This window comes from Cherax quadricarinatus, chromosome 3 (assembly GCF_038502225.1).
Source record: "Cherax quadricarinatus isolate ZL_2023a chromosome 3, ASM3850222v1, whole genome shotgun sequence".
NCBI lineage: Eukaryota > Metazoa > Arthropoda > Malacostraca > Decapoda > Parastacidae > Cherax > Cherax quadricarinatus.
In genome coordinates this window covers 41,247,685-41,310,184 of record NC_091294.1, presented here as the reverse complement: position 1 = coordinate 41,310,184, position 62,500 = coordinate 41,247,685, and the positions used below count along the sequence as shown (strand labels likewise).

The 62,500-nt window shown below is 41.0% G+C and overlaps 1 protein-coding gene across 1 annotated transcript; it reads left to right on the top strand.

Moving 5' to 3' along the window:
* Window positions 1-13,182: 13,182 nt before the first annotated feature.
* Window positions 13,183-15,348, top strand: LOC138853914 (uncharacterized). Its single transcript, XM_070093617.1, has 2 exons — window positions 13,183-15,215; window positions 15,256-15,348. Exon 1 carries the CDS (start codon window positions 13,699-13,701, stop codon window positions 14,737-14,739), a length of 1,041 nt encoding a protein of 346 aa, XP_069949718.1. The 5' UTR covers window positions 13,183-13,698; the 3' UTR covers window positions 14,740-15,215; window positions 15,256-15,348.
* The last annotated feature ends 47,152 nt before the right edge of the window (window positions 15,349-62,500 follow it).

The window sequence follows — 62,500 nt, the reverse complement described above, 5'->3', positions numbered from 1 at the left end:
TGGCTCACCTATATTCCAGGCACAAGGACACGGAGCTCTGCTGGTGCCTGCTGTATGTTGTATCTCGGGTAATGTATGGGATAAATACAGAGACCACAGCTGCTGTACTAGGTGCACACTTCTGCAGGCTTTCGCCTCAAGGTGACACGAGTCAAGTGCGAGGAGCTCGGACCCACCAGTGGTTCTGGTGGGTCCTACAAGGAAGCAGTAAGCTCTTAAAGGTTCTCCAGGAGGATGCTTGGCCTTCCTAAATTTACAGGAATTGTCACTAAGAGAAAACTCTTTGCACAAAGAGAATCAGGGGCAGCCACATCTTTCCCATGGATACCGTCTTTTAGCGAATCCTACACCACTCTGTCATTTAGTGAGGATCATATTTTATTAACATCGACTCCAGCTATCATGTTTCATGGCAGCTTTTTGTCATCTTCATTCTCATGCCATAACTCCATTACCTTCCAAATTTTCTTAGTTTCCTATACCTTTCCTTCCCTATACCTTTCCTTTCGCACGCCTCTCGTTTCTCACACTTCCACTCCCTCTTTGACAAAGACAAGTGTAGATATGGCCTGTATACCTTACCTTTATGCGATTACTACTTCGCAACAAGCAAAAGACAGCAAAGAATAACTGAAATATATTTCCTTTACCAAACAAGCTTTTATTTACAAAATACTATAGCCTATGTACAGTATTTACACTATGTATAACGAGGCACGGTGATCAATGAGGCAAATGCAAACGTAAGACACGGTGAACCGTGAGCGACCAGCAATGAAGGCAAGTCTGCCAAAGTTGTTTCCACAAGTGTACCACATCGCTTCACAGCTTTGCCGGGCTTCCTTGTTATTGGCTGGTTTAACCAGGGTACTGGTATAACGACGTTAAACCCTTAGCACCTGGTTCGCTGGACGGGAGGCAGCCTATATGGGAGTGTGACACACGCCGAATAAAATATATCATACTCTTAGCATACAATATCCTCCCTGTCTCACACACATATCTCCACTCCCTCACACGTCCGTTTCCTCTCTTCTTCTACCATGCACCTCCACTCCTTCACATTTACATTCCCTCGGTTACCCTCGCTCACATCTCCCCAGTCACACACATCCCCTCCCTCACACCTCCCTTCGCAGCCTCTCCATCACAGTACTTTGTAAGACTTACTGTAATCCTCCCTCGTGATATTCCTTCCTTGTGTTCTCTCGTTCGTCACCTGAAGTGCTTCCTTTGTGGCTCCTCCATCTTCACTATTTACTTTATATTCTCTCTCTCTCTCTCTCTTGATAGGCAAATTATCCTTTTTGTCACAGCCTCTTTCTCTTCTCTGAACTTTTCATTTCTTTTCATATATCAAGAGTAAAGTGACTTTACTTTTTCCTTACTTGCTGTTAACATCCCGGACGTTCCTTCCTTTCTCCATCCTCACTTCTCTTATCCTGCCTCTCTGTCTCTCTCTCCCTCATTTTTCAAACCTTACTCCTCTCCTCCCTCACTCTCGTAGGCCAATATAATAATAATAATAATAATAATAATAATAATAATAATAAATATATATATAGGTATATATATATATATATATATATATATATATATATATATATATATATATATATATATATATATACACGAGTATTCCTTGAAAATATAATAATAATAACTTGTAGGGTTCATACAGCTTCTACGAAGAGGAAGTAGTTAGGTTTGATCCGAGGAACGAGACGGGAATCTTTAATTCATACTATAAAGAGCCCTTCTCCTGCATCAGGGCAATACCTTCAAAGATAAAGAAAAAACTGTAAACAACACAGAAGACATTTTGGAGGCTGAGAGAGTACTGACTGGACAGAGAAAAACGACAGGTAAAGGTATCGAGAAAGAGACTTTGAGAGGATTGAGGGACTTAGGAAGGGGAAAGAATAAAACAAACGCTTGGTAGTGATGTAGGAGGCCTAAGGAAGGAGAGAAAGAGATAGCGAGGGGGATAAAACATGAAATAAATGGATTGTAATGTGAGAAGCCTGAAGGAGAAAGTTAAAAAAAAAAAATACGTATACGAGAAAGTTGAAAGAACGAGAGAACCTGAAGAGGGCGACGCGGAGAGTTGAGATAACGAGGAAGGGATAATGGGAGAGATAAGGGATAATGGAAAACTCACACTTGAGCAAAGACTAAAGACAGAGGCAGAGGGAGGGAGGCAGAGAGAGAGAGAGAGAGAGAGAGAGAGAGAGAGAGAGAGAGAGAGAGAGAGAGACCAGAAGCGTCGTGTGCTTGTGGTCTAGAGACGAGAGGACAAGCTCTGTCTCCCTGACATGTGTGTGATACATTCTGGTTTAGTGATTGATGATGGATTGATGATGATTGGTTGATGATGATGGGTTGATGATGATGGATTGATGATGATGGGTTGATGATGATGGATTGATGATGATTGGTTGATGATGATGGGTTGATGATGATGGGTTGATGATGATGGATTGATGATGATGGGTTGATGATGATGGATTGATGATGATGGATTGATGATGATGGGTTGATGATGATGGATTGATGATGATGGGTTGATGATGATGGATTGATGATGATGGGTTGATGATGATGGATTGATGATGATGGATTGATGATGATGGGTTGATGATGATGGATTGATGATGGATTGATGATGATGGATTGATGATGATGGGTTGATGATGATGGGTTGATGATGATGGGTTGATGATGATGGATTGATGATGATGGGTTGATGATGATGGATTGATGATGATGGATTGATGATGATGGATTGATGATGATGGGTTGATGATGATGGATTGATGATGATGGATTGATGATGATGGATTGATGATGATGGGTTGATGATGGATTGATGATGGATTGATGATGATGGATTGATGATGATGGATTGATGATGATGGATTGATGATGATGGGTTGATGATGGATTGATGATGATGGATTGATGATGATGGGTTGATGATGATGGATTGATGATGATGGGTTGATGATGGATTGATGATGATGGATTGATGATGATGGGTTGATGATGATGACTGATGGTGATGGATTGATCATTATAATTATGATTGATGATAGATTGATGATGGTTGATGATGGATTGATGATGATGGATTGATGATGGGTTGATGATGATGGATTGATGATGATGGGTTGATGATGATGGATTGATGATGATGGGTTGATGATGATGGATTGATGATGATGGGTTGATGATGATGACTGATGGTGATGGATTGATCATTATAATTATGATTGATGATAGATTGATGATGGTTGATGATGGATTGATGATGATGGATTGATGATGATGGGTTGATGATGATGGATTGATGATGATGGGTTGATGATGATGGATTGATGATGATGGGTTGATGATGATGGGTTGATGATGGATTGATGATGATGGATTGATGATGATGGGTTGATGATGATGGGTTGATGATGATGGATTGATGATGACGGGTTGATGATGATGACTGATGGTGATGGATTGATCATTATAATTATGATTGATGATAGATTGATGATGGTTGATGATGGATTGTGACCCTTAAAGACTTTTTTTTTTATAGATAAGGGATGAAAAAAAACTCACGCCCACAACCCACCAAACTATTAAAGCCAGGCCCACAACCCACCAAACTATTAAAACCACGCCCACAACCCACCAAACTATTAAAGCCACGCCCACAACCCACCAAACTATTAAAGCCACGCCCATACCGCAACTTTTAGCGATTCGCTACGCGGACATTACATGTTCAGTGCGAGACGGTGACATGTGTATGTTGGCGGGTGGCAGCTACCACCCACGGTCCTTCCTACTGCTATTACTGTTGTCCTCTCTGCTGCTGTTGTTACTATTGTCCTCACTGCTGTTGTTACCACTGTTGTCCTCGCTGCTGCTGTTACTATTGTCCCCACTGCTGCTGCTGTTGTTACTGTTGTCCCCACTGCTGCTGCTGTTACTACTGTTGTCCCCACTGCTGCTGCTGTTACTACTGTTGTCCCCACTGCTGCTGCTGCTGTTACTACTGTTGTCCCCACTGCTGCTGTTACTACTGTTGTCCCCACTGCTGCTGCTGTTACTACTGTTGTCCCCACTGCTGCTGTTACTACTGTTGTCCCCACTGCTGCTGCTGCTGTTGCTACTGTTGTCCCCATTGCTGCTGCTGTTACTACTGTTGTCCCCACTGCTGCTGCTGCTGTTACTACTGTTGTCCTCACTACTGCTGCTGTTACTACTGTTGTCCTCACTACTGCTGCTGTTACTACTGTTGTCCTCACTACTGCTGCTGTTACTACTGTTGTCCTCACTACTGCTGCTGTTACTACTGTTGTCCCCACTACTGTTGAACAGGGCAGCATTAAAAGCCAGAGAGGCTATGAGGCGAGAATTTGTGAACACTACACACTAGTATTGAAATTATTATCAAGTGGGAAGCGCTAAACCCGTAGGATTATACAGCGCCGGGGGGGATGTGGAAGGCATTTAGGCTAAATTCGGGGAACTGGAGCACAGATCGAATTCCCTAAATCAAGAGCCCCTCACCAACTTCAAGGAACCTTCCGTGAGGGGATTGAAAATAAAAAATTTTGGTATTATATTTGTTCGGGTATTTTGAGCATTGTAATATATATATATATATATATATATATATATATATATATATATATATATATATATATATATATATATATTTATATATATATATATATGCAAAACAACCACTGTGAAAGAATAATGAAATTCCAAGCGCTTTCGTGACTGACATTATCAAGGAACAATAAAAGTAATGCATCAAAGGAAGGCATATAAAGGGTCTAGACCACCCCTCACCATCACATCCCACAACAAAGCAACACCTGACGCGCGACTCATAAGAAAGAACACTGCAGCAGGTCCGCTGGCCCAACTAGACACGTCCTTCATGGAATCCCACAAACTCTTCAACCAATTACCTGGAGTTTACCTGGAGAGAGTTTCGGGGGTCAACGCCCCCGCGGCCCGGTCTGTGACCAGGCCTCCTGGTGGATCAGCGCCTGATCAACCAGGCTGTTGCTGCTGGCTGCACGCAAACCAACGTACGAGCCACAGCCCGGCTGATCAGGAACTGACTTTAGGTGCTTGTCCAGTGCCAGCTTGAAGACTGCCAGGGGTCTGTTGGTAATCCCCCTTATGTGTGCTGGGAGGCAGTTGAACAGTCTCGGGCCCCTGACACTTATTGTATGGTCTCTTAACGTGCTAGTGACACCCCTGCTTTTCATTGGGGGGATGGTGCATCGTCTGCCAAGTCTTTTGCTTTCGTAGTGAGTGATTTTCGTGTGCAAGTTCGGTACTAGTCCCTCTAGGATTTTCCAGGTGTATATAATCATGTGTCTCTCCCTCCTGCGTTCCAGGGAATACAGGTTTAGAAACCTCAAGCGCTCCCAGTAATTGAGGTGTTTTATCTCCGTTATGCGCGCCGTGAAAGTTCTCTGTACATTTTCTAGGTCGGCAATTTCACCTGCCTTGAAAGGTGCTGTTAGAGTGCAGCAATATTCCAGCCTAGATAGAACAAGTGACCTGAAGAGTGTCATCATGGGCTTGGCCTCCCTAGTTTTGAAGGTTCTCATTATCCATCCTGTCATTTTTCTAGCAGATGCGATTGATACAATGTTATGGTCCTTGAAGGTGAGATCCTCCGACATAATCACTCCCAGGTCTTTGACGTTGGTGTTTCGCTCTATTTTGTGGCCAGAATTTGTTTTGTACTCTGATGAAGATTTAATTTCCTCATGTTTACCATATCTGAGTAATTGAAATTTCTCATCGTTGAACTTCATATTGTTTTCTGCAGCCCACTGAAAGATTTGGTTGATGTCCGCCTGGAGCCTTGCAGTGTCTGCAATGGAAGACACTGTCATGCAGATTCGGGTGTCATCTGCAAAGGAAGACACGGGGCTGTGGCTGACATCCTTGTCTATGTCGGATATGAGGATGAGGAACAAGATGGGAGCTAGTACTGTGCCTTGTGGAACAGAGCTTTTCACCGTAGCTGCCTCGGACTTTACTCTGTTGACGACTACTCTCTGTGTTCTGTTAGTGAGGAAATTATAGATCCATCGACCGACTTTTCCTGTTATTCCTTTAGCGCGCATTTTGTGCGCTATTACGCCATGGTCACACTTGTCGAAGGCTTTTGCAAAGTCTGTATATATATTACATCTGCATTCTTTTTGTCTTCTAGTGCATTTAGGACCTTGTCGTAGTGATCCAGTAGTTGAGACAGACAGGAGCGACCTGTTCTAAACCCATGTTGCCCTGGGTTGTGTAACTGATGGGTTTCTAGATGGGTGGTGATCTTGCTTCTTAGGACCCTTTCAAAGATTTTTATATGGGATGTTAGTGCTATTGGTCTGTAGTTCTTTGCTGTTGCTTTACTGCCCCCTTTGTGGAGTGGGGCTATGTCTGTTGTTTTTAGTAACTGAGGGACGACCCCCGTGTCCATGCTCCCTCTCCATAGGATGGAAAAGGCTCGTGATAGGGGCTTCTTGCAGTTCTTGATGAACACAGAGTTCCATGAGTCTGGCCCTTGGGCAGAGTGCATGGGCATGTCATTTATCGCCTGTTCGAAGTCATTTGGCGTCAGGATAACATCGGATAGGCTTGTGTTAATCAAATTTTGTGGCTCTCTCATAAAAAATTCATTTTGATCTTCGACTCTCAGTCTGGTTAGCGGCTTGCTAAAAACTGAGTCATATTGGGACTTGAGTAGCTCACTCATTTCCTTGCTGTCATCTGTGTAGGACCCATCTTGTTTAAGTAGGGGCCCAATACTGGACGTTGTTCTCGATTTTGATTTGGCATAGGAGAAGAAATACTTTGGGTTTCTTTCGATTTCATTTATGGCTTTTAGTTCTTCCCGCGATTCCTGACTCCTAAAGGATTCTTTTAGCTTAAGTTCGATGCTTGCTATTTCTCTGACCAGTGTCTCCCTGCGCATTTCAGATATATTGACCTCTTTTAGCCGCTCTGTTATTCTTTTCCGTCGCCTGTAAAGGGAGCGCCTGTCTCTTTCTATTTTACATCTACTCCTCCTTTTTCTTAGAGGAATAAGCCTTGTGCATACATCGAGTGCCACCGAGTTAATCTGTTCTAAGCATAAGTTTGGGTCTGTGTTGCTTAGTATATCTTCCCAACTTATATCGGTTAGGACTTGGTTTACTTGGTCCCACTTTATGTTTTTGTTATTGAAGTTGAATTTGGTGAATGCTCCCTCGTGACTAGTCTCATTTTGTCGGTCTGGGGCTCCACGCATACATGTCTGAACCTCAATTATGTTGTGATCTGAGTATATTGTTTTTGATATGGTGACGTTTCTTATCAGATCATCATTGTTAGTGAAGATGAGGTCTAGTGTATTCTCCAGTCTAGTAGGCTCTATTATTTGCTGGTTTAAATTGAATTTTGTGCAGAGATTTAAAAGCTCGTGTGAGTGTGAGTTTTCATCAGAGCTGCCTCCTGGTGTTATTACTGCAACAATATTATTTGCTATATTCCTCCATTTTAGGTGCCTTAAGTTGAAATCCCCCAGGAGCAAGATGTTGGGTGCAGGAGCTGGAAGATTTTCCAGACAGTGGTCAATTTTTAACAGCTGTTCCTGGAATTAAGATTTATTATTTCTCCAATGTATTATTAAATTCTTCCCAAATTCTATTAATTATAAATGGATCTAATTTATATAAACCAAAGGAAATATTCATATTATTGTCAAAACTGTTTTTTATGAAACAAGATTCAATTACATTCCTGTCGACCATGGACTTGCTTGATACTACTTTCTCAACTTTTTGAAAATAAATTGGATGGTTAAAATCTCTCACATAAATAAATAGAGCATTGGAATCTTGTCCAGTTCTAATGCTATATCTTAGTTCGAGACTTACCAGTTTGACACTAATAAACTATCGCAAATTTTACAAGGAATCTTATAGACACATCCGTCAGCATTTTGGGGGGAATTCTTTATCAAAAGTTTTTTTTTTACTGTATCAAGATTTTTAAATACAATTTTGATAATAAAAGTCTTAAGAATAGAAAGCATATCAACCAAGTTTTCATGGTAAGGGAGAACCAACATATTTTTAGTTGAATAAGGTTGGTTGTCCCTTTTTGGATTGTAAAAAGTAAATAACAAAAAGGCACAATACCGTGACTGGAACGATACACAAATAACCCGCACATAAAAGACAGAAGCTTACGACGACGTTTCGGTCCGACTTGGACCATTGACAAAGTCACACTAACAGAGGAGGAGCAGGACGGCTATATATAGGCAGGAAGAGGTGGAGGTAGTAGTAGTGGTAGTAGTAGTAGTAGCAGTAGTACAAGAATTGTATATAATACATCCTGTCGGTATATACAATTCTTGTACTACTTCTACTACTACTACTACCACTACTACTACCTCCACCTCTTCCTGCCTATATATAGCCGTCCTGCTCCTCCTCTGTTAGTGTGACTTTGTCAATGGTCCAAGTCGGACCGAAACGTCGTCGTAAGCTTCTGTCTTTTATGTGCGGGTTATTTGTGTATTGTAAAAAGTATTTCTAGCAATTTTAAAAGATTTATCAATTACGTTTTTTGGGTATTTCAGATCATTGGCTATTTCATAAATTTTAGATATTTCTTCATCTATGAACTCTGGACTACAAATACGCAAAGCTCTCAAAAACATTGATGAGAAAACAGACAGTTTAATTTGATCTTGATGGGAAGAATAATAGTGTACATAGGAACAGTTATTTGTAGGTTTTCTGTAAATTTTAAATTTGAATTCATTATTACCCTTAATAATTAAAACATCTAGAAAAGGCAATGAGTTATTTTCCTTAAACTCAACAGTAAAGTTTATAGAATGGGCTGAGCTATTTAATTTAACAAGGAAATGGTGTATATCTACATTCTTGGGCATAAGACTCAAAATATCATCAACATATCTGAACCATTTAGCTCTATTAGGGAGGATTGTGTTAAGGAGCCTTGTTTCAAAAAATTCCATGTATAGGTTACTAAGAACAGGTGAAACAGGAGTTTCCATTGCCATTCAAAACTTCTGAGTGTAAAACTTATCATTAAATACAAATTTTGCATCAACAATGCAAAGTTTAATAAGTTTAATGATGGTAGGAACTGGCAATGGTAAATCATAATTAACGAGTTCTTCAGATAAGAAACTTAATAAATCATCAACAGGAAATTTCGTAAACAAGGAAGTAACATCAAAACTAAACATGTTAAAATCATTTAAGTCAACTAAATCTATGTTGTTTTTAGCATTAAAGTTAGAAATTTTGCCAACAATAGGGCTAAAAATGTCAACAAGCCATTTGGATAATTTATATGAAACTGATCCTATGGAGGTAATAATTGGTCTGATTGGATTCCCTGGTTTGTGTGTTTTTATTAGTCCAAATATGTAAGGCAAAAGCTTTATTGTTTTATTGAAATTGTTGTTAACGGTTTCTAAGGGATTCTTTCTAAGTTTAGAATAGGTTTCAGTATCATCTAAGAGATTATTCATTTTTTCTTGGTAATCATTTTCTTTTATAATTACTATTGCATTTATTTTGTCTGCTTTAGTAAGGCGCAAATTTTTATTATTATTAAGCGTATCATAAGACTTAAATAATCTTTGAGGGCAATTGGGAATGTTTTGATTTAACATAGAGCTATATACCCTTACTAATATTAATTTCATCAGAGGATAAATCAGAAGATTTTTCAAAGTTACAAAAGGCTTTTGAAATTTCAACATTATTAAGTTTTTTTGAAGTTGCAAAACTTAAACCAAAACCTAGAGCAGCAGTTGTATTTTTATCTAATATTTCCTCTTGTAAGTTAATTACAAAATTGTTATTAGCATGCTTTGTCCAATCACTATTTTCAATTAAAATGTCTAATTTTCTTTGTAGTTTGATTTGAGTTCATTACAAATTCTTCTGAGTTTATTATAGCAATGATCCAACACACTGTGTTTCCATTCTGATGGAATGGCCTGATTAAAAGAGTATTTTTTGTTTCTCAATATTTTGAATGCTTCCTTCTCCTGTATTTTAGTAATTTCAATATGTTTCTGAAGAATAATTCTCATAAAATGTCATCACAAGGACGATATATATATATATATATATATGTATATATATATATATATATATATATATATATATATATATATATATATATATATATAGGGAGGTACCACCTCTAGAACTGTTATGGGGACCCTCATCCTCAGAGAAAAGAATAAACTTGCTTCTGGGAAAACTCAAGATTCTCCCTGAAGCTGTTTGAGAATTTTCTCCTACCACCCCCTATATTATGTATATATATTTTATTTAAAGACAAAATACATTGACAAAACATTCACAAAAATATGATACAAAGTAAAACAACATAGGTAACTCAGAGCTACATCTCGAATACTTCGTCCAGCTCCCCTGCGGTGGGCCGCGTGCCCAGAATGCTGCAGGCATTTCCTCTCTGGATCGCAACACTGAGTCTCTGAAAGAGGAAGCTGGTCGCCCTGTGGTCCTTGGTTTCTATGATGAGCTTTTCACCCAGCTCTTTGAGGAACTTTAGAGCACACTTGCCCCATGCTCCAAGGGTCTCCGACCCTATTGGAATGAAGTTATAGCAAGGGGGAAGGTCTTCATATTTTCGGATCTTCTGGGTCTCCCTGTGGCTGGCAGCTCCACCCCCTTCCACTACAGAGTATGGCAAGTAGGTGTCTGCCAATGTGGCAGCACAGGTGTAGTCCCAGGCAATCTGCTTTCCATCCTTCCAGGGTAGCATAGTGGCTCCATCAGGACGCTTTTGACTTCCATCAGACCTCTGTACTTGGGGTTCCCGTTGAGCTGGGCAACGGGCTGTGGCGAGGCTTCTCTTTATTATGTCATTGATCTCCTCATGTCTGGCATACTTCCCTTCTGCTGTGTGGCACACGAGACCATGGAGTCCGAATTGATCAGCTGTCGCCCTGCCGCAAATACACCTATGTTCGGTGAGGATGGGGGCGGCTAGGCGAAGAGCAACACCAATCCGAATGGCCTGTGGGTCGAGACGGGTGCCCAGGGAGGAATTGGGAACAGCTAACAGGAAATCTCCTGAGTGTGGTGCCTTCACTGCCAGGAGACGAGCTTTGTTCTTTCCTGAAGCATTGGAGAGCATTGTGTTGGCGATTTTTTCCATGATGGTCCTTCGAAAACCGGATGTGGAATAGCTAGGTTAAGCTATCATAGCTAGGCCACAGTTAGGAACCAGTTTTACAGAGTTAGGTTAAGCTATCATAGCTAGGCCACAGTTAGGTTAAGCTATCATAGTTAGGCTATATATATATATATATATATATATATATATATATATATATATATATATATATATATATATATATATATAATTTATATATCAAAAGGCCTCTAAGAAAGTGTCTTGTGAATTTTGAAGAGTCTATTCGACGATGAGACTGCAGACAACTTGAGTGAGAGATTGATACGAGTGCTACCACTTTTTGAGAACGTTTTGGTCCTCTGGACCTTGATTCATCTTCAAGGTCCGACGACCGAAACTTCCCCCCCCCCCTCCCCCCGGAAAAAAGCGCATCCTAAGTGTTCATTCGTCTCAAGGTTGGCCTCTAACTTCAGGTCCCTCACATAACAGAGCTCCGTATTTTTTTGTATTCGACGCTGGTAGCCAAAAAACATCCTTAAACGTCAGGTTATCTAACGAGTCTCCAACACGGTATTTGCCTAGGGTTTTCACCTTCAGCTATGAGTTGCTAAATCCTCATGATGCGTGAGTCTCGAGTCCGCTACCTCATGAGCACACACACTGAGCAATTATAATGCATAATTAAGTACGGAGAATAAATATCTGAGCTTCGCAGGGAATCGAAGAGCTCTTTCACTCTTCGAATATTGTATTCGGAAAATGTTCCGTTTTCATTCACCTTATGACGGTGTTTCAGTCCCTCCTGGATAATTGTCAAGTAACTACTGGGGCGAGAAAAGTAGAGAAGGCCAGAAGACAAATATTGGAAGGGTGAGAGAACGCATAGTGTCTTTTCAAAGCAGTAATAGTAGCAGTAATAGTAGCAACAATAGCAGCAGTAGTAGTAGTACGAATAATACTGGAGGCAGTAGTAGCTGTGGTGGAAGTAGAGTTAGTGATAGTAGTAGTTGTAACAGTAGTAATAGTAGAAATGTAATAATGGTAGACGTAATAATATGGAATACAGTATATTGTAGAGCTTAAGTTTGATGAATAATTACTGTCATTCTCCCACCTCCATCCACTCTCTCTCTCTCTCTCCCTTCAACACACTGTTATCTCCTTGGATACATTTTTTAGGCAATAAAATAAGAAATAAACAGACGCTATCAATTACCTCAAAATTTACGCCATGAAGCAATGAAGACTCGACCTACTCCAATATTTTTCAAATCATCGGCTTTTCTGCTGCCGCAGCCTGGATGTTATTTTTTATAGCTACTGACAGTGAATTTTCTACGTAATTCAACAATAATGTATTTTATGACAATTATATTAATCGTAATAGGTCAGCGCCATTAAATTCATTTGAATAAGAATGTCAATGTTTCACTGACACTGGAATGAAAGTAATTATTATTTAAGGTATATATATATATATATATATATATATATATATCGATCGATCCGTGTAGGTAAAACTGGTCGATTAGCAGGAACTCATTTAAATTTAAATCCTTTCTAAAATTTTCTCTTATGTGTTTAAAGATATATTTTTTTCATTTATGTTAATGTAAAAATTAATAATTTTGTACCAAAAAGACATTATAAAACTTGCCTAACCTTAACAAGCGCTATTTAATTTAGTCTAATCCAACTAAATATATATTACATGCTTACAATAATTTAATAATAAACAATGAAATATATTTTTCGTTAGGTTCAGAATGATTTCTTCGAAATTATTGCATACACAAATTTTCGCTTGTCTTATTCGGCCAGAAGAGCGTTGCTGTATAAGCCAAAATTGCAAGTTTTACCTTTTCGGCACGACATATATTTTTTAACACGTCGGCCGTTTCCCACCGAGGCAGGGTGACCCAAAAGGAAAGAAAAAACTTTCATTATCATTTAACACTTTCACCACTCACAGAGGACCGTTCGACACAAGGACTAAGGAGAGTTTATTATACTGTTCCATTAATTCTCCTGTTGTCCATCTCTTCTTCCTTCCTTGATAAGCTAATGTTCCACTGGTTTCCTCTTCTTGTATTTCAGTTTCAGAGTTTTAAATTCAGAGAAACACAAAAAATGCGTAATAATATGGAACTATATTTCGTGGCGTTGTTGTTGTTGTTCGAGTGTGGGTGGGTGTGGGTGAGGCAGGAGGTCAGGCTACTCAACAAGAAGACCTGCCTGCTGGAGAAGCACCTCAGCCTTCGTCTTCGTCATGAGGTCAAGTACAGTGTCAGGGGCTTCCTTCACGACTCTCCCCTCGTAGGCCGTCTGGTCGCTCCTCCTCTGAGTCTTGATCTCTCACGCCAGACCTCGAGCTTCGAGGATGTGCCTTCCCTGGGCGTCTTCGTGACTTACTGCCTATAGCTGCGGCAGCTGGCCTATCTGGAGAACCTGCTGGCTGGCGGCAGGATGCAGCAGCAGGATGAGATAAATGAGATGGAGCCCTCGTACACTGTCATTATCGGAGTGTGTGCGCTTGTGGGCTCTGTAACGTTGATACGTGTCTGGGGTCTTCCTCAGATGGTGGTGGCAAGCATCTGGAAGATCATCGCCCACTGGGTGATGCTTAGGGCAATGGCCGTTAGAAGATCCTTCAGCTCAAGCGAATGGTCGCTGCAGAAAAAGATGTTGGATCTCGGAGAGGCTGGTTTTTTAATGAGGTGGAAGAGAGAGTTCATCCGCGGCTCCGTCATCTTGGGCAGCGGTACCTATGCTGACGTGTACACAGTTAACGAGACGGCTTTTCCCAGTCACCCTCCACTCTGTGTTAAAAAATTCAAGAAGTATAGGTTGGCACTGGAGCAAGCGTGTGACGAGGCACACAAGCTCCTGCAAGTGAAGTCGGTGACTGGGGTACCTCATTTAGTGGGTATATGTGTACGTCCTCCAGCAATAATAATGACTCAACACGGTAGCGTAACCCTCTATGACTACCTATCTGATATCCTTAGTTACCCTGGCGATCTTTCTATCCTCAGAGTCCTTCGTCGGCTTTGCGTTATCTTAGACGATATTCATCAATTAGACCTAACCCATAATGATGTCAAACAAGATAACGTCAGCGTCGAGGTTAAATCGGATGATGTTGTAGTAACTCTGCTCGATTTTGGCTTTCTGACGCCTGCAGGTCATGTCCACGATCATGTTCTCAACAAGTTCAATCCCAAGGGCAACCTTAAACTCCGAGCTGAGAACGAGGAGCTGAGGCGGCAGAAGTACCCCTGGTACGCTCCTGAGCTCTTTCTGGACAATATAGCCTCCCGAGCCTCGGATACCTACTCCTTAATTAGGCTTGTCAAACTCTGCCTAAGGATCATGAGAGTACCACCCCCTGGTATCACAAGGTGGATCATCAAGGGGATGGATCTCAATCCAGTAGTGAGGCCAACCCTCTCAAGGTTCGGTCATTATCTCAGCGAAGAAATTGGGAGACGTCTTAGCCGTCCCTGAGGGTAATGGGTTGTCTCACCTAGCTCCTGGCCCGTCTCTTGATAGACCTGTAGTAATAATGTTTGTAGAATTGCCCGCTTGACATATTGTTGGTAGAGTTGCCGACAGTATGTTAAGCCGGCTTGACAAGCTCCTGGAGAGGGAAATGTTGCCATTATAATATGTCACATTGTTGGACACAAGATTTATCCCCTCAAGGAAGGTTCCTTGATGTTGGTGAGGGGCTCTTGATTTAGGGAATTGGATCTGTGCTCCAGTTCCCCAAATTAAGCCTGAATGCCTTCCACATCCCCCCCAGGCGCTGTATAATCCTCCGGGTTTAGCGCTTCCCCTTTGATTATAATAATAATAACAGCAACCACCCAGGGACGTACTACCTTTCTGCCAAGTAACTGTTTTACATGATGGTAGAATTGCTGGTGTCTTAAGCGTCACACTACACATACATGTTCATGTATGTGTAGTGTGACGCTTAGGTCACACTACACATACATGTATGTGTAGTGTGACGCTTAGGTCACACTACACATAGATGTACATGTTTATTTATACACACTTATCTGAGTTTCCTTTGATTTTATCTTAATAGTTCTTGGTCTTATTATTTTGCCTTTTATATCCATGGGGAAGTGGAATAAGAATCTTTCCTCCGTAAGCCATGCGTGTTGTAAAAGTCAACTAAAATGTCGGGAACAATGGGCTAGTAACCCCTTTTCCTGAAATAATTACTAAAAAGAATAAGAAGAAAATTTTCAAAGTGGGATGTCTCAATAGGTTAGGTTAGGTAAGGTTCGTCAGGAAACAGGACAAATGTTTCCATGTGCGTGGATGTTGTGCGAATGATAAGAAAGAGATGATTGTGGATGTTATGAATGAGAAGCTGGATGTCCTGGCTTTAAGTGAAGCAAAGCTGAAGAGGGTGGGAGAGTTTCTGTGGAGAGGAATAAATGGAATTAGGTCAGGGGTTTCAAATAGAGTTAGAGCTAAAGAAGGAGTAGCAATAATGTTGAAGGATAAGTTATGGCAGGAAAAGAGGGAATATAAATGTATTAATTCAAGGATTATCTGGAGTAAAATAAAGGTTGGATGCGAAAAGTGGGTTATAGTAAGCGTATATGCACCTGGAGAAGAGAGAAGTGTAGAGGAGAGAGGAAAATTTTGGGAAATGTTGAATAAATGCGTGGGGAGGTTTTGAACCAAGTGTGAGAGTAATGGTGGTTGGGGATTTCAATGATAAAGTGGGCAAAAATGTTGGGGAGGGAGTAGTAGGTAAATTTTGGGTGCCAGGGGTAAATGAAAATGGGGAGCCTTTAATTGAGCTGTGTGTAGAAAGAGGTTTGGTAATAAGTAATACATATTTTATGAAGAGGATAAATAAATATACAAGGTATGATGTAGCACGTAATGAAAGTAGTTTGTTAGATTATGTATTGGTGGATAAAAGGTTGATGGGTAGGCTCCAGGATGTGCATGTTTATAGAGGGGCAACTGATATATCAGATCATTATTTAGTTGTAGCTACAGTTAGAGTAAGAGGTAGATGGGAAAAGAGGAAAATGACAACAACAAGCAAGAGGGAGGTGAAAGTGTATAAACTAAGGGAGGAGGAAGTTCGGGTGAGATATAAGCAACTATTGGCAGAAAGGTGGGCTGATGCAAGTATGAGTAGTGGGGAGGGAGGGTTTGAAGAGGGTTGGAATAGTTTTAAAATGCAGTATTAGAATGTGGGGCAGAAGTTTGTGGTTATAGGAGGGTGGGTGCAGGAGGAAAGAGGAGTGATTGGTGGAATGATGAAGTAAAGGGTGTGATAAAAGAAAAAAGTAAGCTTATGAGAGGTTTTTATAAAGCATAAGTATTATAAGAAGAGTAGAGTATATGGAGAGTAAAAGAAAGGCGAAGAGAGTGGTGAGAGAGTGCAAAAGGAGAGCAGATGATAGAGTGGGAGAGGCACTGTCAAGAAATTTTAATAAAAATAAAACAAATTTTTTGGAGTGAGTTGAACAAGTTAAGAAAACCTAGGGAACAAATGGATTTGTCAGTTAAAAACAGAGTAGGGAAGTTAGTAGATGGGGAGGAGGTTTTGGATACATGGCGAGAATATTTTGAGTAACTTTTAAATGTCGACGAAGAAAGGGAGGCGGTAATTCCATGCACTGGCCAGGGAGGTATATCATCTTTTAGGAGTGAAGAAGAACAGGATATGAGTGTGGAGGAGGTGCGTAAGGCATTACGTAGAATGAAAGGGGTGTAAAGCAGCTGGAACTGACGGGATTATGACAGAAATATTGAAACAGGGGGGGATATGGTGTTGGAGTGGTTGGTATTTTTGTTTAATAAATGTATGAAAGAGGGGAAGGTACCTAGGGATTGGTGGAGATCATGTATAGTCCCTTTACATAAAGGGAAGGGGGACAAAAGAGATTGTAAAAATTATAGAGGAATAAGTTTACTGAGTATACCAGGAAAAGTGTACGGTAGGGTTATAATTGAAAGAATTAGAGGTAAGACAGAATGTAGGATTGCGGATGAGCAAGGAGGTGATTTCAGAGTGGGTAGGGGATGTGTAGATCAAGTATTTACATTGAAGCATATATGTGAATAGTATATAAAGGTAGGGAAGTTTGTTTTTATTGCATTTATGGATTTAGAAAAGGCATATGATAGAGTGGATAGGGGAGCAATGTGGCAGATGTTGCAAGTGTATGGAATAGGTGGTAAATTACTAAATGTTGAAAAGAGTTTTTATGAGGATAGTGAGGCTCAGGTTAGAGTGTGTAGAAGAGAAGGAGACTACCTCCCAGTAAAAGTAGGTCTTAGACAAGGATGTGTAATGTCACCATAGTTGTTTAATATATTTATAGATGGGGTTGTAAAAAGTTCGGGAGAGGGGTGGGATTAAATTATGGGGAATCAAATACAAAATGGGAATTGACAGAGTTACTTTTTGCTGATGATACTGTGCTTATGGGAGATTCTAAAGAAAAATTGCAAAGGTTAGTGGATGAGTTTGGGAATGTGTGTAAAGGTAGAAAGTTGAAAGTGAACATAGAAAAGAGTAAGGGGATGAGGATATCAAATGATTTAGATGGAGAAAAATTGGATATCAAACTGGGGAGGAGGAGTATGGAAGAAGTGAATGTTTTCAGATACTTGGGAGTTGACGTATCGGCGGATGGATTTACGAAGGATGAAGTTAATCATAGAATTGATGAGGGAAAAAAGGTGAGTGGTGCATTGAGGTATATGTGGAGACAAAGAAGGGAGTGTATGAAAGTTTAGTAGTACTAACACTCTTATATGTATGTGAAGCTTGGGTGGTAAATGCAGCAGCGAGGAGACGGTTGGAGGCAGTGGAGATGTCCTGTCTAAGGGCAATGTGTGGTGTAAATATTATGCAGAAAATTCGGAGTGTGGAAATTAGGAGAAGGTGTGGAGTTAATAAAAGTATTAGTCAGAGGGCTGAAGAGGGTTTGCTGAGGCAGTTTGGTCATTTAGAGAGAATGGATCAAAGTAGAATGACAAGGAGAGCATTTAAATCTATAAGGGAAGGAAGGCGGGGTAGGGGTCGTCCTCGAAAAGGTTGGAAGGAAGAGGTAAGGGAGGTTTTGTGGGCGAGGGGCTTGGACTTCCAGCAGGCGTGCGTGAGCGTGTTCGATAGGAGTGAATGGAGACGAATGGTATTTGGGACCTGACGATCTGTTGGAGTGTGAGCAGGGTAATATTTAGTGAAGGGATTCAGGGAAACCGGTTATTTTTATATAGCCGGACTTGAGTCCTGGAAATGGGAAGTACAATGCCTGCACTCTAAAGGAGGGGTTCGAGATATTGTCGGTTTGGAGGGGTATATTGTGTATCTTTATACATATATACTTCTAAACTGTTGTATTCTGGGCACCTCTGCAAAAACAGCGATTATGTGTGAGTGAGATGAAAGTGTTGAATGATGATGAAAGTATTTTATTTTTTGGGTCACCTTGCCTCGGTGGGAGACGGCCGACTTGTTAATATATATATAAACATATATATATATATATATATATATATATATATATATATATATATATATATATATATAAACAGAAGGGGCTTGATCCGTGGTTCAAGCACCTCCAAGCAGGTCCAATGCTTTACCGCTGAACTACAGAGCTTCTGATAGAACATTAAAATGGTATAAAATACCGACAGGTTGTTAGGTAAGACACATATGCAACAGTTAGGTATCTTTATTTCGAAACGTTTCGCCTACACAGTAGGCTTCTTCAGTCGAGTACAGAAAAGTTGATAGAAGCAGAAGATACTTGAAGACGATGTAATCAGTCCATCACTCTTAAAGTTTTGAGGTGGTCAGTCCCTCAGTCTGGAGAAGAGCATTGTTCCATAGTATGAAACAATATGTTCAATCTGTCAGACACTGCAACACAAGGGTATCTTGGTACAGACCTGCAATCAACTTCGACAACCTCCACTAGTGAGAATGGCTGGATTTGAGAGGGACCTGACCTCCCAACATCTGAGTTCTTACCTCTTCTAGTGACCTACGTCTCACCTCTTGGCGCTATATAAAGCTCCATCCTGTCACTTCATCTCCATATTGTTTCATACTATGGAACAATGCTTTTCTCCAGACTGAGGGACTGACCACCTCAAAACTTTAAGGGTGATGGACTGATTACATCGTCTTCAAGTCTCTTCTGCTTCTATCAACTTTTCTGTACTCGACTGAAGAAGCCTACTGTGTAGGCGAAACGTTTCGAAATAAAGATACCTAACTGTTGCATATGTGTCTTGCCTAACAGCTTCTGATAGGAAAGTTCCACAGAGTAGCACTGCTGTGTCATATCTGCGTCAGAGGCCAATGTCTGTGACTCAACTGTCCTTTCCCACAGCTCCAGCAACCTTCACAGCAAATCTAACCTCACCTCCCTCAAGCCTGTGAACTCGATTTAAGTCGTAATGAATGACCGTGAATGAATAAACACAAAGATAATGCAGCTTCTTCCCTCCCCTCACTGAGGGTAATGTAACATCTATGGGGAGGGTAAAGTAACAGTCATAGGGAAGGTATAGTACCAGTCACAGGGTAAAGTAACATGGGGAGTGTAAAATAACAGTCATAGGGAGGGTAAAGCAACATAGGGAGTGTAAAGTAGCAGTCATGGGAGAGTAACTCCTCCCAGACAGGGCAGATCTTACGAGGTCACATTATAACCCCAGAGACACCAAAACCCACATTAACATTGCAGTGGTTATGCAGCATCTGTGAAAAACCATTTGCCTACCCTATCCCTCGCCTCCTCTCGGCTTCCCGACCGCCGCGTTACACCCCCTTCAAGGCAGTAAAAGTGCTCGTACAGGCATTATCTGGACCGGCTGACTACAGCCATATCTTAAATTAAAAAACGAAGAGTTGTAGGCAGTTTTCGGGAGGCCTACGTCCTGGGAGGATGGCCTGATGCTAGTGAAGAGTTCTCGATCCAAGGAATTGTAGCTGCTCTGTCTTTCATCAAATCAAACCTGAAGGTATATTACCCAGTCGGTTTTAACATTTTAGGTGAATACAGGAAAGAGTAAGGTTATGAGGATAACAAAAAGATTAGGTGATGAAAGATTGAATATCAGATTGGAGGGAGAGAGTATGGAGGAGGTGAACGTATTCAGATATTTGGGAGTGGACGTGTCAGCGGATGGGTCTATGAAAGATGAGGTGAATCATAGAATTGATGAGGGAAAAAGAGTGAGTGGTGCACTTAGGAGTCTGTGGAGACAAAGAACTTTGTCCTTGGAGGCAAAGAGGGGAATGTATGAGAGTATAGTTTTACCAACGCTCTTATATGGGTGTGAAGCGTGGGTGATGAATGTTGCAGCGAGGAGAAGGCTGGAGGCAGTGGAGATGTCATGTCTGAGGGCAATGTGTGGTGTGAATATAATGCAGAGAATTCGTAGTTTGGAAGTTAGGAGGAGGTGCGGGATTACCAAAACTGTTGTCCAGAGGGCTGAGGAAGGGTTGTTGAGGTGGTTCGGACATGTAGAGAGAATGGAGCGAAACAGAATGACTTCAAGAGTGTATCAGTCTGTAGTGGAAGGAAGGCGGGGTAGGGGTCGGCCTAGGAAGGGTTGGAGGGAGGGGGTAAAGGAGGTTTTGTGTGCGAGGGGCTTGGACTTCCAGCAGGCATGCGTGAGCGTGTTTGATAGGAGTGAATGGAGACAAATGGTTTTTAATACTTGACGTGCTGTTGGAGTGTGAGCAAAGTAACATTTATGAAGGGATTCAGGGAAACCGGCAGGCCGGACTTGAGTCCTGGAGATGGGAAGTACAGTGCCTGCACTCTGAAGGAGGGGTGTTAATGTTGCAGTTTAAAAACTGTAGTGTAAAGCACCCTTCTGGCAAGACAGTGATGGAGTGAATGATGGTGAAAGTTTTTCTTTTTCGGGCCACCCTGCCTTGGTGGGAATCGGCCGGTGTGATAATAAAAAAAAAAATATTAATAATAATTGCTAGTACTATTACTTCTATTTTTTATTATTTTATTATCACACTGGCCGATTCCCACCAAGGCAGGGTGGCCCGAAAAGAAAAACTTTCACCATCATTCACTCCATCACTGTCTTGCCAGAAGGGTGCTTTACACTACAGTTTTTAAACTGCAACATTAACACCCCTCCTTCAGAGTGCAGGCACTGTACTTCCCATCTCCAGGACTCAAGTCCGGCCTGCCGGTTTCCCTGAATCCCTTCATAAATGTTACTTTGCTCACACTCCAACAGCACGTCAAGTATTAAAAACCATTTGTCTCCATTCACTCCTATCAAACACGCTCATGCATGCCTCCTGGAAGTCCAAGCCCCTCGCACACAAAACCTCCTTTACCCCCTCCCTCCAACCTTTCCTAGGCCGACCCCTACCCCGCCTTCCTTCCACTACAGACTGATACACTCTTGAAGTCATTCTGTTTCGCTCCATTCTCTCTACATGTCCGAACCACCTCAACAACCCTTCCTCAGCCCTCTGGACAACAGTTTTGGTAATCCCGCACCTCCTCCTAACTTCCAAACTACGAATTCTCTGCATTATATTCACACCACACATTGCCCTCAGACATGACATCTCCACTGCCTCCAGCCTTCTCCTCGCTGCAACATTCATCACCCACGCTTCACACCCATATAAGAGCGTTGGTAAAACTATACTCTCATACATTCCCCTCTTTGCCTCCAAGGACAAAGTTCTTTGTCTCCACAGACTCCTAAGTGCACCACTCACTCTTTTTCCCTCATCAATTCTATGATTCACCTCATCTTTCATAGACCCATCCGCTGACACGTCCACTCCCAAATATCTGAATACGTTCACCTCCTCCATACTCTCTCCCTCCAATCTGATATTCAATCTTTCATCACCTAATCTTTTTGTTATCCTCATAACCTTACTCTTTCCTGTATTCACCTTTAATTTTCTTCTTTTGCACACCCTACCAAATTCATCCACCAATCTCTGCAACTTCTCTTCAGAATCTCCCAAGAGCACAGTGTCATCAGCAAAGAGCAGCTGTGACAACTCCCACTTTGTGTGTGATTCTTTATCTTTTAACTCCACGCCTCTTGCCAAGACCCTCGCATTTACTTCTCTTACAACCCCATCTATAAATATATTAAACAACCACGGTGACATCACACATCCTTGTCTAAGGCCTACTTTTACTGGGAAAAAATTTCCCTCTTTCCTACATACTCTAACTTGAGCCTCACTATCCTCGTAAAAACTCTTCACTGCTTTCAGTAACCTACCTCCTAATAATACTAATACATTATTATTAGTCATTATTATAATTATGATAAATACTAATACTACTAATTAATAATACTGTACGGATACATTATTAAATTAACAAAAATAATTGTAATTATAATTATAATAACTATAATTATAATAATTATAATTATAATAATAATCTAGAGAGGTCCCAGCCCCATTCCTCACAAACTCTTCCCTTCTTCCCGGTTGACACTATCCTAATCTCTCTAGTTTCTCTTGTCAGTTTGAGGGATTTCGCTGCTACATGTATAAAACCAATTCTGAGTGATGAAATATGAAAGCAATACATAGCTAGGTTTTGTTCCATCAATGAACTGTAACATCCGCAGCATCCTGCGGATATTCCCCCTTCGTAATAATCATACAGAACATAGAAGCAGCATCCTGTGGATGATCCCATAATGTAATTATCATTCTGAGTAAGTTTATTTCGGCAAACGTACACTGAAGTCTAGTTATCATACATAGTGTGAACTACTTATGATAACCTCCCCTCAAAGAAGTCAGACAAAGCAACTTATTTCCATTGGGTTCCTTGTAATATCTTTTTATATAAACCTTAAAAGTTAAAACATCTAAGTAACTGTGAGAACACAAACACACTGCCAGTGAACTAAATTTAGCTTAAAAAAAAATCCCTAATAAAGATATTTTCCTCGGCGTTCCTTAGGCGCTCTATGACCGCCCCTCCCTACTTGTTCAGTAATATATAATCTAGCAGTTCTTCGAGCACCAAAAATGTCTAGCGCGTTCTCAGAGCACAGAGAAATTTTTCGGGGCTCTGGGAGAGGCATTCGGTCAAAGGCCTGGAGCGTGCCTGGAGAGCTAATGCAACTAGCGAGCTGAAGCTCTGGTCTGCGTGGCTGATCTGGCGGTTCTTGAGCAAACAGAAGCTATATCCAAAGCTACGGCTTGCTTTAGGAGTTTAGGGCCACACTGATGCCTTGTGGCCGCCAGATACGCGCTTAAGCGCCTCCATAAAACCCGTTTGAGATGGGACACTGCGGTGCTTATTGCAATGGTTGTGTTGTGCAGCACTGTTTCTTCCCTTTGTCCTGGCTAGTCTTATGCTCTGTGTCCTGGCTAGTGCTGTACGCTGTCCTGGCTAGTGCTATACGCTATGTATTGGCTAGTGATATGCGTTGTGTCCTGGTGCTAAACTCTGTGGTATGGTGCTATGCCGTATCCGGGTATAATAAGCTGTGTTATACGCCATGCCCTAATGATAATGACCTGGTGTTATACACTCCACTAATGCACCGTTGCACAGTGTATTATGTTATGTCTGCAGTTTGACTCTTCCCGTGAACACAGACTGTGTGAGTACTCAGTGTGTAATTAGTTAATGGTGCAAGTCGAACCGAAATATCGCCATACGTTTCTTTCTATGTGAGGGTTGTTTCTGTATTTGTTAATAAAGACACAAGTGCCCAGTTCAAGAAATTCACTAAGGAAACGCATCACCATGAGCCACTTTTTCAGTTCTGAACTTCAGTCCTGAACTGTGTATGTGTCTCACTAAATCATATGACGACTACAAACTAACCGCTGGTCCAGTGGCTTACGACTGGCCTGGAGTTTTACGACTCGCCTACCATGGGTTCTAACCCCACTCGAACCGTGGTCTGTGTATGTGTCTCTTTTTGTCTATCGATGTGTATGTGTGTGTGTGTGTGTGTGTGTGTGTGTGTTTCTGTTCGACATTTTATCTCTTGGCGAGGGATGATCCATAACACACTGGCGTGCTGGCTGGTTACAGAGAACCCAACGCAGCCACAACTGGAGAGCTAAAACATAACTTGACTGTAATATATATCTTATCTTTGTACCGAGGAGTGATGATGAGGCACGACTACGCTCTCGTAATATCCTATTCATTATACCATTTTTCACTGTCACTTTGTTTTATTACAAGGGAAGATTTGATGTATAGTGCCACGGGTCTCTTGAACCACGAAGAAAATTCTTCCTGTGTGTTTGGTCTTCTCCGTCCCGAGCTCAGAATGATCCACGATCTTATGTGATTTTTATTAAATGTTAAATAAAGTTAATCAGGAGTTTGTGTGCCTGAGGTCCTCTGATTATCATTATTTACTCTGTTACTGCATTACTGCTTAGTTTATTGCTACTTACTCTTTAGCTCCTAATTCTCTTGTTGCCAATTCTGTCAATAGTAACTCTGTCACTGTTAACTTTATCTATACTTACACCACTGTTGCTAACTCTATAGGTTAGTTTTATGTAACAACCCTAGCATTCTTCCTTAAACATTAAAACAGTATTTGTAAGGATATGAGGTTCAGATACAAACATAGTGAGCTTTTGATAGGTTATCGTATGACACAGCTGAGATATACACATTTCTATCACAGTAAAGTAGCACTGTATTCACGTCGCTGACTAGTTGCGGTGTGAGGCCTTTCACCTACACAGCCACAGTGAGAGCCTCGTTATGTCATGCCATTGCCTCTGTTCAGTAAGAAAATACAAAGTCACTTATGATAGATCAACTCCTTATTAGATAACGTTTCGCTGGAAGGTGATCATTCTCTTCTGAGGTCCAGCCAATGTCAGTTTTTATTCTACTGACTTTGCAATTTGCCAATGGTTAGAGTGCAAGAGAATTTCAAATTACATAGGATTTATGGTGAGAAAATACAAATTTCATTTATTTTTTAATTTTGGGTCATGTTTCCATAGGATCTGATTAACAATTTCAGACCGTTAGACATAGAATTGGACATTTTTTTTTTTTAAATCAAGAAAATTCCTTGAATCCAGATATTTATGTTATCTGATCTGACAAAAGAGAAACCGAAGATTTCTCATTAGAATGGAGTTTCGTTCTCATTTCATTCCAAGAACTGTCGATGCAATTCAGGTCGGGGCTGTTCTCTGGCCACTGGATAACACTGATACTGTTCTCTTGCAAGCATTTCTTTTCCTGTTTTGACATGTTGCATAGGGCACTCTCTTGCATAAAGTATGTGATGCCAGGAATCCTGTGGAATGCGAGGAAATGTTCCCAACTACTTCTGCAGTACGAACAGACACTACAAGTGATGTTGTGGGTCACACATGAGACCCAACATTTGAAGAGTCTGTAGTCTGCACGAAGCATTCGGGGAAATAACTGAATTTTATTCAGATCTTTGCTTTATATAGTGTTTGATGAAGGAAGGGACACACGGAAATGCGAATGCAAGGATCAGTGTAGGCATGTGTATGTAAAAACATTTATATATGCATGTACACACTTGACGCATCCCCCCCACACGAACACAAGGGACACAGGAGCGAGGGGAGATAGATGGAATCTATAAAACCAGTCATGCACCACAGATATTTTTTTGAAATATTTATTCAGTCTTGAGGTAGCAAATGTGGAATGAGCTAAATGAGGATGTGGGAAAGGTAATTTATCTACACAGTTTTAATAGAGGGTATGATCGAACCCAGAAAGTCAGAAGATACAAACACTACATTCCGCGGAACACACACGTTACAAACACAAACTACACACATACGCAAATACACAATACTCGTCACATACAAACACGCGCACACACACACACACACACACACACACACACACACACACACACACACACACACACACACACACACACACAGGAACACACACGATACACTCACACTACACGCAAACACACACACACATCTCGCACACAAACACACAAAACCAGCACACTGGTGGGGGATCCCTACACCCTGATGCGTCCTGTGCTGTGTAATCTTCCCATCCCCCGCACGCCAACGTTAAGCCCAGCGACCAACACTTTCCATTTAGCGTCACGCGAAAACTGCGTTGAACAACGCACTATAGACGCCCAAACCTGCGCAGCTTATATGGTGCTGTGTGTATGTTTGAATGAGAGAGAGAGAGAGAGAGAGAGAAAGAGAGAGAGAGAGAGAGAGAGAGGTGGGTGGGGGATTTTACCCATTATTTGTTACAAAACAATATATTTATATTTTAACTTTCTTTTCCAGGATGTGACGTACAACACTCGACAAGGACAGTGGCAGCAGGTGAACAGAGACTTGACTTGCCCATACGTCTCGCCTTGCCTGGAATCGATCCCGGATCCACTCGGTGGGGTGCTGGTCAGGTACACCGTACCGTCGTCCTGTGCATCGGGTTGTACCTAACCACTGTTGAGTGATCATTGTTGACTGACCCGTTGTTGTCCTTGGCCACCTCCGTTGAGCTGCTCGCTGCTCCACTCCAGTGAATGCTGCCACTGCTTGTCATCGCCGAAACAATCGGACTGACCATTTGGAAACAGCAGCCGCAGATCTTGGCCGAGGCTGAATGTGTGTGTGTGTGTGTGTGTGTGTGTGTGTGTGTGTGTGTGTGTGTGTGTGTGTGTGTGTGTGTGTGTGTGTGTGTGTGTGTGTGTGTGTGTACGCGCGCACACACACTTAAAGAGTCAACCCTAGATGAGGTTTCGGTTCGACTGGAACTATTATTAAGCTGCGACTCATAAAAGGTGAGGAAAAACCAGAAGACTGTGAAAATGAGAAGAGAACATGATTTAAAAAATTACTATAGGCGTCAGAAACGACGGGAAGAAAGCCAGTGGCAAGTCGAAAGTTGTCTTAATGTTCCTTTCCAATTCCAGCAGTGAACTGCTGCAGCTGCTATACTGTAGGAACGGTCAGCTACTTGCATAAAACTAAATGCTTTCATTGTACTTGTAGAAAGAACCGTTGTATGTTCGAGATATTGGTTTATAACTCTGCAGTGTTGAGTTTAACTAGTAACTAAACGTTTTAAGACAAAAGTTATTACTTACGAATAAGAAACGTTTTTATAAACAATTCCAGCGAGTACATAAAGAGGTTTATAGTACATAGGTAAGAAAACATATAATGTACGTGTGTAGGACGAGTATTATTTTACACTGAGTAATGATATGCATATTATTAAACATTATTTCGTATATCATAGTGTCCATAGCACTCATAATTACTTTACCCCTTTCATGGGACGACACTTACCTCTTCCTTCCTTCATTCCAGTTTTAAATACCCTCTTATTCATCCAAACAACAATAATAATAATAATCAAATAATAATCAAATGATAATAATAATAGTAATATCTATTCATTAAAAAAATTTCTCTTGCGGATCAAGGAGGACTTGTGGAGGCCCAGTACAGCGGAGGAATTTGCTCTCCTAATTATTTAGTGGGCTGGAGTGACGATAATTAATTATCTAATTTATCACCATAGTCAATTTGCATAATTTCCTGCACACGGCTGCTCCTCCTCTCATTACCAGTGTTTGGTGGGGTCAGGGGGAAGTCTGCCCTAACATTTCCTGCAGCTGGTCCCATCAGCGGCAGAAATATGCTTATTATTACTCAAAAATAAGCAGTCTTATGGAAAGGAAGCTCAGGATTGAGGCTTCGGTTCGTCCTGGACCAGTTGTTGCCTGACGATGGTTCAGGACGGACCGAAACGTTGTCTTAACCCTCTTCTCGTATGTGTGGGGTATGTTGTGATTTGTTCCACTAACGTTATTATTTGTTTTCTGCTGTATAACTGTTGGTAATTTTCTTATGAGCTAACGGCTTTATCCCGATCTAAAATCGTCTATCCCAGTGGTTCCCAAACTTTTTCAGCTTGTTACCCAATTTAACATGCCACATAAAGCATGTTACCCCTTTCACAAAATGTTGTTATTATTGATATATATGGCTAAACGTGAACGTATACAGCCTCGCATACTCTGCTAATCCTAGCAAAACCATTGAAAACGTAAGAACCACACATACATTATATATAAAATTAATAATAGCTACAAATTCACAGTAACAGTGGGTAAATACTAACTATATACTGCACAGGGCAGTACACATACATACCAGCTTATGTCTACCTCGGCTGATGCTCACAGATAAACTGACAGTGTGAAATAGAGGCAGCCTCAGGAAGTGAGTGACGCGTACTGGACAGTTCGATCTGGGCTACTGAGTGACTTTTGTCCTGAAGCATACTTGTCAAAATACTTTTGGGTTTCCACACACTTAGCTATATATTTCTTCTTTTCTAATACTGTATATTAGTTTTTGATGTTTATTGTTATTTGGTTTAACTTTATTACTTACTTATAATAGGTTTACTTTACAACTTTATATACTAAGACAAAGTTAACAATAATCCTCATACCGGGTACCGCATTGTTTTCTTGATTTTCAGAATTCATAACTTTTTTTCTGTCACCCCTCCATTACCCCCCAAAAATGGTTAAATTACCCCAGGGGGTAATTTGCCCCCAGTTTGGGAACCACTGGTCTATCCTAACCCAAACTCCTTTATCTTTTAATACTACTTTTTCTACTTTGCTAATTCAAAATCCTTTATCCAATCTCAATTCGCTTATAAAAATCTCAAATATTTTCTTCCAGACTAAAATCGTTCGTCACAATCTTAAATCGATTATCCAACTCTGAAACATAGACTAAGTGTGATAAAAGGTTTGATGCTAATTTTTTCGGCTATAAGAATGTGTAACCAATCTGGTTAAGAAATCCTTTGCTATCTGGCATTACAAACATTACATAAAAAAAGGAACTTTTGACTACAGCGCCAGGAGACCTCAGGTGTTAGAGGATGCTCAGGCAGACCTGAGTTTTGGAAGTCAATCTGTGCAGGCAGCTCGCTCGAGAAATTTTGCTCTGTTGGGGACGCCTCTTCTGATTACAGTTTATTTAAAGAGCTGATGCCATTTATATGAAAGCAAATGCACGTCCTGAGCTTCCAGTGGTTGTCTAAAACTTGAGGGTGACTAACGTCATTGTTCATGAGCTTCCAGTGGTTGTGTCTAAAACTTGAGGGTGACTAACGTCATTGTTCATGAGCTTCCAGTGGTTGTGTCTAAAACTTGAGAGTGACTAACGTCATTGTTGATAGCGACTCGTTCAAGATGAGTGGATTGTTTGCCGAACCATCTTTGCATGCTGCACGAAAAGGTAAGATTACTTTATTGCCAAAGTTCACAAGCGAGAATCCCCACTGCCTACGAACACCACAGTAGTTAATATTGCTCACTGCCTTTAATCAGTAACAATGGAAGATGCACTGTGTTTAGGTAAGTGAGTCGGTGTTATTAGCACTTAAGAAAATACTTCTCTTTCTCTCGTCGAAGAAAAATATTTAAGATTTAAAGACTGACGTTCAAGGTCTGTTGAGAGTACTGAACATACAATAAAAGAGAAAATGGGCTCTACTAAACCTATATTCCAGTGGAACCAGAAGGGAGACTTGTTTACGTGCTTGCTTGTGAAGCATCACATTAACCGAGTGCAATTGCAGCAGCAGTAGTAGTAAATGCAATGCTTATGATGATGTTGCTGACGATAAGAAACAAATGACGTTGTGCCTAATGATGTTATACCTACTTACTACCCACTTCCTCCTCAATCATCACCACCACCACTACCTACACTACAAGTACTACCAGTCACCACACCCACCACTATTAACACTACTACTACTACTACTACTACTACAATCACTGCCACGACTCACTACGACGCTATCTCGATAATACTATCACTACAACCTTAATACTCTTCAAAATAATTGCCTATCACAAGCGCTCATAAACTGCTACGTGATACTGTCATAATACCAGATTATTGACTCATAACGTGGGTGTTAGCCTATCTGGGAGCCACCTTGAGTATCACCAGGTCACAGCATAGCTGCTGTGACCTGGTGATATCACCATGGTTAAGTCATCTGTGATATTTTCTTTAACTACAGTCGTAGAAACACAGTATAACTCAGTACTTATCTTTTATTTTGCAGTCCGTATTCGTAACAGCTTCGGTCTTCTTCGACGTGATTGCAAACCGTCTTGCGCTTGGCTGTTTGGAAGAATAATTGGTGGAGAGATTCTTATCCTTCACATATAAAGAATAAGACACATGTACAACACTTAGGGTTTCTTTATTACCGAAACGTTTCGTTCGTGCGACGAGCTTCTTCGGCCGAATTATTAATATATTTCATATATAATTTGCTAATTTAGGAGAATGTTACTGTAGTACTGAAAGCGTCGCAAAGTGTTGATAAATCCAGCACACTCGGGTATCAGCATGAGTTTCTTGTCTAATCTCGTGTTTCACTGACTAAATATGACCACCGTTCAAGAATATTTTAATACCTAATCTACGGATTAATTAATATTAACCTTCTAGCATTTATACACAAAAGCTATACACCTCACAGTGCATACTATTTATTCTGAGTGTATATTTCATGTATATTTGTAGAGCTAATACACTATACATGTTTTCTAGACTGCATTCATTATTAATACATAAAACATTTGCATATTATATAATGTTTTATGGGGTTCATGCATTATTCACTTTGTTTTTACGAATTTCGTGCATAATGCATGAAGGACAGTCATTATTACTTATCTGGCTCTTTTTGCTTATCATTTGAGTAAGATTTGAAACTGGTTATCCAAATTATCATTTTAAAAGTATCATACTCGAAACACTGGGCAGGGAGGAACAACTAGGTTGAGGGAGAGGTATTAAGGGAATCAATGAGATAATGAGTGGAATAAACTTTTCTGCTCCTTTTACTGCTTCTACTACTGGTACATCCTCATCATAATTCTTATGATTATCTTCGTCTTCATCTCCACCTCTTCACCTTTTCCTCCTCCCCCTCCTTCACCTTTTCCTTCTCCCCCTCCTTCACCTTTTCCTCCTCCCCCTCCTCCACCTTTTCCTCCTCCCCCACCTCCACCTTTTCCTCCTCCCCCTCCTCCACCTTTTCCTCCTCCCCCTCCTCCACCTTTTCCTCCTCCCCATCCTTCACCTGTTCCTCCTCCCCCTCCTTCACCTTCTTCCCCTTCTGCTTCTTTTTCTCTTCCTTTTATTTCGTGTTGCCTGATTCAATGCGGTGATATTTCCTGTATATATTGCTATTCCCATTACATTTAAACACTTTAATATTTTGGGTACTGTATCACGACCCCCTGGGTTTTGCCCATTGTATTATTTTGTACTGGGATCACTGAATTCACGGTGTAATCGCTTTCATAAAATACAGAAGAGTTTATTACATCTGTACACTAGAGTTGGTATTCTCACAATTTTAATATACGCTATTTTTTTGGTACAAAGTACACTGTTGATTCTTTCAGATTAATGGACGAACAATTGTGCTGCCCTGAACGAGTTCACTGTCTCTTTATCGCTGTGCTCACAGGCGAAATTCCCCTGATATTAGGTCGTTTGCAGGCCCTGGCAGCTGTTATATGTCCACACCCCTCGGTGTGTTGTTTTGTGTGACGTTGTGGTGTTTTGAGGGGTGTTAGTGTGTGTGTCTGAGGTGCGTTGTGCTGCTGTATGTTGTAGTAGTATTTTGTATTGTTTGTGTGTGTGTGTGTGTTGTGTATTTTGTTGTGTTGTGGCGTAGTGTGCTGTGTTGTGTTGGAGTACGTGTATGCTTGTGTGTTTGTTGGTGTGTGTGTGATGCGTTGCGTTACTGTGTGCTTTGTGGTGTATAGAAGTGGTAGTGTGTGTTGGGGTGTAATGTGTTGTTGTGGTGTACTGTTTTGTGTTTTTGGTGTATTGTGTTATTGTGTTGTGTTATAGTGTGTTGTTGTGTATTTTGTGTTTTGGGGCATTTTTGGAGTTTTGTGAATTGTGTTGTATATTGATGTGGTTCATCATTTTGTGTGCTGCTGCTGTGTATTATGTTGAGAAGATATTATGTTGCTGTGTTTGTAGTGTATTGAGGAGAACTGTGTCCCAACGGTAACACTTCTAACATTAAATATTTTTCTTTAAGATTTCTTCATTATTTATTGGCTGTCCTCGTGAGCCACTCATTCTTCATTATTTATTGGCTGTCCTCGTGAGCCACTCATTCTTCATTATTTATTGGCTGTCCTCATGAGCCACTCATTCTTCATTATTTATTGGCTGTCCTCGTGAGCCACTCATTCTTCATTATTTATTGGCTGTCCTCGTGAGCCACTCATTCTTCATTATTTATTGGCTGTCCTCGCGAGCTACTCATTCACTATTCATCATCTGTCATCGCAAGTTACTCATTCCCCCAGCAATAAAAAAAAAGCATTTCTCTTAAGGAATAGAACGACGAAATTTGCAATACATACAAGACAACTGTTGTGGGTGGCATCCTGGGGCTTTACCTTTGAAAAAAGCTTGATCAGGAAACAGCTTTTAATTGGCATAGTGCAAAAAAGAAAAGAAAAAAAAACTGCGAGACTATTCCAGTGATTTTGGGAACACTATTATCAATTAATCTTATTTTTTTAATACAATATATTTTCGTAAACACGAAAATATATTGAACACGAAATACATTGAACAGCATTCATCTGAAAATAAAAAAAAAGAAAATAATTTTAACCAATTGAAAAAGCCTTCACGCTGGATAATCTCATTTCTGTTTTAATTATGCAAATATCTCATTAACTGGAAACTTGTGTCATGCCTTGTTGGTTTTAATCAAGCTAACAGTTCATTATAAGCGAGGTCTATCGTCCCTCCACAGTGGACACTATCAAGCGGAACACGTTATCTTCCCTCTGCTTATTTCGTACAAGGGGGTAACTGAACGTATTAAACGAACTATACATTATAATGCAGTTATCAAGTGAATTGTGGAACTTTGTTCCCGAGAAACAAACGAAACTTTAACATAAAATTTAACTACAGTGAGAAGTTAACACTTTCCAATTACTTTCGTGATCAAAATATTCTTCAGGGACGCGACTGAGAGATTAGTGTTCCTTTGAGAATGTTACTGAGAGATCACGAAATATCATGAAATTCAGTTAGCACTCACTGTAGCTATATTAAATCATAGTCAGATGTTTACACAGAGCAAAGTTAGAAGGGATTACAGGATAGAAAAAATAACTAAATAAGCCTGTGCTCATTTTATTGCTCTGTAATTGTCTTTATTATGAGGGATTTACAATTAAATAGGCCTATTTTCTTTTGTTTGCATTAGTAAATATCAAAAAGCCCAGATACATGACTTCCTGAAGACTTTAATTTCTGTCATTTCATCAGTCAAAATTCCGGCCATCTTCCATGTGCTTCCAGGACCCAAAGAACTCACTCTCTTCTACAAATTCCCAGTGATAACCAACCATTTCTTGACGCTTAACAACTACGCTCAATTTCAGTTAACTAGGCCACACACCCCGCCCCCCCCCCCACACACACACACCTAGAGGGGCCAGGAGCTAAGACTGCAACCACAATTAGGTGTGTATACACATACTCAAAAGCCTTGACCTCAGCCAACAATATCCATGCTTTTGACCGCAGTCTAGGACAAATGACTTTGTCTAGAGAGAAGAATAAACGCACTAAACACAACCCTTAGAAGCGTTTAACACACAGAAAACCCTTTAATTGCTATTGCTAAACGCTTGTGAGAGACGAACAATTACGTAAGGACGATAGTTACACGAACAAAAATAATACACTTGCTTTATATTCAGATAAAACGATATATCCAGATAAAACGAACAAAATATCAGTTAAACTAAAACATCTTCATACTTTTCCATAAAAACGCTTGTTTTTTCATCTACATTCGCATTGCCAGAGACGTTTCTTGAAGGTGTTTAAAAAAAAAAACCACCTCGTGCGCATTTCCATGAATGAAAACTGTTTTTCCAGGAAAACGATTTTTTTTAAGCTGTAAAAGGTTTTATTCAAAAACCCCTTAAGCCTGAAAATCCTGGAAACGCCGGAAAGCCTTCAAGAGCCACCAAAAGGGGCGGCGACGTGTTGGTACGAGGAGGAGGAAGAGGCATTCCAGAGTGTGAAGGAAATACTTTAATATATGGATCTATATATATATATATATATATATATATATATATATATATATATATATATATATATATATATATATATATAATCAAAACCTGCAAACGACGCACAAATGCGCTTATATCACACGCCGTTTATCCGCGTAGTGTAGGCCGTGAGGGATTTGGTTTATTTACGAAGACTGAACACATTAGGAGAATAAATTCACAACACCATTGCTGGAACAACAGCAGCAAAGGTGATGCTGCCTGCCTTGTACTATGTTATGGTTACGTAGTAGAGGAGGTTATGATAGAAAGGTTGAGGAATGGAAAGGAAGAAGCCTATGTATGGAAAGGGAGGGGAGTAAGGAACCAGTGAAGAAAGTAAAACATGACGAGTAGGATAGAAAATGATGGAGGTAAAAAAAATAGACGGGAAGAGAGAATGGGAGATGAAATTGAAGAGATTAAGGGACTGAGAGAAACAGAGGGGTGAAGGGAATGACGGGGAAGGAAGGGGAGGAGGATGGAACGGGAAAAAGGGAAGGGAGAGGGAGAATTGAGGAAGGGGTAGGTACTAGGGGGAGGGAGGAAGAGAGGGGAGAATAGGGTGGAAAAATGTTGGGTAAGAAATGTAGGAAGAGGGAGGAAAGGATATGGATATAGTAAATGCGTGGAGAGGGAAGGGAGTAGGAGAGGGATGGATGGAAAGGAAAACAGGGGAGGGCAGGGATATATAAAGAGGGAGAAAGGGAGAGGAAGAAGGGGACAGAAAGAGAGGAAGAGGAAGAAAGGGAGAGAAAGAGAGGAAGAGGAAGAAAGGGAGAGAAAGAGAGGAAGAGGAAGAAAGGGAGAGAAAGAGAGGAAGAGGAAGACAGGGAGAGAAAGAGAGGAAGAGGAGGAAAGGGAGAGAAAGAGAGGAAGAGGAAGAAAGGGAGAGAAAGAGAGGAAGAGGAGGAAAGGGAGAGAAAGAGAGGAAGAGGAAGAAAGGGAGAGAAAGAGAGGAAGAGGGGGAGAGCGAGGAAGAGGAAGAAAGGGAGATAAAGAGAGGAAGAGGAAGAAAGGGAGAGAAAGAGAGGAAGAGGAAGAAAGGGAGAGAAAGAGAGGAAGAGGAAGACAGGGAGAGAAAGAGAGGAAGAGGAGGAAAGGGAGAGAAAGAGAGGAAGAGGAAGAAAGGGAGAGAAAGAGAGGAAGAGGAAGAAAGGGAGAGAAAGAGAGGAAGAGGAGGAAAGGGAGAGAAAGAGAGGAAGAGGGGGAGAGCGAGGAAGAGGAAGAAAGGGAGAGAAAGAGAGGAAGAGGAAGAAAGGGAGAGAAAGAGAGGAAGATGAAGAAAGGGAGAGGAAGAGGAAGAAAGGAAGAGAATGAGAGGAAGAGGAAGAAAGGGAGAGAATGAGAGGAAGAAAGGGAGAGAAAGGGAGAGAGAGAAAAGTGGGGAAAGAAATGGAAAGAGGAAAGAGGTAAGGGAGGAAGGAATTAAGGTAGGATGATTATAAAGCCAACTTGTACTAATTAAAACATCCAGCTTCTCTGTCTTTCTGCATCTTCCTTCGTTGGGCAGCCTGAGCGTTAATTTTGACCAGGAGATGGATAAAACTCTATTATTGGCAGGTATCAAAATAAAGGTTTCAGATAAATGCTGTAAATCGTGCTAAAGTAACAGCATTTCAGCAGTGTGAAAATACTCAGTGTGACAAACTCAGGAGCACAATTTGTGTAAAAGAAGGAACATGAGAGAGGCTGGGAGTGGAGTCCTCTAAGATTCTTTGCTAGGAGCCTTTCAATTTTAATATACGTAAATGATCTAATGATCTGCTTGGGAGATCAGAAACTGCATATCGCTCTTTGGTGACCTGATGCTCATGAGAAGAATAAGAACACTGGGGGACAGACAACGGCAGGAGTGGCTCAACAAGTGACTACTGGAGTGTATTCCAAATAAGTACAAGGTCTTGACGATCAAAAAGGGCGAAGGAAGCCCAGATAAAAAAGTATAAACTGTCAGGGAAGAAGTGGACATCCACGGAGTAATCATAGCATTTGCTAAGCTTGAAAATATTTTTAATAATTCTTTAAAACATTGTTTCCTTAGTATGTCAGGATTATTTTAGAATGCACAGCACCATCATGGAGTCCTCACCTGAGACAGCATGTTCAAAAGCCTGAGAAAGTACAGAGGCTTTTCACAAGTCTGGTTTTCGAACTGAGAAGGCTAGGTTATGATTAATGGGTCAGAGAATTAAATCAAAACCTTGAAAGAGAGAAGGATCAGAGGTTTTGAAACAACGTACAGCGACAGTTTACAAAGAGAGATACAGAGGCGAGGGGGCATAGACAGAGGACTGGTCATGGAACTACCGCGGGAGCGTTCATTCCCCGAAACTCCCTTCAGGTATTAGAACTCTGACTTGTTAGAGAAAAGTTACGAAAAGCTTCAGTCAAAGGGAGGTAAACAAGTGAAAATAACTGGATGATGAGTTGGAGGCAGACTCCATGTAAAGTTTCGAGAGTATGTAAAATATTGCTAAAGAGACTAGGAACCGATGGATGCCAGCCAGCTTTGTTGTTAAAAGTTTCGACTTACGGCACACAAGTCGGTGAGTGCAAGTGAGCTAGTACTGAGGGGCGCATCTGAGATCAGAGGTCACAGCTGCGCTCAGCGACACCGTCTTCCAGATATCGTCAACCCGGAAGCCTTTGATCTCAGCTTTGTTTTGTTGGGTTGAACACAAGTGTGTGTGTGTGTGTGTGTGTGTGTGTGTGTGTGTTTGTATGTGAATTGTGTGCACTTTCCTCACCTCGCCAATTTTTTATTGCTGTACTTGAGTCTCAGCTCCTGGCCCAGTTTCTTAACTAACCATTTTCTAGCTTTACTACCTACTAGCCTCATGGGCCCCTGTCATACATATTCTTAAGACTACTATATACATGGAACCTGCCTCCACTGCTCTTCCACGCCATCCCATTTTCTGATGACCCATAGGCTCGAGAAATACATCTTAACCTTCGTGTAACTTATCTTTGTCTTTAACCTCCGATTATTCCCTCGTGTACCTTTCTCCTGCCTCTCGAACAGTTTCTATTCTGCCTATCAAGTCATTTGCGTATTTTGGAAGTCCTTATCATGTTTAATCATCCCCTCCTACCGTCCTCTCCTATACTCAACTATCTTCAGGCATCTTCTCCAAAGCTTCAAGACTAGACCCGATTCATACCTTTCCACATTCTCCAGTTTAACGTGGTTTCTCTGATGAGGGTTCCATGCTGGTGCTGCATACTCCAAGATGAGCCTGACACACTTTGTTTATTAAAAAAAAAAAAGAGACATGAGACACCCGAAGCGCATCGAGATCTTCTTCTCTCTCATTGATAAAAGAATAAACACATTTCACTCATGATAAATGGTTTTGAAAACCCACAAGTTGAAGACTGAGACACTTATGCAACATTTGGGAATCTTTATTGAGGAAACGTTTCGCCACACAGTGGCTTCATCAGTCCAATGCAAAGCAGAAAGGTGTAAGAAGAGGATGGACTGAACACATCGACTCCAGGCTGAGGGACTAATTACCTCAAACTCCTCCTCTCCTTACACCTTTCTACTTTGTATTGGACTGATGAAGTCAGTGTGTGGCGAAACGTTTCCTCAATAAAGATACCCATATGTTGCATAAGTGTCTCAATCGTCAACATTTCACTGAATTTACTTGTTGGGTCATTCAATAATTTTCGCATTTTAATTCACAGGGGAAGCGCTAAACCTGTTGGAGTGGGAGGCATTCAGGTTCGATTCAAGGAAGAGGAGGTTAAGTCCAGTTCCTCTGATCAAGAGCCCCCTCACTGGCGTCGAGATATATACCTTGAGGGTTGGTCATAAATGCATCATACCAATGGTGGTCTATATTGATTTCAATATATATGATAATTTGGGGGGGATATTACTTTCATTTTGAATATATATATATATATATATATATATATATATATATATATATATATATATATATATATATATATATATATATATATATATTCGCACGTCACACATTCGTCGTGTGCAGTGTTATTTGCGCACTCACGAATATAAACAGTACTTGAAATTAAGACACATGTACAACATCTGGGTATCTTTATTGTAGACGTTTCGCCAACCAGTGGCTTTATCAATACAAATTCCAGGACATAACTTGAAGATAGTTATGTCCTTCAAGTTATGTCCTGGAATTTGTATTGATAAAGCCACTGGATGGCGAAACGTCTACAATAAAGATACCCAGATGTTGCACATGTGTCTTAATTTCATCTTGTCGGTATTGTATACCTGTCTTGCACAATATATACTTCACAGTTGCTGTAAGATGAGCGCAAACTGCACCTCATGCAGCTGTAAAAAAAAATTATAGTTAAATAATATTGATATGTTTCGAATGGGGTGAAGATAGTTTTCTGCCGCTAATGCACAAACCATCGTTTGTTTGCCTGCAGACCGAGTCATTGTCTTCCCTCCCTCACCCACTGAGAGATACCCACTGAAATAATTGCAGTGTTCAACGCGCCGCGCTAATAAACAAAGCGTGTATGCGTGTTATACACCGTCACCACGGACAGGTCGACAGTTTAACGCACACGGATGGACGGACGGACGGATGGATGGACGGACGTACGGACGGACACACACACACACAACAAATTATCTACTGCTCGACATACTAAATATCAACAACAATATGGTAATATCTTGACTAGTGATATAATACCTCTTACAAAATTCTATTTCTCGAAAATACTCACAATTCACAAAAAAAAAGCATAGTTATTCACGACAAAACTCTGCTCTTCATTTTGCATTTTCATTGACACTCGAACGCACTTTTTTTTACCTATATTCGGATAGTTTTTGTTTGCATAAAAAAAGGGAGAACTTCAATCTGCGTGGACATATCAGGGAATCACAAGCATCAAAAAATTTAGATTACATAGAATCCGTGACTGGGACTAAAATAGCTATTGTGGAATTGGATCCTCTCTAAAAGCCTCGGAAACTCGAATCTTTTTTTTTTCTGTCGCGTTGGGGAGGCGCCGTTGACTGCTGGGGCTCTTGATGATGCTGTTGGTGGTGCTGGTGGTGGTTCTGCCAATGGTGGTGCTGGTGGTGGTTCTGCCAATGGTGGTGCTGGTGGTGGTTCTGCTAATGGTGGTGCTGGTGGTGATTCTGCCAATGGTGGTGCTGGTGGTGGTTCTGCCAATGGTGGTGCTGGTGGTGGTTCTGCCAATGGTGGTGCTGGTGGTGGTTCTGCCAATGGTGGTGCTGGTGGTGGTGGCTGTTGTAATGATGCTGATCACGATGACACTACTACTATTGATGATTATATATATATATATATATATATATATATATATATATATATATATATATATATATATATATATCAGTAAACAGACAGGTGATTTCAGAATATGCAAAACAACCACTGTGAAAAAATAGTGAAATTCCAAGCGCTTTCGTGACCTTTCACATTATCAAGGAAGTATAAAAACAATACATCAAAGAAAGGCATATAAAAAGCAGTTTTGAAAATAATATGAATATTTCCTTTGGTTTATATAAATTAGATTCATTTATAATTAATAAAATTTGGGAAGAAGTTAGTAAATCTTATTTCTTGGGCAGAGTGCTTTGTTAGTGGGAAGTCGTGAGGATCTGCCTAGTTGGGGCCAACAGGCCTTCTGCAGTGTTCCTTTCTTATGAGTCGGATGTCTTCGCGCGTCAGGTGTTGCTTTGTTGTGATATGTGATGGTGAGGTGTGGTCTCGACTTTTATATGCCTCCTTTGATGTATTTGTTTTATAGTTCCTTGATAATGTGAAAGGTCACGAAAACGCTTGGAATTTCACTATTCTTTCACAGTGGTTTTTTTGCACACACACACACACACACACACACACTATATATATATATATATATATATATATATATATATATATATATACATATATATATATATATATATATTTCTCCATGGGGAAGTAGAATAGAATTCTTTTTTCCGTAAGCTATGCGTGTCGTAAGAGGCTATTAAAATGTCGGGAACAAGGGGCTAGTAACCCCTTCTTCTGTATACATTACTATATATATATATATATATATATGTCGTGCCGAATAGGCAGAATTTGCGATCTTGACTTAAATGGCAACGCTCATCTTGCCATATAGGACAAGTGAAAATTTGTGTATGCAATAATGTCGCCAAAATCATTCTGAACCTAACGAAAAAAATATATTTCACTGTGTTTATTTAGTATTAAATTACTGTAAACAAATCTAAAATATATTTAATTGGGTTAGGCTAAAATAAACTGCTCTTCTTATAATAAGGTTAGGTAAGTTTTCTAAGATTCTTTTGGTGAAAAATTAAAAATTTTTACATTAACATTAATGAAAAAAATATATCTTTAAACGTATAAGAGAAAATTTTAGAAAGGACTTAATTTTAAATGAGTTCTTGCTAATTGACCAGTTTTACGTATTCGGCACGACATATATATATATATATATATATATAGTAATGTGTGTGTGTGTGTGTGTGTGTGTGTGTGTGTGTGTGTGTGTGTGTGTGTGTGTGTATCGATCTGCTTATGTGCGCACTTTTTCCTGTCCTTGAGGAAGCGTTCATGTTGCTGACTCAAGAATATTCAGTATATACGAGAAATTATTTCCATAAAACAAAGTAAGGATCTATAACCGCAACACAATAATCGGCATAAGAAAAAAACGCAGCCTCACTTGCATCCAAATACTGCGTCCTTCATATGACTTGCAACAAATAGGCAAGACAGGGAGATGCAATGTGCTGCAGTGCTATGCAACAATTGTAAAGGGGTTTTATTTAGACGCTCGTATTTAGGCACGCGCGTGCACACACACCCACACACACGTCACAGGAAGATCACATAAACGATGTTGTCAGAAACTCATATGCTACACTAGCAAATTATGTAATAGCTTTTAAATAAATGGATGGGAGACGTGCCAAATAAAATTGTTTTGCAGGAAATATTAGGTCAGCAGGGGAACAAGCATTGCTGGGGTGGATAGTGTTCGTGATGGTGGATAACAATACGGTTGGTAAATAATGTTGGTGATTGTGGGGAGAAATTTTGTTAATGGTGGATAGTGCTGGTGGTGGAAATTAATGGTGATGGGGGTGTGTGTGTTGGTGGAGAATGTGGGTGATAGTGGCTAGTTTCGGGAAGCGCTAAGTTCGTAGCTGTCGTATTAACTGTGGGGAAAAAGTGGGAGGAAATTAGGCTTCGTCCAGGGAAAGGTAGGGAAGGATAGATTCAATTCCATTGATGAAGAGTTCTCCACAGGCATCAATGACCCTCGAGTCACAGGTAAATTATACACCCATTTTTTGTTATATACTCATTTGTATAAGATATGTACACATTTGTGAAAGTCATACACACAGTACTGTAATGTATATTCGACTGGTTAATGTGTAAAACACAAAGGCAACATGAGGTCTTTTCATTTATGAAACCTTTCGTAAATGTCTAATTATTATTATAATCAAAAAGAAGCGCTAAGCCACAAGGGCTATACAGCGCTGCCGTAAATATCTAATATAAAGGTGATTTTCAATGCTGAAGGCAGTAGATGAATCGGGGAGGTATTCTGGGGTAATCGGTCCTTCATCATTGACGGAAGATAGTCAGTCTCTTACCCTAAGGCACGAGACCAGAAGAAGTCACGAGTGAGGTGATCCCACTAGTGGTAAAAGGTCATGCTAAACAAGTGTTAGAAACTGAGTTATCGAAGACATCCATTGTAGCAAGATACTACTGTATGATATTACTAAGACAGTTTAGTAACAGAACCACTTTCCAGTATACAGGTCTCTGGCCCCACGTATGTTCTATAAGCTTAAACACTGATTATCTTCCATCACTCCTGAGGAAATGATTACCTCAGACTACCTCGCCACAAGATTGAAATTAACCTCCATACACCTCTGTATTCGACTGATGAAGCCAATAAATTGAGCGAAACGCTTCGTCTAAAGAAAAAGATACTTTGTGTTGCATATGTCTTACTCATAATGCGCACATTATAAGTTATGTACTCATCATTATAAGTTATGTACACATTATTATAAGTTATGTACACATTAAGCTTGTGTACACCACCGCAAGTCGTTCACACATCTTTTTTTTGAAGTTATACACAGAATTTTGTAAGTTATAGACGTTATTTACGAATAACAAAATAATGATTTTTATTTTTCTTACAGGGATAAGCAGGATATTTTAATCCCTTTGGTTTCCTTGTACCGAGGTTTGAAGAATAATAGCCTAGGATGCCATGAATATTCTGGACCACGTTCTTGGTGATCAATGGTATCCCATTAAATCTCGCCAGATATTCTTGGGGTGAGTAAATTTTCTGATCCGAGTAGTAATGATTACGGAAAAGAGGTAATGAGAGAGAGTAACTGATAAAAAGATACCGTGGTAGAGTGAAAGTTTTTTTTTTTTTAAGAGGACGTTTCCCTTGGAGACTAAACTTTTTTCAACTCCGACTTTAAAAAGGTTGGGTCTTGTATCTTTATTTGATCTTCGAGGTTAGTGCTCCTAAACCTAAGACATGAGCTCATTATCTCCAGCATAAGGAACTCACCTAAATGCTCTTCAGGTTGCTATGGCACCCAAGACGAGAGTAAATATTATCGTAGTTCTCATTACATTCGAGTCTACAGTACAATATAGACTTATTCAAATTGTAAAAAGTTCATTTTTTTAAACAGCTTGTTTTACAGACTTACGAATGTTATCCTATCTCAGCTCATTTAAAAGCCCAACCCAATCCTAAGGCATATTATCATCCCTAGGATGCGACCCGTCACAGTCCATTAACACTAAAGTGACTAGTTACTGTTAGGTAAATATGAAAATAGTATTGTCGTAAATCTTATACAGGTTACGGGAATACCGAAATACAGTAACGTGTTTCGAGAAAGATAACGAAACTCTTTCGGTAGTGGAAGACCTGCAACTCAGTAGCCAAAAAGTTCAGCTCACAGCACAAAGGGAAGACCGATTCTTAAGAGGAAATATCCTTTTGCCTACCGCCGGTATTCACCTATCAGTGCCTTGGTGCCAGTCGACTGTTGTGGGTGCCCTCCAATAGGGAGAGGAGTGGAAGTGTACCTGAGAGAGAGCCAGGCTCTGAAATGAGCTGAGGATAACAGCTCTGAGCTGAGCTGAGGATAACAGCTCTGAGCTGAGCTGAGGATAACAGCTCTGAGCTGAGCTGAGGATAACAGCTCTGAGCTGAATACAGAACCTGTGTATAATAAAGAACTATACGTGTAAAATATATCAACACTGCTTTATCATACGATTTTTTTCTTCTTTCTCATTTTCCCCGTTTAGCATTCTGTGTGCTTCCCCTCACTAGTAGCTCTCTCTCACTGCCCCCTCCTCTGTCTCGCGTCCCCCTCTGCCCTTTCATTCTCATTTTTCCTTTATTTCTCCGCCTCTCGTTCTTTAATTACTTACCCAGCTACTTTGTTTCCTTTCAGTCTCTCCCTTCCTACCTCCCTCCCTCCTTTTCCCCTGTCACATCCCACCCTTCCTACCTCCCTCCCTCCTTTTCCCCTGTCACATCCCACCCTTCCTATCAACCCTTTCTCAATTCTCCATACCCTCCCCCAGCCCTCTCTCCCTCCATCCATTCCTCATTTAAGAACAGACTGGATAAGCACTTAACATATATAACATTTAACTAGCTACGTCGCCCTCTAATCTGAAGAGTTGCCAGAGCCTTCAGGATTAAATAAGATAATATAACCAGGAAGGTATACGGTGTGGTGAGAGAGGACAGGAAATGTTGCCTTGTACACTCGCTACCTCACTCAACCACTCACTCAAACTTCACTAAAACCAACATGGACCATGGCAATCTGAATTCAACAATTTCCTATGTTTGTACTACGGCTGCATCAGGACCGACAGTTGACAGCGAGGCAACCAAGTCAGTAATGGTAGTTGCTGCAGAAGTAGAGGGTTGAGTTAGACTTTCCTGGTAACCAGAAGGAGAGTCACTTGTACACAGCTCTGAATGGCTGTGGAGTAACTGAAGTAGTGGGATAGAAATACTGTTAATTTTTTTTTACTCTTTTTCGCCGCCAGCGGTGGGCTTGGGAGTGAAGGTTGGGTAGAGAGCCTTGTTATTAAGCACTATCGTGTAATATCTTATCTTTGTGATAATACACGACAGACCTACATAATTCTTAATTTCGATGAAAGTATATAGTTCTTCTCTTCAGATAGCTTTGGTGTGGACTTGGTCTTCCCTTTCCCTTATACTCCCATATATCGCACCTTCCTTCAGCATTTCTCCCACCAACCTCCCTCACGTCTCTCTTAACCCTGACTAGCTTCCTTCCTCTATCCCTTATTACATCATTGTCGTCCTTCCTACCTCCTTGCTTCACTTTGTACGTCCTTCTCGTGCATACTTGCTGGCTTCATTTTCCTGGTGAATCACTACTGAGTCCTGGCAACGGTGCTTCCTGAGTAAGGACAACAACGTACGCCAGCAATTTACGTTGCGACGCCCCGCTGCAAGTTGTCTTGTTAACTTGTAGCAATGAGCATCACTTACCCTTTCTCTCTCATCCTCTTCCTCACAACCTTCCCACTCCCTCTCTATCTCTCTCTCTCTCTCTCTCTCATTTCCCTCAGTCCTGGTATCGTGGTGACACTGTGATAAAGGGGACTCTGGCATCGTGGGGACCCTGACATCGTGGGGGACTCTGGCATCGTACGGAACTCTGGTATCGTAGGTAACCCTGTCATCGTAGGGGACCCTGACAACGTAGGGGGCCTAGGATAGTTATTCTGAGATCACTTTGAGATTAGTCGATTCTCCTCGCTAGCAGAAGTGGCTGCAGTGTTTCCAGCAACAGTGCTTGCACCAGTAGTGGCTGCAGTGTTTCCAGCAACAGTGCTTGCACCAGTAGTGGCTGCAGTGTTTCCAGCAACAGTGCTTGCACCAGTAGTGGCTGCAGTGTTTCCAGCAACAGTGCTTGCACCAGTAGTGGCTGCAGTGTTTCCAGCAACAGTGCTTGCACCAGTAGTGGCTGCAGTGTTTCCAGGAGCAGTGCTTGCACCAGTAGTGGCTGCAGTGAGCAGTGAGTGCAGCAGCAGTGTTTCCAGCAGTAGTGGTTATTAGAAGTACTGATGCCACCGCTGCTTCGCTGAAATCTTCCTAGATCCACTTCCAGAGGTTGTTTAACTTTGTTCCAAGTGGGAAACGATTGCTGGAGAAAATAGTCACTTGTATGCATGTAATCTCACGTGTGTGTGTGTGTGTGTGTGTGTGTGTGTGTGTGTGTGTGTGTGTGTGTGTGTGTGTTAGTTATGGGGTTGTACCAGACTGATAGAATAAATCGCTTGAAAGAGAAGCAAACAATGGTAGTCCTTCGCGCTTTAAGTGTGTCTTCGTCTCAATCTCTGGGAGAATACGAGAGCTAGAAGTCACACAAATGCAATACGATATATTTTTAGTAACTATTTTGCCGACACAGTGTCCTTCCTCAGTTTCCTTTTGTAATCTGGTAGATGCAAGGGCCGGAGAACAGGGTGTAAATACTTGCTTAACTATTTAGAAGGCTATGAAAGGTTATGTATAAATTATATTTGTTATCTTCCTGGGAAAAGTCAAACTCAGCATCTCAGTAATGGCAGGAAATTAGATTTGACGTAGGCAAGCTGGTGCATTAAGATATCGAGTTATTTACATAAACTAGTGTCTATAAACGGGTGGTTTTGCATGTTGAATACAAAAATGAAATGCAAGGGAAGACTTACCTGTGTTAGATCAATGACATTTTTTTGGTTTCAATTTTTCCATGTAAACGAAAAATATTTAGTCAATAAATCTGGCATAAAATATAAAATGCGGAGGCGGAATCTGTGTTCTCTTGCCTTGTTAAATCAGAGGCAGCATACACAAACATTTATATCACATGGAGTTTACCTGGAGAGAGTTTCGGGGGTCAACGCCCCCGCGGCCCGGTCTGTGACCAGGCCTCCTGGTGGATCAGCGCCTGATCAACCAGGCTGTTGCTGCTGGCTGCACGCAAACCAACGTACGAGCCACAGCCCGGCTGATCAGGAACTGACTTTAGGTGCTTGTCCAGTGCCAGCTTGAAGACTGCCAGGGGTCTGTTGGTAATCCCCCTTATGTATGCTGGGAGGCAGTTGAACAGTCTCGGGCCCCTGACACTTATTGTATGGTCTCTTAACGTGCTAGTGACACCCTTGCTTTTCATTGGGGGGATGGTGCATCGTCTGCCAAGTCTTTTGCTTTCGTAGTGAGTGATTTTCGTGTGCAAGTTCGGTACTAGTCCCTCTAGGATTTTCCAGGTGTATATAATCATGTATCTCTCCCTCCTGCGTTCCAGGGAATACAGGTTTAGAAACCTCAAGCGCTCCCAGTAATTGAGGTGTTTTATCTCCGTTATGCGCGCCGTGAAAGTTCTCTGTACATTTTCTAGGTCGGCAATTTCACCTGCCTTGAAAGGTGCTGTTAGATTGCAGCAATATTCCAGCCTAGATAGAACAAGTGACCTGAAGAGTGTCATCATGGGCTTGGCCTCCCTAGTTTTGAAGGTTCTCATTATCCATCCTGTCATTTTTCTAGCAGATGCGATTGATACAATGTTATGGTCCTTGAAGGTGAGATCCTCCGACATAATCACTCCCAGGTCTTTGACGTTGGTGTTTCGCTCTATTTTGTGGCCAGAATTTGTTTTGTACTCTGATGAAGATTTAATTTCCTCATGTTTACCATATCTGAGTAATTGAAATTTCTCATCGTTGAACTTCATATTGTTTTCTGCAGCCCACTGAAAGATTTGGTTGATGTCCGCCTGGAGCCTTGCAGTGTCTGCAATGGAAGACACTGTCATGCAGATTCGGGTGTCATCTGCAAAGGAAGACACGGTGCTGTGGCTGACATCCTTGTCTATGTCGGATATGAGGATGAGGAACAAGATGGGAGCTAGTACTGTGCCTTGTGGAACAGAGCTTTTCACCGTAGCTGCCTCGGACTTTACTCTGTTGACGACTACTCTCTGTGTTCTGTTAGTGAGGAAATTATAGATCCATCGACCGACTTTTCCTGTTATTCCTTTAGCGCGCATTTTGTGCGCTATTACGCCATGGTCACACTTGTCGAAGGCTTTTGCAAAGTCTGTATATATTACATCTGCATTCTTTTTGTCTTCTAGTGCATTTAGGACCTTGTCGTAGTGATCCAGTAGTTGAGACAGACAGGAGCGACCTGTTCTAAACCCATGTTGCCCTGGGTTGTGTAACTGATGGGTTTCTAGATGGGTGGTGATCTTGCTTCTTAGGACCCTTTCAAAGATTTTTATGATATGGGATGTTAGTGCTATTGGTCTGTAGTTCTTTGCTGTTGCTTTACTGCCCCCTTTGTGGAGTGGGGCTATGTCTGTTGTTTTTAGTAACTGAGGGACGACCCCCGTGTCCATGCTCCCTCTCCATAGGATGGAAAAGGCTCGTATCATAGGCAATATACACAAGCATTTATATCATAGGCAGCATACACAAGCATTTACATAATAGGCAGCATACACAAGCATTTCTGACTAAGGTAGCACGCACAAATATTAATATTACATGCAGTTTGCCCATTTATTTTTGTGACGATTACAGATTCATCATCGACTTCAAACGAGCCTTTATACTGCCTCTAGGAAATTCCATCTTTTCTTATTGAATATATAGCAAGACTACTGGGAGGGAAGATTGAGGTGAACCGAGACCGCCCAGTTATCGAAGGATATCTTGTAGATATTACATCAACATTTTTTTTGTGTGTGAAGGGTATCTTGCAGAATATGTTGTAAGATTTGTATAAGGAAGCATTGAGGTGGACACTGACCGGATTCGTATTTCTTCCAGTTGTCTGTCTTACTTTTAATGTCATTGTTGCCAAAAGTTTTTCCTAGTTCTCGTACTAATGAGAGATATAGCAATGTGATATCACATGAGAAGAGTAGGGCTTTTTGGAAGCTGGTGGGCATAGCATGGAGGCTCGCTGATATGTGTGTGCAACCAAGGAACTCAAAAATAATATAGAAAAGAGTTACTCAACTGACTTTCTGGATTTCATCACCGGCAGAAGCTGGTGACTGACACTTGATATCCTGGACGAGCCCTCAAGGTGTCTTTCAAAGGAATAAACTATTTTTTGAGGAGAATGTTTATGCGTAGAATAGCGAGGCAGAATCAGGTCTCTTGAGAAGTAGCCTAAACATATATTTGTATTTCCTACATGTTACTGTTTACTAGTGAAATGTATCACAAGATATTTGCTTCTATTGGTTGTTTTAACTAGGCTTTTTTCCGGGATGTCTAGAAGGGTGTAATACGATCGTCGATTATTTAGCATAGAGCTTCATTTCTATAAGTTCCCTACATAAGAATGCTGGATTATTATGCATATCATTGGGAAACACACAATTCCGTAGGGGCCACAAAGTGCTTGTGGAGGATAGCTCTATCCCTGACGTGATACTGTGCTGGAGTCTTTGTCTGCTCTACCACGAAATTTTTCCTCGTCTGTATGTTCTGAGTAAGAATATTTTCTATTCACGAGGTTTCCTTTTATGAGCCGGCTTTAGGACTTTGAACATAGAATTTTGGCTGAGGGAGGGAATATCTGTGGTGGTAGAGGGACATTGTCATCTGTTGGAGTTTATCCTCTAATGAAGGTTATATTCTGGGTTTAGCATTTGTTTAAGGCAGATTTAAAACTTTCTCTCTCTCTCTCTTCAAAAGGAGAAGTGAGAGAGAGAGAGAGAGAGAGAGAGAGAGAGAGAGAGAGAGAGAGAGAGAGAGAGAGAGAGAGAGAGAGAAAGAATGTTTACCTATTCCATTCACTACATTGTGGTGAGAAGGGGGGTTTTAGGAAGGCTGTTTATCGCCACAGGAGTAACATCAAGTAACAGGGGAAACGTCCAGAGTGATACCACCTCTGTATGTAAAATAAAGTCTATAAACTTAATATATGCCGGCGGAGACTGTCTGTACAAGTTACTGCAGTAGTGCTTGGCGGCTGGTGCTGATGCTGGTGGGTGTTGATGGTAGTGGGCTGTTGCTTTTGGTTCTGGTGGTGCAGCGAGAATTACTGGTGGTAATATTCTTGTTGGGAGGTAATAGTTGTTGTTCCTGTTGATGTAGGTAGAGCTAATGCTGTTGTTCATGGTGGTGTAGCTTAAACTAGTGCTTGTACCACTGGTCCCGGCGTTGGTGGTGATGGTGGTGGTGTTGATGGTACCAGTGATGGTGTAGTGGTACCACTGGTGGTGGTAGTTCTAGTAGGAGAGATGTTATTAGAACTTCTGAAGCTTTATGACCCGTGGAAGGCTCGCAAATGATCGTGAAGCAATAGAGGCAAGGCAACCTTCAGGAAGGCGACCGACGATATAATTAATGTGGACTCACTGCGTTCCCCAGTAAAACACATTATCAGGACATCAATGTACTGTAAGTGGTTATGCAGAGGCTAAATGTATAACTTGATACAACTAATACTAATGATTTAAAATTAAAAGGTGAAGAATCTAACTACAAATACATTGAGGAAGAAGAGCTAAATCGCTGAACTACACAGCTGATGTTTCGCCAGGATGCCGTTCACAACAGATGGTGACCCGTCTAACTACACATGTATAACACCTGCTTAGCCCCCTGAGATAAAGCACCAGTCTAATATACGTAGTTCAAGTATGTCTAGTAATAACCTTTAAAGATTCTACCACACAATGACGACCCAAGTGGAAAAAAATAGTTGATCTCGGAGTAATGTACAGCACAGCTAACTGAACCAAGCAGTACCGTAAGTCTTGGTACTTTCTTAGTTATCAGTCAGTGAGGGAATATGTCAGTGTGGAAGTTCCCATTGTTCCATTCCTCGTACCAATTTCACTTACATGTCAACTGCCGCGTATAACGCCATCTATTGACGAGTATTCACATTGAGTATTCTTACCAGGTCTCACCGATTTATAGTGAAAACATCACAAGTTACATACCTCTAATGCATATTTATGCATGTGTATTTACATTGGCAAGACTGTGAATATGCTCGTGTATATTTACAAATATACATTTATATACAATGCACTGCCTATTTTCTGAATGCAAAGCGTATACATACCTGTGTATATGTAAATGCATATGTGTATGTGTATTTGCACATGGTGTTTATCTACAGTCAAATGTATATTTTCATGGTGTATAATGTATATACCTAATTCATTTCTGTTTTAATGTACCCTCATGTGTCTATCACATGCATGTGTTTAGTAACGTAACGTTACTAAAGAATTGCTAAAGCGTAACTCAAAGCCTACCCTTCCCCCTAACCTTGACCATGCAAGGCAAAGGATAATTTTCTAAGACTTTGTTTTTGGAGGGGAGAATGCACCTTACATGGCGAGAAATACGGTACATGTTATTATAAGTATGAATGTAGTAACAAGCGTATACAAGCACATGCAGGCTCGTATATATACGTGCAAATGTTCGTGTACATGCAAGGGTTGATGTACAACATGGTTGTGAGATGAAGTCCTAGCCACCGAGCAAGCTGTCATCTGGCTGCCGACAACCATAACAAGGTTCCCCAGATCGAGCTCTCTCGTGTCTCACTCTTGAAACCCGTGAGAAAGTGCAACCCACCATTACGTCTTTCTCAGTAATATTTTGTTGATGTTGCGCGTACACTGCAAAATGCTCTTGCGTTCCTTGACAAACACGTTCAGCGTACGCTCACCCCCTGACGTAACACCTGACGTACAGCAGCAGTATGGATGCTACCAGACCTAGACTGCAAATGGTATAATTATCAGAAACAGTGGAAAATGACAGTTGTTAAAGGAAACGTGTAGCCACGAGAGGTTTCATCAGTTCTAAATATTCGAAATGATGAAACTATTTGGGGCGAAACGTTTCCACTAATACACGTCCTGTCTCACGAAATCTTAATAACACGATTGCAAACAAATCACAAAATGGGTGGGATTTGAACGCATGGCGAGTGAATCCTAAAACTCACAGGCAAGTCCGTTAACCACTCGCTAGCTCTAATAAAATCCATCCAACTATGTCCACTACCCGACGCAAGTTACAGCAGCTTTTCTTCTTGGGAAGGTCATGGGATCGAATTCCAGGTGAATATAATAAGAAATGTGATCAACTCGCGTTTAATAAATATCCATATTTTTCTATTGTTATTTTCCAGGTAATTAAGAGAAGAAATCCCTTGACAGGAATTTCTGCCAATCTTGTTAAGAATCTTGAGGATAATCTCTGTTGGGTGTCAAAGAAAATGGTAGTTGGAACAATCTTTACCCTCACGAGCTGGAATCATTGTGGGGCCTTTGTATCTACGTACACTACAAGGGACCTTTGTGGTCCTTTGACTAACAACTCACTCTTGTTTTAGGCTGAACGTAAGGGGACGCTTTCGCTCCGTCTTTGTTGACCTTAGGCAAGTGAAATCAATCTCTCTCTCTCTCTCTCTCTCTCTCTCTCTCTCTCTCTCTCTCTCTCTCTCTCTCTCTCTCTCTCTCTCTGTCTCTCCCCGTCTCTCTTTGACGTGGGGAATAGCTGGTGTGCTGATTCTCCTCGTCTCTTTAACCTTAGTGCCAGGACGACGACGACCACGACGAGGACGACCACGACGACAATCACGACGAGGACGACCACGAGGAAGACCACGACGACGACCACGACGACCACAACCAGCACCACCTTCCATGCACCATCAGTATTCTGCTCACCAGCTCACCACATAAAAATACTTCGTGATATACTGCCCAGGAGCATAATTTATAATCTCCAGCAAAATGAGAACAAATGGAGGCGATTTCCACACTCCTGAGGGTAAAGACGGCTGCACACAGCCACCATCTCTCACTCTCCAAGATAAAAATGGGAAAATTGGCTTTACTGATAGCGCAGTCAAGCTCTTCCATAGCTTTCAGTAGTCTTGTGTATATTGGTAAATGATAGGAGGTCCCATATATTTTTTTTATTAGTTTGGCTGCTCAGTGTTTACCTGGAGACCTGGAGAGAGTTCCGGGGGTCATCGCCCCCGCGGCCCGGTCTGTGACCAGGCCTCCTGGTGGATCAGAGCCTGATCAACCAGGCTGTTGCTTCTGGCTGCACGCAAACCAACGTACGAGCCACAGCCCGGCTGATCAGGAACTGACTTTAGGTGCTTGTCCAGTGCCAGCTTGAAGACTGCCAGGGGTCTGTTGGTAATCCCCCTTATGTGTGCTGGGAGGCAGTTGAGCAGTCTCGGGCCCCTGACACTTATTGTATGGTCTCTTAACGTGCTAGTGACACCCCTGCTTTTCATTGGGGGGGTGGTGCATCGTCTGCCAAGTCTTTTGCTTTCGTAGTGAGTGATTTTCGTGTGCAAGTTCGGTACTAGTCCCTCTAGGATTTTCTAGGTGTATATAATCATGTATCTCTCCCTCCTGCGTTCCAGGGAATACAGGTTTAGGAACCTCAAGCGCTCCCAGTAATTGAGGTGTTTTATCTCCGTTATGCGCGCCGTGAAAGTTCTCTGTACATTTTCCAGGTCGGCAATTTCACCTGCCTTGAAAGGTGCTGTTAGTGTGCAGCAATATTCCAGCCTAGATAGAACAAGTGACCTGAAGAGTGTCATCATGGGCTTGGCCTCCCTAGTTTTGAAGGTTCTCATTATTCATCCTGTCATTTTTCTAGCAGATGCGATTGATACAATGTTATGGTCCTTGAAGGTGAGATCCTCCGACATGATCACTCCCAGATCTTTGACGTTGGTGTTTCGCTCTATTTTGTGGCCAGAATTTGTTTTGTACTCTGATGAAGATTTAATTTCCTCATGTTTACCATATCTGAGTAATTGAAATTTCTCATCGTTGAACTTCATATTGTTTTCTGCAGCCCACTGAAAGATTTGGTTGATGTCCGCCTGGAGCCTTGCAGTGTCTGCAATGGAAGACACTGTCATGCAGATTCGGGTGTCATCTGCAAAGGAAGACACGGTGCTGTGGCTGACATCCTTGTCTATGTCGGATATGAGGATGAGGAACAAGATGGGAGCGAGTACTGTGCCTTGTGGAACAGAGCTTTTCACCGTAGCTGCCTCGGACTTTACTCTGTTGACGACTACTCTCTGTGTTCTGTTAGTGAGGAAATTATAGATCCATCGACCGACTTTTCCTGTTATTCCTTTAGCACGCATTTTGTGCGCTATTACGCCATGGTCACACTTGTCGAAGGCTTTTGCAAAGTCTGTATATATTACATCTGCATTCTTTTTGTCTTCTAGTGCATTTAGGACCTTGTCGTAGTGATCCAATAGTTGAGACAGACAGGAGCGACCTGTTCTAAACCCATGTTGCCCTGGGTTGTGTAACTGATGGGTTTCTAGATGGGTGGTGATCTTGCTTCTTTGGACCCTTTCAAATATTTTTATGATATGGGATGTTAGTGCTATTGGTCTGTAGTTCTTTGCTGTTGCTTTACTGCCCCCTTTGTGGAGTGGGGCTATGTCTGTTATTTTTAGTAACTGCTCCCTCTCCATAGGATGGAAAAGGCTCGTGATAGGGGCTTCTTGCAGTTCTTGATGAACACAGAGTTCCATGAGTCTGGCCCTGGGGCAGAGTGCATGGGCATGTCATTTATCGCCTGTTCGAAGTCATTTGGCGTCAGGATAACATCGGATAGGCTTGTGTTAATCAAATTTTGTGGCTCTCTCATAAAAAAATTCATTTTGATCTTCGACTCTCAGTCTGGTTAGCGGCTTGCTAAAAACTGAGTCATATTGGGACTTGAGTAGCTCACTCATTTCCTTGCTGTCATCTGTGTAGGACCCATCTTGTTTAAGTAGGGGCCCAATACTGGACGTTGTTCTCGATTTTGATTTGGCATAGGAGAAGAAATACTTTGGGTTTCTTTCGATTTCATTTATGGCTTTTAGTTCTTCCCGCGATTCCTGACTCCTAAATGATTCTTTTAGCTTAAGTTCGATGCTTGCTATTTCTCCGACCAGTGTCTCCCTACGCATTTTAGATATATTGACCTCTTAGCCGCTCTGTTATTCTTTTCCGTCGCCTGTAAAGGGAGCGCCTGTCTCTTTCTATTTTACATCTACTCCTCCTTTTTCTTAGAGGAATAAGCCTTGTGCATACATCGAGTGCCACCGAGTTAATCTGTTCTAGGCATAAGTTGGGGTCTGTGTTGCTTAGTATATCTTCCCAGCTTATATCGGTTAGGACTTGGTTTACTTGGTCCCACTTTATGTTTTTGTTATTGAAGTTGAATTTGGTGAATGCTCCCTCGTGACTAATCTCATTATGTCGGTCTGGGGCTCCGCGCATACATGACTGAACCTCAATTATGTTGTGATCTGAGTATATTGTTTTTGATATGGTGACATTTCTTATCAGATCATCATTGTTAGTGAAGATGAGGTCTAGTGTATTCTCCAGTCTAGTAGGCTCTATTATTTGCTGGTTTAAATTGAATTTTGTGCAGAGATTTAAAAGCTCGTGTGAGTGTGAGTTTTCATCAGAGCTGCCTCCTGGTGTTATTACTGCAACAATATTATTTGCTATATTCCTCCATTTTAGGTGCCTTAAGTTGAAATCCCCCAGGAGCAAGATGTTGGGTGCAGGAGCTGGAAGGTTTTCCAGACAGTGGTCAATTTTTAACAGCTGTTCCTGGAATTGCTGGGATGTTGCATCCGGAGGCTTGTAGACTACCACAATGACTAGGTTTTGGTTCTCGACCTTTACTGCTAAAACTTCCACTACATCATTTGAGGCATTAAGCAGTTCTGTGCAAACAAGTGACTCTGCAATGTACAGGCTAACCCCCACCCTTTTGCCTGTTCACTCTGTCACATCTGTATAGGTTGTAACCTGGGATCCATATTTCGTTGTCCAAGTGATCCTTTATGTGGGTCTCAGTGAAAGCCGCGAACATTGCCTTTGCCTCTGCAAGCAGTCCACGGATGAAAGGTATTTTGTTGTTTGTTGCTGGCTTTAGACCCTGTATATTTGCAAAGAAGAATGTTATCGGACTGGTGGTATTGTTGGTACTGGGGGGGATATTTTTTTCCGGCATTAGTATCTGTATCTGTTGGTTTGGAGTGGAGGCCATCGACTGTGGTTCCACTCCAGGAATGACTGGATTTGGTGTACGATTTCTGCCATTTCCTGCCAGTTTTTTTTCCTTCCTGGCACTAAAAAACCTCTCCCTCTTGAGTGGATGTGGCTACCCAGGTTTTCCCATGACCTGGATGTTTTGTATCTTTTTGTCCCCTTTAGATGGTATGCCTGGCAATTTAAGTTATAGCACAGTCTTTCCTGTACTGAAGAGGTACACAGTTCAGGGTGAAAAAGCTTACAGGAAGGGAGTTTGCATTTTCTTGTTGTCATATGGGCATGGCATTTTCTAGGGTGGTCATAGTTGCACGTCCCATCTGTTTTTCCAGATTTTCCATGCCAGCAGATACCAAGTGCACAGTATGTGCACAGGCTTGGTTTCCGTTTGCCTTGGGTTTCTGTGACTGTATTCCCTGTTGGTGCATGTTTCCCTGTCTTACTTCTATCCTCCCTAGCACCAACAATGGAGCTCCCACCAGTTGTTTTTGGTAATATATCCTCACTATTGCTAGTGGAGTCCTCTTGTTTGCTATTTCCTGCGGTATTTCTAGTTTGCAATATTGGTTTTATCTTATCTTTGACTGCACTTGTTTCCCTACTATGGCTCCTGTCCCCTATGAGGTCATTTATATGTATTCCTTCCTGCGTATAATTCCCGACTACCTGGACAAAATCTCCAGCTTCACCATTACTGTCTCCCAGGACAGCATCTCCAGCTTCACCATTACTGTCTCCCAGGACAGCACCTCCAGCTTCACCATTACTGTCTCCCAGGACAGCACCTCCAGCTTCACCATTACTGTCTCCCAGGACAGCACTATCAGCCCCACATTTACTGACTACCAGGACTTCATCTCCAGCCTTACAGTTTCTGACTACATGGCCAGTATCAAGGGCAGTACCATTCAGCCCAGACTTTTTATGTTCCCATCTGTTGTAGAAAGCTTCCAGGTTTTCTATGAAAGCAGCTTTGATGTTGTCCTCTTTTAATACCCTTGTGATTTTAGTCCACAGATTTATCTCATTTGGGCATACCCAAAAATACTTCCCTGTTTTAACACTGCTTGTAGCTAGTTCTTGGATATCTGCACAAGGGGCGTGACACCAATTTCCACAAAAATGACAATTTACCCATGTGGAAGCCCGTTTGTTTGACTGACCACAGACTACACACAGCTTCATAATGATTTGAATGGTTGATTTACTGCAATTCTACTAGCAACCTCTTGAATATTCTATTAATAACCTCCTTAAATGAAGCTCTAGCTATTTGTATTTCTGTTTCTAACTGTTTTTGTATATTGGACAGCTTACCGTGCACGTTCCTGATTTATACTTAATGTTTGTGTTTATAAGGGCGCCTACAACCCCATCCGTTTACAGTCTGCTTTATTGTCCAACGAAACCGTTTGAAACCAGTCAAGGGTTCGGACCAGTCAAGGGTTCGGACCAGTCAAGGGTTCGGACCAGTCGATCTGATCTGATCAGTGGGTCACTTATTTAAAACATACTGGTCGGTGATTTGAGCTAACACATGAAGGATCTACTGGAAATTATCTACCCGAGTAATATGTGATTTGATTGATACAAAAGTATAACTTGCGTGTTGAAGAAACTGGTGACTGCTGGCAACTCCTACAGTGACGAACGGTCGACCTCAACCCTTGTTTATCAATCGCTGTATCTAGCTTTTCTATTTTTTTTCCGTCTACACCACAATAAATGCTATATTATCACTATAGTTGACTGGTGGAAATTTTGGAGGAAGGACGATTTTTCTGTAGTAATAATTGCTTCTCGTTGTGTATGTTGCGACCGCTGGTAACTACAGGTTATATGAAATTCACAGTATACGTCTGGTATTTCAAGAAAAAAGAAACTAATGAAAGTCACTCCACTCCACTAAGTACCATTATAATACTGGTTAGTTGCTACTACAACACTGTATTCTGCTATTCACTGGTATCACTAGATTATATGCGAGTACACTAGCAGGCCAGGAAGATTATTAAAAACAGCTGACCTGTGGTAAGTTTCTGGCGACTTCTGGCACCTGCCTCTATAGGCTTATCACTTCATTTACAAATTCACCTGTTTTCAAATGACACTTTAGCCTTTATCATCAATATACTAAGGAGCCACTGTAGTATACACTATACACTATGTATACTCAATGTTATCAGGGAGACACAGGCCTGATTCCCCTCTGGCAGTAAACTCTGCTAGGTAGTGCACACTAATTCTCCTTTTTTGACTCAGTATATAATGTTTTCCGCCCAAGATTGGTTCCAGGCGCTAGAGGGATGTATCGTATAGGAGTTCGATCATCTGTATGTCTGCCAAACTGCCGCTTTATGGTATTTTATTGAGTCGACGTTTGGTCTTGATCAACTGATAAAGTCCCTGGTAGACGAAACGTCTTCTCAGAAAAGCGACAAAAAACGTACTTTGTGTTTTATTAGAATACTTGCCGGGATATGCTACCAATGATATACTTGTATGCTCAAAGAATGGGACAGCGATCAACGAATTGAGGATCGAGCCTCCGCTGTTCCTTGTGCTAAGTGAACCACATGGACTTAGCGCCACACGAGACGTGATAAAAGTAATAACTGGTGACATGGTCATGTCACACTTAAGTCGTATAGATTACAGGCTGCTTCTTACATTCAGGATGCCAATTGACAAGGGCGATATACAGGCGATATATAGGCGATAACCAACATCTCAGCTCAGAGAGCACATAAATCTTTTATTCTTTTTTATTAACAGTTCCCATCTCAGGCAAGTGTCTCGACCCACAAAGACCTCCGTCTCTTATAGTTACTTACTCTAGGGTACATGCATTTAGTGCTAAATTGTAGCCACACAGAAGTACGTCTGGCAGTTTGGCAGACATACAGATGATCGAACTCAGTGCAGAGTATATGGCTGCTAGTTGCCCAGTGATGGTGGTCCAGTGAATGTTAGTGGCCCGTTATTAAATAATTGCAACAGTAACCACATGCAATAATATTAGCAGCGCAGTGAAAGCTCTGCAAGTTCCAAAGAGATGGCATGTTAAAGCAAGATGAAGTCAATGACTTCATCAATCCTTGTCAAGGTCACCAGTACTGCCATCCATCTTGTCTCGTAATCTTGAAAACTCAAGTTAGTTACTCTGTCAGTATCATATGTTGATATGGAGCAGGTCCATGGTTGAGAGAAATATAAGTGAACCAAGCTTCATCAAATATGATACTGTGCAAGACAGGTATACAATACCGACAAGATGAAAGTAAAGACACTTGTGCAACATCTGGGTATCTTTATTGTAGACGTTTCGCCATCCAGTGGCTTTATCAATACAAATTCTTGGATGTTGCACAAGTGTCTTAACTTTCAAATATAATACTGTTTTTTATATGAATATTAGCACAGGGTTAAAATAAATTAGAGTTATTAAAACAAATTAGAGTTATTCGTAATAAATAGAATTTGCGAGAAATTTAAGCTTCGCCTGACCTAGCCTTAAAAAAAAAAAATACTCGACATGTTACCTGAAGAAATCTTCCACTTCTCTATTCTATTATTTTTGCTATTTTTTGCTAATGAGAGAAATCACAAAAGCGCATGGAATTTAAAAATTTTCTCCAATGTAGCTATTTGCATCCATATATGTCATGCCGAATAAATAAAACTTGTGATTCTGGCTTAAATGGCAACGCTCTTCTTGCCGAATAAGACAAGCAAAAATTTGTGTATGTAGTAATTTCGCAAAAATCATTCTGAATCTAAGGAAAAAAAAATTTCATTGTGTTTGTTTATTATTAAATTATTGTAAATTTATCCAAACTATATTTAATTAGATTAGGCTAAATTAAATTACGCTTGCTAAAATGAGGTTAGGTAAGTTTTCAAAGGTTCTCTTGGGACAAAATTATTAATTTTTATATTAACATAAATGAAAAAATATATCTTTAAACGTACAAAAGGAAATTTTAGAAAGGACTTAATTTTAAACGAGTTCTTGCTAATTCACCAGTTTTACCTATTCGGCAAGACATATATATATATATATATATATATATATATATATATATATATATATATATATATATATATATATATTTTTTTTTTTTTTTTTTTTTTTTTTTTCAACAAGTCGGCCGTCTCCCACCGAGGCAAGGTGACCCAAAAAAGAAAGAAAACCCCCAAAAAGAAAATACTTTCATCATAATTCAACACTTTCACCACACTCACACATTATCACTGCTTTTGCAGAGGTGCTCAGAATACAACAGTTTAGAAGCATATACGTATAAAGATACACAGCATATCCCTCCAAACTGCCAATATCCCAAACCCCTCCTTTAAAGTGCAGGCATTGTACTTCCCATTTCCAGGACTCAAGTCCGACTATATGAAAATAACCGGTTTCCCTGAATCCCTTCACTAAATATTACCCTGCTCACACTCCAACAGATCGTCAGGTCCCAAGTATCATTCGTCTCCATTCACTCCTATCTAACACGCTCATGCACGCTTGCTGGAAGTCCAAGCCCCTCGCCCACAAAACCTCCTTTACCCCCTCTTTCCAACCCTTTCGAGGACGACCCCTACCCCTCTTTCCTTCCCCTATAGATTTATATGCTTTCCATGTCATTCTACTTTGATCCATTCTCTCTAAATGACCAAACCACCTCAACAACCCCTCTTCTGCCCTCTGACTAATGCTTTTATTAACTCCACACCTTCTCCTAATTTCCACACTCCGAATTTTCTGCATAATATTTACACCACACATTGCCCTTAGACAGGACATCTCCACTGCCTCCAACCGTCTCCTCGCTGCTGCATTTACCACCCAAGCTTCACATCCATATAAGAGTGTTGGTACTACTATACTTTCATACATTCCCTTCATTGCCTCCATAGATAACGTTTTTTGACTCCACATATACCTCAACGCACCACTCACCTTTTTTCCCTCATCAATTCTATGATTAACCTCATCCTTCATAAATCCATCCGCCGACACGTCAACTCCCAAGTATCTGAAAACATTCACTTCTTCCATACTCCTCCTCCCCAATTTGACATCCAATTTTTCTTTATCTAAATCATTTGATACCCTCATCACCTTACTCTTTTCTATGTTCACTTTCAACTTTCTACCTTTACACACATTCTCAAACTCATCCACTAACCTTTGCAATTTTTCTTTAGAATCTCCCATAAGCACAGTATCATCAGCAAAAAGTAACTGTCAATTCCCATTTTGAATTTGATTCCCCATAATTTAATCCCACCCCTCTCCCGAACACCCTAGCATTTACTTCTTTTACAACCCCATCTATAAATATATTAAACAACCATGGTGACATTACACATCCCTGTCTAAGACCTACTTTTACCGGGAAGTATTCTCCCTCTCTTCTACACACCCTAACCTGAGCCTCACTATCCTCATAAAAGCTCTTTACAGCATTTAGTAACTTACCACCTATTCCATAAACTTGCAACATCTGCCACATTGCTCCTCTATCCATTCTATCATATGCCTTTTCTAAATCCATAAATGCAATAAAAACTTCCCTATCTTTATCTAAATACTGTTCACATATATGCTTCAATGTAAACACTTGATCTACACATCCCCTACCCACTCTGAAGCCTCCTTGCTCATCCGCAATTCTACATTCTGTCTTACCTCTAATTCTTTCAATTATAACTCTACCGTATACTTTTCCTGGTATACTCAGTAAACTTATTCCTCTATAACTTTTACAATCTCTTTTGTCCCCTTTCCCTTTATATAAAGGGACTATACATGCTCTCCGCCAATCCCTAGGTACCTTCCCCTCTTTCATACATTTATTAAACAAAAGTACCAACCACTTCAACACTATATCCCCCCCTGCTTTTAACATTTCTGTCATGATCCCATCAGTTCCAGCTGCTTTACCCCCTTTCATTCTTCGTAATGCCTCACGTACCTCCACCACACTTACATTCTGCTCTTCTTCACTCCTAAAAGATGGTATACCTCCTTGGCCAGTGCATGAAATTACCGCCTCCCTTTCTTCCTCAACATTTAAAAGTTCCTTAAAATATTCTCTCCATCTACCTAATACCTCCCTTTCCCAATCTACTAACTCCCCTACTCTGTTTTTAACGGACAAATCCATACTTTCCCTAGGCTTTCTTAACTTGTTTAACTCACTCCAAATTTTTTTCTTATTTTCATTAAAATTTCTTGACAGTGCCTCTCCCACTCTTTCATCTGCTTTCCTTTTGCACTCTCTCACCACTCTCTTCACCTTTCTTTTACTCTCCATGTACTCTGCTCTTCTTATAACACTTCTGCTTTGTAAAAACTTCTCGTAAGCTACCTTTTTCTCTTTTATCACACCCTTTACTTCATCATTCCACCAATCACTCCTCTTTCCTCCTGCTCCCACCCTCCTATAACCACAAACTTCTGCCCCACATTCTAATACTGCATTTTTAAAACTATTCCAACCCTCTTCAACCCCCCCACTACTCATTTTTGCACTAGCCCACCTTTCTGCCAATAGTCGCTTATATCTCGCCCGAACTTCCTCCTCCCTTAGTTTATACACTTTCACCTCCCTCTTACTTGTTGTTGCCACCTTCCTCTTTTCCCATCTACCTCGTACTCTAACTGTAGCTACAACTAAATAATGATCTGATATATCAGTTGCCCCTCTATAAACATGTACATCCTGGAGCCTACCCATCAACCTTTTATCCACCAATACATAATCTAACAAACTACTTTCATTACGTGCTACATCATACCTTGTATATTTATTTATCCTCTTTTTC

What these genes read in the sequence shown, in the direction of transcription:
- LOC138853914 (XM_070093617.1), top strand. Translation starts at nt 13,699, where the DNA reads ATGCAGCAGCAGGATGAGATAAATGAGATGGAGCCCTCGTACACTGTC.